Source organism: Amphibalanus amphitrite, unplaced genomic scaffold, assembly GCF_019059575.1.
Source record: "Amphibalanus amphitrite isolate SeventyFive unplaced genomic scaffold, NRLGWU_Aamphi_draft 001839F_arrow, whole genome shotgun sequence".
In the NCBI taxonomy this organism is placed as follows: Eukaryota; Metazoa; Arthropoda; class Thecostraca; order Balanomorpha; family Balanidae; genus Amphibalanus; species Amphibalanus amphitrite.
Window position 1 is genome coordinate 41,749 of NW_024883332.1, and position 62,918 is coordinate 104,666.

General features: G+C 49.7%; 1 protein-coding gene and 1 long non-coding RNA gene across 2 annotated transcripts; one reads left to right on the plus strand and one right to left on the minus strand.

The window, feature by feature from the left end:
* Positions 1-2,719: 2,719 nt before the first annotated feature.
* Positions 2,720-17,401, minus strand: LOC122375439. The gene is made up of 5 exons (XM_043354824.1): positions 17,229-17,401; positions 8,637-8,760; positions 6,901-6,986; positions 6,402-6,556; positions 2,720-5,897 (listed from the first exon to the last, which is right to left on the minus strand). The coding sequence occupies exons 1-5, from the start codon at positions 17,349-17,351 to the stop codon at positions 5,801-5,803; spliced, it is 585 nt and encodes a 194-aa protein (XP_043210759.1). The 5' UTR covers positions 17,352-17,401; the 3' UTR covers positions 2,720-5,800.
* A 491-nt stretch (positions 17,402-17,892) lies between these two features.
* LOC122375436 lies at positions 17,893-55,529 on the plus strand. The gene is made up of 4 exons (XR_006255392.1): positions 17,893-17,966; positions 18,528-18,669; positions 33,527-33,576; positions 55,354-55,529. It is a non-coding gene; the product is annotated as an uncharacterized LOC122375436 (long non-coding RNA).
* The last annotated feature ends 7,389 nt before the right edge of the window (positions 55,530-62,918 follow it).

The following is a 62,918-nucleotide window of genomic DNA, read 5'->3' on the forward strand; positions in this document are numbered from 1 at the left end:
AAGACTTAACAACTTGTATGAGTTTACCTTGAACATCCTTACTACGCGACGTCGAACTTCTGGCTGGACGGTCACCGGTGTGCGGCAAGAGTAGCTCCTAATCGTAATGAAGCAGGCTCCCATTCTGGGTGATCGTAAGCTCAGCCTGGTGGTCTGTCTCTGGGGACGGGAAAGACTAGTGTGGGTTACCAGAGGCCAACGTGGGTCCTGAAGCTGGCAATGGCCATCAGAGCTCGGCACCTGACGCTCATAAGCCATTAGAAACCGATGTGGTTCGCAAAAAATATAGGTATGCGTTCGTAATAAATTGCTACGATATGGCCAATGTTCAGGTCATTCGAGGGCATCAATTGTCCATTTCGCTCGATTATTCTCAGAAAATATTTGATTTCAACGTTTTAACTCTACCTTGCACGAACAGAGGAGCAGAAGCGCATACAAATAGGTATAAGTGATGGCTCCCTTATAGCCATAACGGGAGCAAGATTCTTGGATAAACGGGTCCAAAACTAAGGTTTCATTCTTTGCATGCTTATTGCTGTCTGGTGGGGCAATGTGAGGGGGTTATAAACTAATGCAGAGGCATATGGGTCGGATGGTCTACTATTTTTATTTAGTTAGTGTTAAAAAAGTTCATCGGGTTTCAGGGCTGTGATGAAAAATGAGTGGCCTAAATCCGGTGAAAAAAGGATTTGGGGTACCCTAGGTTTGGCTCCTTGAGTCTCTGCTTTCCCCCCCCCCCCAGTGAAGAACTCATAGACGAGGCCCTGAGGCTTCTACAGACCAAACCAATAGCGCTACGAGTGCCTTACCCACTACACACTACCATTGAAGTCTGGTGAATGTGTGTTCAGTCGATAATCTTTTATTCGGATTTCTTTAAAACACTCATTTCATTGAAAACATCCATAATGTATTGTGCAAGTTTTTGTGTGCAGCACTATATAGAGTTAAAAATTCGCAATAACTTGTGGTACACTCATAGTTCATTTACCGCGGATTTGCTTTGTCTGCATCAAATTGTCCACAGAGAAAATCGTGCTGAACTTCTGACATTGAGTTTGGGGTAAGACGGGCAACTATGAATCCAATGGGTCTGTAATGGTGAAAATATTGTTGTTGCTGTAGGAATAAAAGAAGCCTTTCTAATATGAATATGTTCGATTCCGATACTCACAGACATGTTAGCAATATTCCTTCGGTACAGTTTATTCTCGAATAATGAATGTGAAAAAACGGTTCTACATGGCTTCTGAACTAGGGCCTATATACGAGCATACGCCTTCTGAACGAATCTCGTATACTGCCATTTCCGAAGCACTTGAGACCAACGAGCGACTGTATCAATGCGGCTAATCTCGGGCAATTGTTGCGAGCTGTGCTGGTCGGTGAAAGAAGCTGGCCGTCTTGCCCTACCCATGTGACCGTCTTACCCCATGGGGTGGGGTAAGACGGGCTTTTGCAAGGTTTTGCAAAAATAGCTGCAATTTATTTGTTGAATCAGGTCTAAGTCTCATCTTCTGACAAATGGAAGTGGAATGTCTAAAAAAGGTTATCACTCATTTTCCCGTTTCTATGATGTTTCTAACCGGCCGAAAAATGGCTCCAAAGTTAAGGTGCCCGTCTTACCTCACTTTCCCGAAGGTAATGGGAGGTCGCAAAAATTTACCTAACCTGAGGTCACCGATATCAAACTTCTGAGACATGCATATTGTACCTACATAGTACATGCTATTGCTCTTATCAATCGCTGAAAGTTTCAAAGCAATCGGTCACTCGCTGTAGCTATGACAGACATTGAAACTTGTTATGAGGTAAGCTCACTTGAAGTGACCTAGTGACCTGACCTTGAATGACCTTGGTCTGAAATTTTCACCATATGTGTAGAATCGATGTATGATAAAGTGTGCCGCCAAAAAAACGGCGGCGCAGAAGACATTCGCGAAAAACCACATGGAGGGGGGCAGTTTCAACGCCCTAGCAGGGCGCGGGGGGAGGGGGTGACAAGCACGCTACCGCATAAGGCACACCTTAACCCATTATTAGAATAGTCGAAGTTAAATTAGACTAGTCGAAGTTTGATCTCAAAATTAGAGAAATTTCATCTTTACTTTGCTGTCCTGACCTAAGAAGTGAATGAAGTCATAGCTACATTATTTTTGACGTTCTTTCGAACGCAGCCTACGGCGTGTCGCTACGTGGCCCAGGGGCCGAGTTAGAAGAGGAGAGGAGGTGTTCACCCCCCTTCTCCCCCCCCCAGCAGGGCGCGGAAATCCAAAGGCCCCAGCGGGGCGCCGGGCCACCGACCGCCTGCCAGATCTGTCGGCTCCCTTTCCACGCCTCTGTCAGCCCCGCTCCAGTTGGCTGCCCTCGCGCTACTAATGCTCCGCAAACCGCTCCCGGTACCGCACAGCAGCCAGCGATATGACAACCGCCAATGACACCCTCCCCTCCCCTCCCCTCCCCACCGTAAGGATTGCCACACATTCCTTCGTGTCAGTTTCGCTCCAGTTTGCTGCGGGTTGTCCTTGGACATGAGATGTGCAGCAATGTGTTGAAACAGTGCAAAACATGCATTTGGGTTATACTGCCCAGCACACCGTCAAATTAACAATGATGACACCAGTGCAAGGATTGCACATTTACTCTTCACGCAAAATGCTTTAGATAACCCTCTGTACGTTCCAACACCTCTGAAAACTGGGCAGCATCAAACAACTTTTTGGTATTAGCGATGTTTATTCTATAAAAATAAGCAGCATGCACAGGTTACCAATAGTTATCTACCACAAAACTACCGCAGAATATCTACCACGGATTCCAGTCTTTGAAGCCAGACAGTCGGAGATGTAAAGTCGAACCGTAACAGGCGGACATTTACCACAGATACGTGATCAAGTAAATGCGCGCTGCAGACGATTGAAGGCAATACAAAATCCGTTTGAAATGCGCACTTGCTTTCTCAAATATCCGCGGCAAATTAATTCAATACGGTTTCGATGTGACGCGGCGATCCCTATGTACCGGGCGGTGTCGCTTAGAATTATTTATAGTCACCGTGGCTTAGAATATCGGGTTAACAGTCATTTGCACAAGAGGTGCCCCAAACACTGTAACAGATGGTGATTATATAACAGTGTCGATATAATGGAAGGCCTTTTACATTCAGAAAGACGGCTGTTTTCAGTTGTACGTCACGGTATAAGAGCACGACGGATCAGTAGCAGCAAAGGCACGGGACATCTTACCGACGAAGGCGCACGAAAACACCGGACAAGTGCCCAAAGACGACCAGCAAAGCGCCTACGTAGCAGCATGTGCAAGCTTACAGATTCCTAAAAAAGAAAACAGCGGAAGCAACCTTTCAAGAGGACAGCACGCTGTAAGGCCTAAGCTGGTCCACATTCTAGGACATGTTAACAGTTTAGAGTAGTCACGCCGAAAACGCAACGACAATGCGCGGTACAGCGAGCAACATTGACACCGCCTGGATAGATATTGACACAACAATCGATACAGGATAGCTCGCACGAAAGGCACAATGTCGCGTAGAAGACAATGCCATATCCCACGAATAGATCCGATAGGCCAATCTGACACGGACAGTATATGGATAAATTGCAGATGGAAGACGCTGAATGTGACAGATAACTGAACAATTTGTTCTAACAATTTGCGCTAACAAACTGCCCGTAAAGACGGATAAAACCGATAAAAGTTACTCCGGTATAACGTTGCGTGCCAAAAAATGTCAGAATTTAGACAAAGATTGTTAAAAAGCTGCTCTGGGTGTTAACTGAACAGTTCGACTTGTAAGCGTCCGTACAAATTCTGTGAACGAGGCCAGTACCGCCGCGGCTGGAGTACTGCTGAAGTGCTGGGTAAATAACTGACTACTCAGCTAGGGGCGTCCAGAAAGCTGCTGCTCTTTATAGAGGTGGGTAAGTAGCTGTGCCGACCGCCGTAGAGGTGGGTAAGTATCCTGTGACCGACGCGGCATCGGTGTATTAGCTTTCACTACTGACAGCAACACGACTAGCTAGTTACCTAACACACAAAAACGCACTACAACAAACACACACCAGCTCAGAAGCTAACAATCAGGGTCGGAGTAACACTACGCCGGACATTTTTTCGACAGAAATTTGTGATGCTAACAGGAAATCGCTTCATAAGTGCAACGCTTCTCCCGTCTTTGTAGAAGAATAACGACAATTAGAGAGCCGCCGCCAAGACAGGCTTTACTTGGAGTTCAACTGATTACTCTTGTCGCGGCTATCAAAACGATTAACCATCCTAGTTGGTACCAGTCTGAGAACAATTTCTTGTAAATAAGGGCCAACTGAGAGGTGTTACACAATATTAGCCGCGCGCGTTACACACAAAGAACTGCATTAGACGAGCAAAGTAGGCAGAGGTAAGCCCGAAGGCGTTCCCAACTTAAAACTACCCAGATCAACATCCAAGTCACAAGAAAAGATACACACAAAATGTACATGATGGTAAATGTGAACATAAATATATGGTTGAGATAGCAGAGATTCGTTTTTATACTTAAAGTGTGCTTGGGGATTAAACAATAGCACAAAATAATGTAAATACTTTTAAACCATATAAGTATAAAGTAGGCATAGCAAAGGGAGATTCCGTTTTATACTAGTGTGACAGTTAGGTGCACAAGCTTGTTTGTAAACCTAAGTGAGATTAACAGTTACGTAATCAAAATACCAGCGCCATCAAAACAAAACCCGTTATAACGTTAGGGGAGCTCACACCATCTTTAGAAGATCGAAATGTTTTCACGAAAACAGCCCGCATTCATGACTAGAGACTCGAGTTTCGTGATTTTAATTCAGCCCTAGAAACCGACAAACAAGAGTTGAAGGCACCAAATCCACAAGTTACGGGATGTTAACCCCACCCATAAAGCCTCAAATGATTAGCCTTGGTGTTAGATAACACGAACAGCGGCACCTACATGCCTTGGCAGTGCGGCAGAGAACAAAAAGCCCCACCCAATGCGCTCTTTTTCCTATAACACCACTTTGAATATCCAAAAACCACGGAAGACCGGCCGCTAGGGTAGCGAATAGTAATGCCATGAACAGACCTAGCCAATAGGCATTATTTTTCCCAACTAGCCAAGCCGAGTATTTTTCCGAGCTGCCCAAAAAAGTTCGGAAGCGACCAGTCACAGACGCGGTAACTGGTACGGTGGCTCGAAGCATGCAGCCCCGCAAAGGAGTCAATTTGTAAGTCCAGCTTTTTTCTCTTTAGGAAGACCAATACTGTGGGCACACCTAACAAAGGTGTTGACGGATTAGCTCGCATGGGCCTTGTAGAAGACACAAATTGTGCGCACAGTTAACAAATATGCAGTTAAGTCTAAAGTCAAAAGAAAGGCACTATTGAATGGATAATATTTCAGCATTTGTGAAATTCCGTTTCACGAACGATTCTAAGGCAACTTCTGAATCATTGATGTCAATAACTGCACCCAACTTCAAAATAACAGTAGCAAAACGTTCCTTGCTCCAAAGCTCTTAGTTCTCAAACCGACAAAACTGCCAGACGCTTGTCAACTTTAACCCAGCGAAATATCTACTTTCTTATCAGTCTTTCTTTCCTTCTTTAGACCTTTCCTTTCGCATCTCAAATCCTCTCCTCTTGCCGCCGAAGTCGTTCGTTGCCATACCAACAGCGACTCGTCTCCACGACACTTTCTCGGTTGCCATGCAGACGACGCCACCGGTTGCCATGCCAACGTCACTGTCCGTCCCGTTGCCATGCCGACGCCGCGTTAGTGCTTGCTCATCTCTGTGGGCGGATAATATCCGTCCTGCGTGTCCTTGAGGTACTGGTAGTAGCTGACCACCACCAGCAGCATGTAGATGTAGCTGTAACGGGAGCCCAAGGTCACGGTCCCGGGTTCAAATCTTACGACGGGACACGCGGGGAGCAATACACAAAAATCAAGAATGACTGGAGTACATATATACGTAAGATAGTCATACACCTTACGTAGCTAACAACAAACAGCTAACAATGCATTTAGCAGCTTGTTGAACGAATCATGTCCACGTAAGACATTGCAGCCCTGCATAAGAAAACCCAGCGCACCACTAAATGCACAAGTACAGCATCAATTCTTAACTATCCTATTGATGACATATAAATCGCATCAAATCCCCCCCCCCCCACACACACACACTAATTTCACAGCCCACTTCTATCTATCCTCTGGTTCACTGACTCGGCCCCCACTTACCAGACCTATTATTTACCCGTCAATCCCTCAGCCCATCTATTCCAACATCTCCTGCACTCTCCCGTTCTGGTCCCTCCCAACCTCTCTAGCCCCCCCCCCACTCCCGTCCCTCCCGATTGCACGACGGACGTACATGCCGCAGGCGATGAAGCCCAGTATGCCGGTGACGGCGCTGTAGACGGGCTGGTAGTTGCCGAGGGAGACCAGCGTCATGATGATGCCCACCAGCATGGCGAAAATCTCCAGCGTCGTCATCAGCATCCAGGGCATCAGGAACACGCGGCGCTCCTGGTCATCACGGGAAGGACTCGTGAGAAAATGAGGTAGAGATAATGGTGATGTTATATACGAATACGGATAAAAGACAACCGACACCTGTCATACACAATTATTGTAAATGCACGCAAAAAATGTTAGTTTATCACACATACTTCAATCAATTGACTACATATACTTATAAGTATGTATTATATAATATATTTGTATTTATGCTTTCATCACAAATTTATTCATATCTTACAAGCCGATCCTACTTCACTAATGTCTAACGTTGGATAGCAAATCAATCCATTCCACAGGAGTGTCAAACTCTGATGAATGGTCCCACACGAGATGACGATGACGTCACTCACCTCGCGGCAGCCGTACATCATTATGCAGGTGAAGACGATGTAGACAAACGCCAGCACCGCTGACAGGATCAGCATCACGAACCAGCCTGTAATAACGACAGAAAGGATCAGCATCACGAACCAGCCTGAAATAGCGACAGACAGGATCAGCATCACGAACCAGCCTGCAACAGCGACAGACAGGATCAGCATCACGAACCAGCCTGAAAGACAGAAACCACGGCAGGTCAGGTCAGGCCTGATGGTAACCAGTAACCACCACAAACCAGTTAATAAAAGCAGTTCACGTCATGTCAAGCGACCAGTGCATAAGTGTAGGAACCATGGGTGCAGTGGGTGCAGTTGCACCCACAATAATTCTCCAGTGGGTGCAGACAATGTATTCTGCACCCACAATAATCTGGAACAAAAACCCCTTTTCTCATCAACACTACTTCCCATGCAGCACAACAAATTCAGGATATTTTGCCCACTTTCCACCTTTAGAAGCGTTTGCTACTGTGATGGTCTTCAAAACTTACATTTGCGCTCAAGTAAAAAAGGAAGCAACGGAACACATGTGATTGAACACATACCGATGACCCACTGTCAAAAGTTTTAGCCCGATACCTATCTTCGAAAATGGCTAAGTTAGCCGCATTTAGGTACTTTTTGCGGTAGTCAATATTGACATTATCAACGCTTCTAAATACACTAATCATCGGTAGGTACCTTTTCGACATGGTACACCCTCAAAGCTCACAAGGAGCCTCCGCTCGGGTGCCGCTCCCTACCCCCTCCCCCCCCCGGCTTCACCGGCCATGGCTGGATTTCTGCACCCATGCACCCACAATGTTCCAGCCGTTCCTACGCCCATGGACCAGTGTCACCGTCAGGTTAGATTAGGTCCGGTCAGGCCAGAACAGGTCAACGGCCGACGTTTTATACAGAGTACATAAAAATAATAATAACTAGGAAACACGCATGGCTAAATCCGTTATCATAATATTATTTCGGAATATGGAATCATCATGATTAACAATACTACCAAGTAGTGACATCTATCGACAGTACCAAACATCTCTAGTACGGTCGTTGTTCATGCAGCCACCCCACCCTCTCCCTGACGCAGCTGTCATCCAACATCAACCTGACGCCTCGGGACAGTACGTTACTGCGGAGTGCATACGATTACGTCCAGCTATACAGAGCTGCAACTACGCCGGATATGACGCCAGCGCGCCAGATACGTCTCGGGTCTGTTGTGACATGAGCTGAAGGCTGGCTACACAACAGGTGTCGTTTCCGTGGCTGAGTCACGGGGCGGTGAATCACAAAGCAAAGGGCGGTGGCCGACAGTGGCATCTGTTGGCCACTTCGCGAACTAAAGAAGCTACTGTAGCTACTGATTCGGAGAGCTCGAAGCTGTTGAATATTATGCTGTTCTCAAATCCTAGCGGTTTAGTTAATTACAAAAGTTATGATACCTACTTTTAGGGCAACGATATTTTGAGCTAAAAATGTGTCATGTTCTAATCAAACGAGGTACAACAAGTAAAATCAGCAAAGCTTGACACAATTAAAAAAAAAAACATTGAAAAGCATTCCACAAAAATAACGGTGTCGTTCTCTGATAACGCCGAGCGAACAACCTTTATCGTCACCCCACTACCACAATCAGCCAAAAGTCTCCGGTATGACACCTCTCACCGCCCTCTGATTGCGGGACGGACGTGGCGTGCGGCACGTTCACTCACTCATGAAGCCGGTGAGGTCGAAGGAGATGTAGCCCTGCTCCTTGAGGCCGTCCATCCTGTCCTCGATCCATTCGTTGAAGATGATGGCCAGGACGAGGCAGATGAAGTAGATCAGTGCGCCGATCTGACGCACAGACAGTCACTGGTGGTTATCTTCTAGTCGGGGGAGGGGGATAATGTTTCGGTAACAACGCTAAAAGGAAAACGGCGAGAAGAGTTAACAATAGCACGTTTTCGATTTAACGTGCGTTATAGCGACGCAACTCCCTAAGCTAGCCCCACCTGTGTGTACGGCAGCTGGGCTTGAACAATTCCGTGGTAAAAACTACCTCTGGAAATTATCCATACCTTTACGTCGCTTCCGAGCTTCATAACCGCTCATTATCCGATATAGGGGCCTAACGACAGCGGCGAGTCTGGGTGTAATGGCTTTAAATTTCGGAGCTCAATAAGGCACAGCCAGGTTACCTAGGTGATGCGATACGGCCACTATCATTGTGAACGACTGCAACCATAGTTGCAGCAGCTGTTACAGAGTTGGCAGGCAGCTGCCACAGGGTTGGCAGGCAGCTGTCACAGGGTCGGAAGCTGTCACAGGGGCGCCTGTTCCGCGAGGCGCGAGCAGTCACGGCCGCTCGCGGACACAGTCTAAGCGTATACTGGGACGTCATGGCAAGTCTGAAGTGCATCACGCACAAAGTGCCCTAGCACCGACAATGCCCCTGCGCTGTAAAGTCTAACTCTACAATCTAACACATTACCAAGCTTTCCAGCCCGGCACCCAGTGCTGAATTAAGGTGGCTTTCTGAGCCCTATGGCACCCCACTGAAAGACAGTTCTCAATGCCAGTCGCCTGGCTCAGGTAACAATCCACTGCAGGCACAACTTCAGCAGTTAGGATCCCGAACATCAACCAGCCCAAGTGCAGTGTCCGCGTCGTCGTTCGTTCGGTTCGTTCTCGCCCGGCCTCTCACGCACATGCCACGAGTCCCGTCACCGGCGTCACCAGATGTCTGTACGTCAGATACAGACATCTGGACATCAGAGATACTACCTCTGTACGTAGGTAGATGTGCTACCTACGTCAAACTGTTGGACAATATCCCAGCACGACAATGACCACCTCTACAACAGTACAACCGAAAGTGGCGCACTCACAGCAAACACTACATGGTGCCTTTGTAGTCCCAATCATCCAAGGGCTATCTCAAATGTCAACCCAGGGGTAAGTGGGCACCAGATTTGAATACAGAATGCAGTGAGTGGCAGTGCAGTTATCTAAGGTCAGGCCTGATTGTCTTGTGCCAAAATTTCTGAAATAATCTGCCAGCACAAAAATTTTGCCACTCATCCGTTTGGCAACATTTCACACTATGTTACACTGAATGCTGCACCAAAAATGTGGTGCAATTTGCCCATTACACTGGACATGTCAAAGGTAACAAGGATTTTTACAGTGCTGACTCTTTAATACAATGACATCAGATTCAAAACAGTTCTCCTTTCCAGTAACAAAGAAATTTATGACCTTTAAATTGGCAATGCATAATACAATTATAAGCAAAACTTTACAAAGTTGGAAAACATTTTTATTTAAGTATGCCTCAGAAGCGGGGCTGTAGAGTCGATGGACTTCAAAATTTCAAGTGTCTCAAACTCGGACTCCAACTTAAAAATCAGCTCAGACTCTAACTCTGACTCAGACCCCGGGCGGTTCTATTAAAATCTATATCATGATATTGAAGTTCATAATGGAGATGTTTTCATCTTGCCTGAAACAATTCCTTGTGCATTCCAAGGCTTTACATTGCAAATATGCATTAAGGATAACATGCAGAATTAACCCGGCAGTTGCTGGGGTATTTCGCCACCCACCGTTTGCTGGGGGGGGGGGGGGGGGCGTTAAACGCCCCCAGCTCGATAACTCGAGAACCAATAGGCGCAGCGAAACGCACGAGGCGGCAAACGAAAGAACGCGACGAGACGCGTCAGATGAGTACTTTAACGTTGAATTTTGAGGTCACAGGTCGGGTCAAGGTCAGGTCAAACACCTGAAATCGGGCTTTCAGTAGCATGGACTGCAGGACTTCACAATGGGCGCCTCTCGTCAGAAACTCTGTCAAAACGGTGCACAATCCATCATATAAGGCCTACAAGAGTGTCAGATCCATGTAGGGGTCAGTCAAGCATAGGTCAGGGTCAAGGTCAGGTCAACCGGGTAGGCACATATCCCCGAAAATCAAAACTGATATTCGCAGCCTATGACACATGGTTCATGGGTAATTTGGGCCGTAGAACACGACGGTGACATTCATTTTATCATATGTGTACGACTACGTGTTTGGCTCAAAAAGTTCAATTTAAGAAATTCATGTATCATGGTCGTGAAGTAGTCACGAGAAATTGTCAAGATTCAGTTCAAGATTTTTGAAAATGCGGAACGATAATCTAATCGAAGATAGCCATTTGATTGTTCATGGTATTGTCATTCTAATAGCGTTTACGGCATGTCTGTATGTCTATTCTGTGATTTTATATGATTTTTTTGAACATATGCCGTTTTTGGTCGAAAACTCAGAAATCATGACGTCACTAAAACCTCGATATCTCAAAATTTTTTTTCGACGGATTTTTTTTTGAAATTTTGTCACAATAAACTTCAATCAATTCCCTACAGGTACCTAAAAATTGGCGCGCCATTTTTATGCTATGGCCCGGCGAAAAAAGTGGGGGCGTTTAACGCCCCCCCCCCCCAGCAACTCGCGGATTAAAAAGCAAGTTCTGGTGAATTCAACTTCTTCCACATCTTTCACTGAAAACGTTCATCCCAAATAACAAAATGACCTTTTTTTGACAAAATCCAAAAGTTGCATGGTATAGTCAATAACACTGGCGGATCCAGGCTTGCGTTTTGGGGGGGGGGGGCAACTCATGCAGGAGCCAAACCTAGGGTACCCCCAAATCCTGTTTTCTCATCGGATTTAGGCCACTTATTTTTCGTCACAGTCCTGACACTATGAATTTTTTTTTAACTAAAAAGAAAAATATATAAATGGTAGCCCACAAGACCCATGCCTTTATATTACTTTGTAAACACTTACCATTGCTTTTGTCGACCAGTTAACCCGCTTCGAGTCAGTGCTTGGGTCCCTTTGCGGGCCGGGAGGTGGTAAAACACCCCCTGTCTAACTCGGCTCCTGGGCCACGCACTGATTGAACTATGTTTCATTATCGCTTGGGGGAGGGGGCAAACGGGCCACTTTAGGCCTCTGGGAAGGGGACATGGCCCTAAATGCCCCCTCCCTGGATCCGCCAGTGTAAGAGACCATTGGAGCTGCAGTTGGGTACCTCAGACGTCAGGGTACGCCCTCAGATGTATAGGACTCGCGTGGAGACCTCTTATGCTATAGTGGACTGAAAGGACCCAAAGGAGCCCGTCTAGGGCTCCCGGAGATAGACGTGGGCCCTCAGGAGCCCGCCAGAGCCCCCAATGAGGGGTAAGTGAGGGATGCCAAGTGCCTGCAATTGCATATTGCATAAGCCATAACGCCTTTACAAATCAATATATTATGTATCAGTGGCAGATCCAAGGGGGGGGGGCACATGGGTCATGACCCCCCTTGGTGCCCGGGGGCACCACAGGCCTGTCAGGGGCACCACCGGCCTAGCAGGGATACCACCAGCCCGCCAGGGGCACCACAGGCCTAGCAAGGGCACCACGGGCCTGTGAGGGGCCCCACAGGCTCGTCAGGGGCACCCCAGGTCTGTCAGAGACACCAGAGACCTGCCAAGGGCACCACCGGCCTCGCAGGGGCACCATGGGCCTGTCAGGGGCACCAGAGGCCTAGCAGGGGCACCACAGGCCTTACAGGGGCACCACCGGCCTTGCAGGGGCACCTTGAGCCTGTCAGGGGCACCACAGTCCTGTCAGGGCCCAGGGGCACCAGCGGCCTAGCAGGGGCACCACAGTCATGTCAGGGCCCAGGGGCACCAGCGGCCTAGCAGGGGCACCACAGGCCTGCCAGGGGCACCACCGGTCTAGCAGGGGCACCACCGGCCTCGCAGGGGCACCACCGGCCTCGCAGGCATCACGGCGTCACGCAGGGACACCTTGGGCCTGTCGGGGGCATCACGGGTCTGTTGGGGGCACTTTAGGCTTGTCAGGGGAGTCCTGTCAGGTCCCAGGGGCATCAGCAGCCTAGCAGGGGCACCCTAGGCCCGCCAGAGGCACCACAGGCCTGCCAGGGTCCAGGGGCACCACAGGCCTAGCAAGGGCACCACGGACCTGTCAGGGGCACCTCAGACTCCCGTGCCCCCCCCTGGATCCGCCAGTGATGCCACACCACGCGAAACACCGCCAACTACCAGCTGCCGCGCCATAAACACGTGCCAACAACAGTCTTTTTTTAAGGTCTTTTTTTTTGCTCGGTCGGCCTAGTGCCATTCCCGAGCAGAATTTTTTAAGGTCGACTCCGCTCGCGCAACTTTTGACCGACCCTCACTGCTACCATATTTGATATTGCTTCCATATTATTCTGTGGAAAGCTTTACTTCACCAAGTGGCTAAAAACCTCCATCAAGGTATATTTTCTTAGCAATTTTTCTGACGTTTTTTTTTTTTTGGGGAGGGGGGGCAAACAGGCCACTTTAAGCCTTGGGGGGGGCATGGCCCTAAATGCCCCCCCCTGGATCCGCCAGTGGTCAATAAAACAGGTGCAGTGCATAATATTGAGCCATTGCAACGTTACCTCCGACTCCGGAGTCAGGGGGTATCGGTAACCCTGGCGTCACCGGTAGTATTTTCGTTCAATGCTAAGGTTTCCTGTATTAGGCTGCCGTGCCAAGCCGAAGCATGCTGTGACGTCACTGGGTAAGAGAAGATAACGTACCACGCTATCAGTATCGACTGAGACTCAGATAGACTCAGACCGACTCAAGCAGACTCAAACTGACTCGACCGACTCAAACCGATTCAAATCGACTCAGAACGACTCAGAACGACTCAAACTGACTCAGACCGACTCAAATCGATTCCGATTGACTCGGACAGACTCAGAACAACTCAGGCAGACTCAAACCGACTCAGGCAGACTCAAACTGACTCAACCGACTCAAACCGATTCAGATCGACTCAGACCGACTCTAACTAACTCAGACCGACAACCGACTCAAATCGCTTCCGATCGACTCAAATCGATTCCGATCGACTCAGAACGACTCAGAGAGACTCAGGCAGACTCAGGCCGATTCAGATAGACTTAGACCGACTCAGGTAGACTCAGAACGACTCAAACTGACTCAGAACGACTCAACCGACTCAAATCGTTCCGATCGACTCAGACAGACTCAGAACGACTCAGACAGACTCAGGCACGTACCCAGGATTTCGCCCAGGAGGGGGCCACCTGCTTTCGAAGGGCCCCCCCCCCCACAGTGTACAGGGCCCCCAGGTTCCCCGGGGGCCCCCGGGAGTCATGAAGAACCTTTCGATGGTGGGGGGGGGGGGGGGCATAGTGGGTCCGGTCTCTCCTGCAGACGTAGGTGAGAAAACGCCACGTGTGTGGGAAAACGCAATTCAGTTCTTTACAACCTAATGTAGCATTTGGTTGTGATTTCTCGCGTTCAACTTCATCAAAGTCAATTAAAACGGTCTCTGTAACGGTCTAAGCCTTGAGAAAATGTGGAAAATTGGAAAGTAAAAATATTTTTGCTTGAGGAGTGTGCATGAAACGCACGGCATTTTATGAGCGAGCGCCTCAATTAGGTACTGAACATCCTCCAATTCCGGATATGTAGGTATATAATATAATAGTGGGGAATAAATGTCTCGTTATCGGAATTCCACTATCTGGCAACTAGCCCTATGTAAACGCGGCTATTATATGTTTCACTAGGAAACGAGCCAATTGTACTTTTAGCCAGAAAATAAATGCTTGGGTAATTCTGGGACACTCTGTATTAATTGGAGGAATAGGACTTAGGAGGAAATGCGATTGCAAATCGACCCACATCCCTGTGTTAGCCAATGACGCCTTTGGGGCCAAGGTTGGGGGGTATTCAGTTTAGCCTTTTTGTTTTTCTGTGATATCTCCGGCACCGTGAAAGATATTGGCTCCTTCAGATGAGTGCCTACTCCAGTCACTACTTATATCCAGTAGCCAGTAGCCACTCAGATGATTTGGGATCAATCAGGTGATAAGCGTACTTTCAGACGACCAGGGGCCCCCAGTCGACCAGGGGTTCCCAGGCGACCAGGTCCTCCAGATGACTAGGGGCCCCACTGCCCCAGGCGACCAGGGCCCTCCAGGCGACCAAGGGCCAATGCGATCAGGTCCCCAAAGCGATCAGGGGCGACCAGGGGGCCCCCATGCGACCAGGGGGCCCCATGCGACCAGGCCCCCGGCTACCAGGGGCCCCCAGGCGACCAGGGGCCCTCTAGGTGACCAGCGTCCCTCAGGCGATCAGGGGCCCCCAGGCGACCAGGGGATCCCAGGCTACCAGGAGCCCAAGGCGACTAGGGGCGACCGGGGGCCCCAGGCAACCAGGGTCCCCATGCGACCAGGCCCCCCGGCTACCAGGGGCCCCCTGGGCGACTAGGTACCCCCAGGCGATCAGGGGCCTCAATATCATGCAACCAGAGGCCCCCCATGCGACTAGGGCCCCCTAGGCGACTAAGGACCACAGACTATCAGGGGCCCATACGACCAGGCCCCCGGCTATCAGGGCCCCCTAGGCAACTAGGGGCCCCCAGTCGATCAGGGGCCTCATGCGACCAGAGGCCCCCATGCGACCAGAGGCCCCCATGCGACCAGGGCCCCCTAGGCGACTAGGGGCCACATGCTATCAGGGGCCCCCATGAGACCAGGCCCCCGGCTACCAGAGGCCCCCTAGGCGACCAGAGGCCCAGGAAACTGGGGGCCCTTGGATGACTGCAGGGGCCCCTCGGGTACCCCGGGCACATAAATGAAACTTTCATATCAATTTTTCTTCCGAGTAAAAGACGTTTTATCCAGTGTTTAAAAAATATCCTGGGGCCTGAGGGGCCCCCTGAGCGCCTTCGGCGCTCAGGGGGGGGGGCCTTGGCCCCCGTGGCCCCCCCCTTGGGTACGTCACTGGACAGACTCAGGCAGACTCAAATCAACTCAGGCATACTCAAACCGACTCAGGCAGACTCAAACCGACTCAGGCAGACTCAGACCGATTCAGGTCGACTCAGACCGACTCAGATGGACTTCGAACGTCTCGAACTGACTCCGACCGACTCAGATCGATTCCGATCGATTCAGACAGACTCAGAACGACTCAGACCAGGCAGACTCAAACCGACTCAGGCACACTCAAACTGACTCGACCGACTCAAACCGATTCAGGTCTGATGTTTCAGGTCAAACCGATGGGTCTGTCTGAGTCGGTCTAAATCGGTTTGAGTCGGTTGAGTCGGCTTGAGTCTACCTGAGTCTGCCTGCCTGAGTCTGAGACTCAGCTAGACTCAGAATGACTCAAACTGACAGACCGAGTCAACAGACTGTCTGAGTCGATCGGAATCGATTTGAGTCTGTTGACTCGGTCTGTCAGTTTGAGTCGTTCTGAGTCTAGCTGAGTCGGTCTGAGTCGATCTGAATTGGTTTGAGTCGGTCAAGTCAGTTTGAGTCTGCTTGAGTCTGCCTGAGGCTGTCTGAGTCGTTCCGAGTCTGTTTGAGTCGATCGAAATCGATTTGAGTCGGTTGATTCGGTCTGAGTCAGTTTGAGTCTGCTTGAGTCGGTTTGAGTCATTCTGAGTCTGTCTGAGGCGATCGGAATCAAGTTGAGTCGGTTGATTCGGTCTGAGTCAGTTTGAGTCATTCTGAGTTTATCTGAGTCGGTTTGGCTGGGTCGCTATGAATCAGTTTGAGTCGGTCGAGTCAGTTTGAGTCTACCTGAGTCGGTTTGAGTCGTTCTGAGTCTGTCTGAGTCGATCGAAATCGATTTGAGTCGGTTGATTCAGTCTGAGTCAGTTTGAGTCATTCTGAGTCTATCTGAGTCGGTTTGAGTCGATCTGAATCAGTTTGAGTCGGTCGAGTCAGTTTGAGTCTACCTGAGTCGGTTTGAGTCGTTCTCTGAGTCTGTCTGAGTCGATGGGAATCGATTTGAGGCGTTTGAGTCGGTCTGAGTCAGTTTGAGCTGTTCTGAGTCGTTCTGAATCAGTCTGAGTCGATTTGAATCGGTTTGAGTCAGTCGAGTCAGTTTGAGTCTGCTTGAGTCGGTCTGAGTCTATCATGAGTCTCAGTCGATACTGATGGCGTGGTATGTTATCTTCTCTTACCCAGTGACGTCACAGCATGCTTCGGCTTGGCACGGCAGCCTAATACAGGAAACCTTAGCATTGAACGAAAACACTACCGGTGACGCCAGGGTTACCGATACCAGTCAGGGTTGGTAAGATTTTGACAACCCCAACTTCGACTACGAGCAGAAATATCGACTCCGACTGACTCCAACTCCGCAATCCGCAGCACTGCTCAGAAGTCAGAACCCATGACAAGTGTCCAGGTCCAGGACAATGAACACCTGCAACAACTAGAGGCATAATTGATCAATCTCTGATTAGCTTACCATTGTAAGAACTCCCACAATGATAGACCCATTCTGGAGATCACATCCACAACAGCTTCGCTTCAAAATCGGCATTTTCGAAATAAATATGCCCCTACTTCCTAAAAAGTCAGACACCACCATACACCTCTCAAGACACACACCTTTTGTGTGTGCAAAATGAAAAAAAAAGACTACGCCCATATTGCGCCATATTCGTAAGCAATGCGTGACTGCTTCCAAATTGAAGGAAAGTAAAGTTATTTATGCCAGTTATTTTTACTGTTAAAATGCAGCTAAATTGAGTTAGGAGGATAATGACGAAGGCTGTGGGCTGTAGTAGGAAATGTCTTTGTTGTCATTGGAAGCGAGACACAAGATTTTATTTGAAAATGAATATTTCTGTCCAGTTTCTGCATCGTGTTTGAGCGGTTGGTGATCAAACCAGTGAGTTCTTTCTTTTCTTCTATAATTGATGTTTCTCTCTGTTTTAACATAGCTGCGGTTATTTTCCGATACAATTTGATCATTTAGACTTCATAAACACTTCAAAGCATCTTTATAAATTATTGTGATTATCTGGTGATGTAAAGAGTGAACGGAATTATTTTTCTTCGAATTATTGCAGTAGCTTTACCGCTCAGGTCAAAGTCAATACAAAAACCTTGATATATTTGCACTTTGTCACTGCCTTCGTCGCATTGCGGGTGTCAGGGGTAATTTATTAGATGGATTTATTGGTATTGTGACCGTTGAAAGGTATGCTTGCCTTATTTGGTATCTCAAACGCTGATAAAAACGCTGATTGATATTGCCGGCTGCCCTTGGTCTTAGTCATTGATGCTGTAGGAAATTGAAATGAAGTGAAGTGCTTGAGTCGGTCATGTTTGACGGTTTTGATATTTCAGAGTTTCACTGCATGATCATCATTGCATATTAACTGATGTGCATGTTGAATACTCACATCACCGGTAAAACATTCATTCAAATATTTGGCCGTGGTACATAGTTAGTTGTGGTTAGATTGTTGCATGACAAGGCCGGGTAAATCAACTAAAAAGTTAAACACATTATTGGTCAGATAAATTGCATCAAGTAACAAATCATTACTTCCTTTTCATTTCAAACATTACCAAATCTTTGTTCAGAAGTGCAATTCACTCAGCAGCAGTGTTGTGGGTGTATAATTGACCATCTTCCCCAATGGGTATTTTCATCGATTGTCGCTGCAAGCTGATTTGAGTGATGAGTCATAGTCTCGGTCCAAAGTTCTTGGTCATTGCCTTTATGTGGCCACTGACATCCTGTGTTTGTTTTCAGGTGGTGCTCTATCAGTCGCCTTAGTGGTGAACCAGTGGTTTTGACACAGGAGTTCATCACATCACCTACCACCAGGAGGCATCCCTCCTTCAGATCCAAGTCTGCTGTGAGCACCAGCTTCTATCTAGACAGCACCCATGAGGTGAGCCTGCTGCACTGCTGGCTGGATGAGACTGGGACTGAGGGACTGCCTCACATTGGTATTTGGTGCTGTGTAGCCAGCCCAGTTTTCTGTCTGGATGCCCCTATCACAGAGTCAGTCATTTTCACAGGTCATCAAGGACATATTTTCTTTCATTGAAGAATAATGTTTCAAGTCTGACCATTAATGTGCCCATGAGCCCAGCTCCCCTAACTGTATAAGTCCTAGATACTGGGTAAGCAGACTTTATGAAGGGCACGCAAATTATTGTTAGGTGATGAGGTAATGGCCTTTTTAGGTCATCAAATCCTCTTCTTAATCTCACAATTATATCCCTTCAATCATCACCTAGCATTAGTGGCAGCATATGAAAGTAACCTTGCTTGTATATTTTTGCATTTAATCAAATAAAAATTCTGAGTTAAATAGGAAAAATTGTTACTGCAGATTTATGCTTGCTGGGCTGTGGAGTCGATGGATTTTAGGGTGACTACAACTCTGACTCCAGCTTTAAAAATAGACTCTGACTCCAACTCCAATTCTGACTCTGGAAGGTTCTGTGAAAATCCATATCATAATATTGAAGTTCATAATGGAGATGTTTTTATCCTGCCTGAAATGATCCCTTGTGCATTCCAAGGCTTTGCGTTGCAAATATGCATTAAAAATAACATGCAGAATGAAAAAGCAGGTTCTGGGGAATTCACCGTCCTTGCTTCTTTCGCTGAAAACGTTCGGCCAAAATCACAAAATGGCCTTTCTTTCGACAAAATCTAATTTCGAGCGCAGTATCGTCAATCAAACAGGTGCGGTGCATGACGTTGGGCCATGCAGCGTTCACTCTGAGTCGGTAAGATTTTGGTGACTCCGACTCCGACTCCGAGCAGAAATGTATGTAGACTCCGACCGACTCCAACTCCGACTCCGACCAGTAGCGGATCCAGGATTTCGTCAAGGGGGGGGGGGGGGCTGGGCATGCGGTATTGTGGTGCTCGCTGGCATTTGGTGCCCTCCCCTAAACAATTCCACGGATTTCGGCCACTTACTTTTTGATTGCGTGATCTTAAATATTTGTCAAATAGTTCTGTTCTCTTCGACTGAAAACCCCTGAGTGAATATGAGGTGCACAACAACCTTGAACGAGACCTGATACCTCGGGATGCTGCCCCCTCAGACCCGGGGAGTGCTCCTTCAGACCTCGGATTTCGGAATGGTGCCCCTGGAAACTTGGAATGGTGCCCCCGGAGACCTCGGAATGGTGCCTCCGGAGACAGACTTCAGGATGGTGCCCCCAGACCTCGCGATGGTGCCACCGGAGACCTCGGGATGGTGCCCCCGCGTACCTCGGGATGGAAATAGCCCCACCCGAGGCGAGGGACAGAAATGGGCCTCCGGGAGACTCCGAAAACGGTACCCTATACCGCTAGACCTTCTGGACGGTGCCCCATTAGGAGACATCTGGGTTGAAGCACCCGTCGGTGACCTCCGTGATGAATTAAAAAAACCTCCGTGATGGTGCCCCCGGGAGGCCCAAGGGGGGGGGGGCATGGCCCCCATGGTCCCCCCTGGATCTGTGGAGTCGGAGACCACTGACTCCGACTCCACAGCCCTGGATGCTTGTCATAACACTAACAAAGTCAGATAACTCCGCTGTACTGCATTAACCATCTGGCGTCGAACCACCCGAATTTCATCACCTTTCTGCATTCAATCAACTCTATAAATTGACTTCAACCCTGCTCGAACACTGGCGGACGGAAGTAGCAACATCCGGTGACCGGAAGTACTGACATCCGGTCTGGATTCCCGTGGGTATTTCTACTCAGAAAGAGTAGGGGAGTGAGGGGCAGAGGGAGGTGAGCGTGCTGCCCCACGGGGCGGGGCTGGCGGTAACTGAGTTTGTGCCGAATGCCGCCGCGAGTGCCTCAGGCCGGGGGCGGGGGGGGGGGGGGGGCGGAGACGGTAGATGAAAGGCCGTAGATCAGACGGACCGCCACCGGACCCCGGTGGCGTCCGAACTCTGGAGAGGCAGATCAGTCCAAGTACAGGCGTTTCGACAGTGGCGGAAATCACATATTCGGCGGGATGAAATTGCGACAGAAAAACCGGTCATTGGGTGGGCGAGGGTCATGGACTGTTGATGATTTGGTTCATGCTTTTTTGTAAGAATTCTTGTTGGAAGTTATTCAGTTACTGTTTATCATAGAAGAAGATTATCACAGAAGAAGATTAGCTGAGTTGAAGTCTTTCGTCTCAACACGGCTGTAGAACAGTTAGTCTTCAAACACCGAGCCCAAAGACCGTCTTCAGAAATACCTGCGGTAGCGAAAACAAGTGATGTTATCTCGGACCATTTCAGCTATGTATGACAGAGATTAAGCCACATCGCGACGTTCAAATATGCGCGAGTATGCGGTTAAGACGTGAAATGGAGATTGCCTTGCCGTAGGTCTCCGGCGGGATGACATTAGCGCCGTCACCGCGTCTGAAATGAATGTAAATGGCTCGGCGGGCCGCAGCTTTACTCGATAAAGGTCAGCGGTGGAGGAGCCCTCCTTTACCCGTCTCTGCGCAGGGAGAGCACTGGATCCTTAAAAATGTCTTCGTTCTTCTTTTGTAATCCTTTTATAACTAATTAAGTCCTGCAGTGCTAAATATTATCGTCTTGTTGAACCTTGGCCTTTACTCGCGAGCAGCTTGGTATAGTTATGTATGTAGGTACTTTTGTTTCTAATCGAATTGGTCTGCGATGAATTCCGTTTTCATCGATTTGTTTTATCATGGTGGGAGGTATGCGGCTCCTATTGCGTCCACCATAGTTCAGTTAGTTTGAGTCCCTGACCCTGATGCTCTATTTGTTCTCGTAATTGCTTTGCTCCGTAGTTTTTCATTGCATGTTGTATTCCTCCTTTGCCACCCCATGCTCGTTGCTGTGAGCGTGAGAGTTGACCAATAAGATTAGATAATGCCTATATTAAAAAGTATCGAATAATGCAACGCCTCTTGTGAATATATTCGTATATCCAGCCTGTGCATCGAAATGTAGAGAGGTTTATACTCCGCCATAAAGTGACCTTGTGCGTTTTGGTTTGGTAGTTAAGCCAGCTGAATGAGAGTATATTGACGTACGTAGGTATGACAAACAGACAATGGGACACCTCCAATACAGTGCCCCAGACGCGGGACAAAGCCCTGCCCGTGCTCGACCGGGCATGCCGTGGCCACCCCTTGGTGGGCTGTGCCGCCGTGAGGGAGGGGGGACGGGAGGGGGGGGGGGGGGGGGGTGCTATGCCGGTTTGGAATGTGGGCTACCCGTGAGGAATGTCGTTGTGCTGCAACAGTCGCCCCCCGGGGGGGGGGGGGGGGAGGGTATGTCATTAAACCGGGCGGATGTGGGTGTCTGCTAATCAGCAACATACGGCAAGCTGGTGAATGGCTAGACAGAGGAAATAGTGAATGAATGACGTCCGATTATTTCCGTTGGGTCTCCTGAGTGCCAGGAGGATGTCCGTTTTCCGACACAGCTTTAGCTAATCCTCTATCAGGAAGTGTTTATGCAGGACGCGCGAACCGGAATCCATTGTAAATGAACATGGTGTTGCGATCACCCGGAACTTCGTGTGACGTCAGAGTGACGTCATTGATTGCTGATAAGGCGTGCTTACAACAGAGACGACAGTACCCTCAAACGGCGCTCAAAATACGGTGGCCTGGAGTGGCGACGAGTGCTGATAGTCAGTGTCTATAGTATATATCCATGTCTTTGTTTGCCAAGGCATGGAACATTCCTTAGCTGGCCGTCCGTTTTGTCTGGTATTCCGGTGGAGGCGAGCTATCTACCCGGTGTCCTACGGCTTCCGCCGGGCAGTTATCGTTGCCAGCGCGGTCTCCAGTAGGGTCTGTCGTCTGGCCTTTTCTTGCTCTGCTTGTTATCCGTTTGACTAGCCACCTAGCGTTTCAAAGTAATACTTATGCATTGTTTATATTTAAAGAAAATGCACTAAATTCGCATTGATAATGATTATTAACCACACTTTGAAGTGGGAGTGGGGGGGGGGGTCATCAACGAACTTACGAACAAAGCTCAACGAACTTAACGAAACACTTCAGAGTCGATGGATTGATGTGTATGCGTTTAAAAAGCTGTTTCAGATCATCTCGACCCCTTTTCAAAGATTATCACGAAAACACATGGTAAACGAATGTGTTTTAATGATATTTTTGAGAAGGGATCGACATGATCTGAAACTGTCAGCTTTTATAAAGGAACTGACATCGATCGATCGACTCCGAAGTGCGACTTATTATAATTTTGTTTTATCCATTTCCTATAACCAAGATCGGTATGCATCGACAAATAAATCAAGACTGGGTTAACCTAAATCACGTTTGCTGCTGCTGCCCTGGTTTTGGCTTTTCAAATATAATTTTCCTTTACCTATTTTTGTTATTGTGGAGTTCCTTGGTGTGCGAATATCTAAGTATGCAAAACTTCTAGCCAGTTCTCCCTTCTTTCCCACCTCGTATTCTGCGCTAGAATGGATTCAGCGCTTTCTAACGCATCGAGTGCTCCTCAGGGAATCCCCGGCACGAATAATGTAAACAGGACTTACTGGGCCGGGCTCCACCCTATCTCCTGCCGGAGTATTTGTTTCACACGCAAGGAATTGATAATGGAACTAGCTACGCTGGTGATAAAGAGAGTCAGCAAACCAGCGGGTAACTCAAAACAAACGCTGTAACGATATAAGAGAAGAACAAAGCCAAGCCTGAGCAAATATCGCGGAACCTGTAGGGATCAAACCCGAGTGGTTTCAATGCATCCCATTGATACCAGATTCCGTATCTCTCTTCGATGGAGTGTGTTTCACTGCCACGGTCCTTCCTATCATCCCTTCCTGTATGATAAGTTCACAACTCCTCGTCTCTGAACAGTTAAGTGAAGTGGTCGCCTGTCTTGGACAGTCCCCTTCTTCACAGTGTCGTTCGGCGAGAGTCTGCCCGGGGATCTTTCTTTGTTATCTGTCTAACGCCGGCCGGTGTGGAGTTATTTCAGGCTGCCGGGAAACCCCATCATGCAGAGGCGTCCTGGGATATATATTCTGCACGGATGTCCCCTCTGCCAGTGTCACTGTATAATTTCCGATATCATCTCGTGTTGGACTACCAGGATTTTCCCGGGAAATCCTGGCACTGCCGACCCTGTCTCTGCTTCACTCGACTCACTTTCTCCTTTTATCTTTAGCTGTGTGTTCGTCCTACTTCTTTTTCTCTTTGTCTGTGTGATCGTCCTTCTACTTTTCGTTCTTCTCCTCTTTCATCTTTTCATCTGTCTGTCCGTCTGTCTCTGTCTCTCTGTCTCTCTGTCTCTCTGTCTCTCTGTCTCTCTGTCTCTCTGTCTCTCTGTCTCTCTGTCTGTCTGTCTGTCTGTCTGTCTGTCTGTCTCTCTCTCTCTCTCTCTCTCTCTCTCTCTCTCTCTCTCTCTCTCTCTCTCTCTCTCTCTCCCTCTCTCTCATCATCCTCTCTCCTCTCCCCTCTCTCTGTCTCTCCTCTCTCTCCCTCTCTCTCTCTCTCTCTCTCTCTCTCTCTCTCTCTCTCTCTCTCTCTCTCACTCACTCACTCATCATGTGTTGTTTTAGGTGGTTCGATGACAGATGTGTTGTTGTTTTAGGTGATCTCTCCAACTACGAAAACGCTCTGGGTTGCCACTCTGGGCTGGTAGTGGGGCTAGAACCATGAGTCTGGTTTGCTATGTGGCTAACGCTGAGCTAAATACATGCCCCCGAGACCCTATTGCAGCGCTATTGTTTATCAGTGGTGTACACACAAGTGATGCAGATAGGAAAGGCATTGACGTAGTCATCGGCATTGAACAGTTTGTTTGTCGTTATTGCTTTATTTGCTCAATCAGACGCTTTGATATACATTACACAGTGAAGCTAAAGCAAGTCAAATACACACCACTATTGTCTCAAGCGCCGCGCGGCCAGCGTATCGGACGTTGTGGACCAGTGCCGTGTTGTCACGTTACACTACGCGCCGTATCGTGCCGTCACGATCGTGACTCACGCGTCGGGCTCCTCCATCGGTCGCCGGGAGACTCCAAGGCGCCAGTGGACGACTCTGACCAACACGGCGTCGTACAACCGTCCCGTGACTCACCCCTGACTCTGCTCCACCCTCCGATCTCCCTCCCTTGACTGGAGTGGTGAATTGTGGTTGTACGGTACCTCTCCCTAGTACAGGTCAGGGTAGGGGGGGGGGGCGTAGCGTCGACCCAAGTGTGGATCATAGCGTCGACCCAAAGTACACCGCACGCGCCCCGCCGCGCCGGTTGCTATCACGGGCTGGGTCCGGCAGCAGAGACAGTGACGTCATCATTCGATAGTGACGTCACCATCCGATAGTGACGTCACTCGATAAGGCGATGGTCGATGGCGGAGCCCCGGAGCGGCGATTGGGACGATGGGACGACTGGAGACGTGTGGAATGGAACAAAAACTTTGTGAGAGACTTTCCCGCAGCGTCTGAAAGTTTGCGATTGGTGCGTGGGATAAACTGCGGATGGAAATGCACGTCGTTATTGGACGGGGGACCCAGGGAATTCACTTGCGTGCAGCTAATATTGGAAGACTTGTTAGGCGGACTTTTGATAGCTTGAGCTCAATCATTGACAATTAGCAAAATCGAGAGTGTTATTTCGTCCTGTATACCGAAAGGAAAAACATGGTGACAGGTTGCCGATAATTCAATTTGGATGACTGAAATGAGATTTATTAACCGGCGGCACGAACCAACAGAACGGATCCCGAACCCATCCTCTTGTTTGCCACCTATCGTCTTCACTAGCCGTCGGCGGCTGCCATAAGCCACAGGAATGAAATCTGCAGTGGAGATCCTTAGAAAATAACCCTATGCCAACCAATTTCTCAAGCGTTCATTGTGATAAGTGACCGCAACCATAATCACATTGTGATTTGTGATGTATCTCTTTTGTGTCTTGTGGTTTGAAGTTTGAGCCTACTAGACATGACATTGATAGTTGATACGCTTTCACTTTCCGAACACTAAAATATTACCTTAAAGGCAACTGACACAGCAATAACGGCACCAACACTGACACTGACTCTGACACTGTGACACTGACACCGTGTCTCTACCTGCGACTCCGGGTAAGTTGACCCGTGCCGGTCCCGGCAGTGGCTGGTAATTGGTCCGAGTTGCTCACCCAAACGCCACCTGGGAGAGACATTGAACGTGCCGCCGGGGGGCGACGGGCGGCGCCGAGATGACTGATGATGATAGACGAGAACCTGGCGCCGCGGAATGAGCTCCCAAACCGCCCCTGAGACGCCCCCGGTGCTGCATTTCATGGAAACCGACTGTGTGGCCTGGAACGGTACTTGCCGCAAGTGGGGTGTCTTCAAAAGTTCACCTTTCCACTGTGAAGGTCTCGTATGGTTCGTTATTGCACATTCATATCGTTGCGTTAGGTGGTGTTTTGCGGTCGTTTCCATGCTTTCAGTGTCGATGTTTGGCAGTGGGTGTCTACTGTCCATTGATCCGGGGGCAGACTGTCGGTGCCTGTTACTGTTTTCGGCCATCCTACCAGCATTCAGATCCTGTCCGGCCATCGGACGGACCGCCATGGGTCATGCGGGCTAGATGGATGATGGTCAATGGTCATTGAACCTGTCTCGAGCCGAGTGGCGGCTCTGCGACGACTGACATGGCCCATGGAACACTTGTTAGTTCCTTGGCGGTCCGGCAGACCATTAGTTAAGGTCAGTCTTATACGTTAAGCTATATTTTGTGAAAACATTGCCTAGTCTTTTTTTGCTATCTTGGAATGGCCCGTAGCGCATTCCCTTCGCAGATATGCTTATATAACATGTACGGATAACACTGCGCCAGATCTCCCCAGTACCATCAGACCAGCTGTTTTCTACCGCGGGGTATCCACCAGCGCACATAAGACACCACGTGTCTCTCCGCTCATTGACATGCCGGCCCGTCCCCCTATGGCTGATTGCTGTGTGCGATAGACGAGACGAGAATAGACGGCCAGCGTTGCTGGGTAACAACAGCGAGGCTGTGACGTTTCTCTGACGTCTCCGCTCCACTCTTGTCGGTGCTCTGTGCCGTATTGTATCGTGAGTCTTCGCTAATGGACCGTCCACGGCCGGAAATGTTATATAAACGCTGTCCGACTGCTGTGGTGGATCAGAGTGAGGCTGTCGTGTTGGTATTGTGGCTCGGGATGAGACATTTCTTTTGGTCCTTTGGCTCAGACTGATACTTTTCGTTGGTCTTTTGGCTTAGACTGAGACGATTTCGGTGCTGTTGTGCTTCAAACGGATTTTTTTTCTCGTTGCTATTTTTGCCTAGAAAGAGGCCTTCTTCTTGGTCTGTCTTTCACGTTTGTGCTTTCCGTCCTCATCGATTGTCCATTTGTTCTACCTTTCTCCGTTTCAGTTCACATCTCCGCGTCTTCTCCGTCCTCTTCTCTCCTTTCTCATTATCTTTTCTCTTCATTTGCCCTCCCTCACCACGCTCTCTATTCCCTGCTTTCCTTTTGTCATTTCCTCTCCTTCCATCCTCCTCACTCTCCCTCTGTCCATCCTCCTTCCCACTGTCCTCCCTCTCTCTCCTTCCTTTCCATCTCTCACCTCCGCTCCTCCCGGTCTCACCGTCCGCCGGTCGAGGAGCAGCCGGGAGCCCGCGTCGTCCGCCGGCCCTCTCCAGTGCCGTTACCGATGATTGATTGACACATTGTCTGGCGCTGGCGGGCCGAACGACAGAGCACGGACATAAAACCCACCGACCGGTCGTCGCGGAGGTCCCCGGTTGGAGGTGCACAATTCGCCACGGTGGCCCATGGGAGAGCTGTAAATTGTTCGACAGTTCACTTTAATGGGCTGCAAAATACGTGAGTGGATGGGTATGAGGGATGAACCATGATCCGGGCGGCCGGGCCCATCTTTGAAGTGATGCCGGACGACTTTTGGATTTCGGGGATATACCATACACCAGTCAATGGACTTTGTCAATGGCTGGGGATGATAAACATGCGAAACATTATTCTTTTCAAAATTGCAAATTAGATTCGATTTAATTATGTGAGACCTGTATGATACGCTTTGTAAATGTCTGACATAGTTTCAGAATATTTCGCACATCCCAAGAGTATGCTGGGTACATCCCTGGCACAACTACATAATGACCTGACTAAATCTCCTCTATAGGTCAGAAATCCCCGGAGAACTCTCAGACTACATCAGGAGTTCCTCGATAGATCACAGAGAGGTAAATTGACTCTGGGACAGATCCCCTGACGCGAACCGACGGCTAGGTCCGGCAGGAGTCGCCAGGGAATCCGGTCTCCCGCTGTGACCTTCTGAAGGCGACATTCTCAGTCGTCTCACTGGGTGACAGGCTCACTCAGTCTTTCCGGTAGCTTGGGATGTCTGCACTGTGATGTTGGATATTTTTAAAACGCGACGGAGCGCGCATTTCTACAACACAGGAAATGTTGCGGAAAATGTATCGCAGGTGGCACTGAGTGGGGCTTTCATCTGTGCATCAGATCCTGTTTGCTTTTTTGTCGAAGCAACCGTATCCGCTTTTATCCATTATGTTTTCTTGCGAGCTTTTTTATCCCCCGGCCTTGTATGTCATGCTTTGGAAAGGCGCGATCGGTGCTACCTTTTCATCCAAGCGACGATCGTGCTTACTCGGTCAAAGTTATCACCATGACACCGTTGAGCATCGTCACTCATTTGCGCCGGTCCTCTGACGCGGCGTAACGCTGGGTGACTGATGGCCCTCACGAACTTCCCGCGAGGGTATCCCGTGGCCATCCTGGGCCCGATTCCCTCCAATGCGGTGTAGTACCCTGGGGGATGCGCTACCCATGGGTAGCCATGTTCGCTCACGACCGCGCAGCCACGAGCGATGACGCTGTCGTTCCTCCCCTTCCCTCCGGTAATGGCGCGGTCCTGCTCTCCGTGTCGCCGCTTCGTCATCCTCCACATCTCTTCGCCCTTCCTTTCTATCGCCACTGCCTCTTACTTTCTTCCATCCTCGAGGCGCTTGCGCTTGGTTGCTATCAAACATCGTGGCTTATAAAGAGGAGGTGATTTGCACATCGAAGAACTCAAACATGCATTCCTTCCATACTTACTTCTTCTTGCTCCGTCCTTACCTTGACGTCATTTCTTTTTTACCTGCTCCTCCACCTCTTTCGTTCTTGTTCTTCGTCCGCCGCCTCCGCCGCCTCCGATGGCGCCCCCGCGGAGTCGTTCTTCGTTTCCCTATGCAACCACCCATATCAGTATCAGTAGTCGCCCATACTCCTTCGCTATCGCCGGCGGCGCACTGGGGGCCTCCTCTTCCGGCGCCGTCCGTACCACCTCAGTAGCCGCCCATACCGCGGCCACAACTGCCTCCCCCGCGCGGCGGCGTGGACTCGCCGGCTGCCATCGATCCTGCGCAGAGGTCGGTCGGTGGTGCGACTCGGCGCCGCCGGGCGGGGCGGCGGGCCGCGGCCGGGACTGACCGGTCGCCAGTGAGGTGCGGTCGATAGGAGCTGCCGGTGGTGCTGTCTGTTCGTCTGTCCACCTGTCTGTCTGTCTGTCTGGAGGGGAGGAGGGTGAGCAGGGTGTGAGAAGCGGATGGAGGCCCGGCGAGAGCAGTGATCAGGTGAGAGTGGGTCGCGTTCTCACCTGTCCTGGTGGGGAGGGGTTGTCATCTATCGATCATTTCCTGCCCGTCTTCATTCTGATATATTTATTCTTCTAGTCGCTTTGTTTGATATTCGATAGCATCTCATGTGCGGTGCGCTCATCCACCGCACACCACGTGCAGCATATCCGGCTATAATTTAGTTAGTTATTCACCTGTACACCCCCGTTCGGCAGACACATTTCACCCTCTGCCCCTCTCTGACTTCTGATTGGCGCACTTCTCGCCCGAGTCAGACGAGTTCTTTCTTCATGCTTGGCTGCGGTGTGTCTGCTGTATCATGTTGGCTAGACTTGACGTTTTTATGACGCTTCGGCTTCGTGAAGTCGTTGACTGATGCTTATTGCGTCCCTATATCCCGTCCGAGAATGCCGTGAGTTGCAGCCATTTCCGTTTTAGTGGGCGCTAGGCACGGTCTGAAAATGCACTCAGCCAGTCCGCGGTATAATTCATGCTATTGTTAGGGCTCATATCTCATGACAGTTCCTTTCAAATTGTGCATAATTTAGCCATGGCCGGTATGCCTTTCTGCATTCATGAGTTGCTATATCCTGCCCACTCACCCAAAGCGCCGAATCGTCCACCAGCCCAGCCGGCCCGGTATCCCCGTGTCTCGCCGGGCCTGTCATATCGACCCTCCCTGCCCGGGCTGACTGGCGGAGCCCTGAATACGAACCTTCCTACGGGGGAGCCGGCCACGCCCTTTGACCAGCTGACTGCCGGGCCGGAGAGTCGTTACGGCGCCCCGCGTCCTACGGCCCCCTCTCAGTTACTCTGAAGGGAAGCTGGAAGGTGCTGCGCGGTCGGTGATACAGCGACTACTGGTATGCTTTATTAGTTCTCCGTAGCTGCCGTCCCATTGCGACTTGTCATAATGCCGTTCTGAATACATTATGAAACAGCTTGTATGGATTCCGTGATATGGATTACATCCCTTCTTCTGTCTCATCTTCCTCGCCGGAAGATGAAGATGATAGAAGATATCGAACGGAAGTTACCTTCCTTGTGACGGACTGGGAACTGAGTAGTGTCGTGCGGTACAGCCTACCAGTTCAGGCAGGCATGGTGCTGACATCTATCGGCGAGATTTTCGTACAGTTTCGGCCGAGCCGCACTGGGCCGCTAGAGCGTGTCATGTTAGGCTACTGTGAGACGCCAGGTTGAGTCAATGTGGGGCCCATGTTGACGTAACGCTGTTGAGCAACGTGGGGCGCCATGTTGAGCTAACATTGCACAGCATGCTAATCCAATGTGGGGTGCAATGATGAACAAGCGTATGGCGGTATGTTTAGCAAGCGTGGTTCGTCATGCTTAGCCAACGTGGGGTCCGTGGGCGCCATTTTGATTTTGAGCTCACGTAATGCTGATGCTGGTCAAACGTGGATAGGTGGCTATATCGAACTAGCGTAGCTCTCTCCAAGCGGTATTCTGAGCCACCGAACGGATGGATCTATATTCCTGGACTGCGTGTGGTAACGAAGCCACACCACAGTCGTTACATACGTGTGGCTTTATCGGGCGGGACGTGTGTAGATATGTCCCGGCCAATGCGGCAGCAGGTGTTGACGCTGGGTTCGTTATTCGATACCTCTGTAGTGGTGGGTATGTTTGCCTTACCAATCAAACGCCGGCATATAGCATTAGTGTGTCTACCAGTTTGGAGGATATTTAGTGCAGTTTTCTGACTGAACTGTGCCTGCGAAGGCCAGTCGACAATATTCGACATTACTTTCCGCGCTTGGTTCGAATAGACTCGGTCTTTACAGATACTAGGGAAGTGCTGGAACACATGATGCGATCGCATGACGTCGATGACCTCAATATACGACTCGGATGAACTTTACCTTCAGCATGACGCTCTCACTGACGAACTTGTCAAGTTTGACAGGTAGTGCCTATGTGGTTCGTGGTATTTCTTCATGACTTGGGCCGTATTTAAGTTTACTGTTCTTGAAGTAAGCTAACTGGTGACCTGACTGGTAACATTATTCTTGAGAGATTGTTCAGTTTGTTCATGAAGCATTATTGAGTTTGGTGATAATTACCCGAGTTCTTCGTTTGCCTCAAGTAACTAATGGGGTGAGTGGCAATTGACATTGATTAGTGATACTGATAAGCGTCGTTTCGGCAATGGTATCCTATTCTTCTTCGCCAACTATCGCACCTTTTCATATTGTGTTCTTCTTTTCATGCGTCATAGGCCTCAAAACGTGCTGCGGTGCTCGTACCGCAACGTACAGTAACACTTCGTTGCGTACCGCACGGCAACAGTCATACCTTGGTGTGTCGTACCTTGGTTACCTTTGTGTATCATACCTTGGTCCATCATGTTCCGTAACGTACCTACGTTATAGAGTACCGTGCCGTACCGTAACTTTCCGTGTCGCGCCGTACCATGGCGTGTCGTTCCGTGCTCGCCGGCGCCGCGCCCGCCGGCCGGCACCTGTTGAAAGCGAAAGGTATCGATGTGCGTCCCGGCTCCATTGTGACGCGCTGAGGGTGCCAGCGCTGAGGGAATCGTCCGGAGGGAACTGGAGGGACGGAACGGGACGGGACGGGACGGGACGGGACGGGACGGGACGGGACGGGACGGGACGAGACGGGAACTGGACGGACTGGAACGGAAAGTGACGAGATGGGACAGGCGTGGAATGAACAAGGGAAGGAAACGGAATGAGACCGAACGGAAAAGTTTCTGAGGGAGCGCTATTACATACAGGCAGTATGTACGGCTGGCCAGGTGATTTCGTCTGAGGGTATGATTTAGAATTGCGTAGCTTGCTGGTGTGCATCAAATAACCCTTTTGCATTGCTCGAAGCCGCTGCCGCTGTGGAAAACGTGGCCACGCTTCACGTTTGTCAGGAGCTGCACTTTTACTGTCGAGTGGCACTGAGGTAAATTGGTCGCCTGCCGGTGGCCGGCGTCGCTACTGCGCGTTCCCCGTGATCCAGCTCAAGAGCCGCCTTCAAAGACGCCGAAAGGCCTGGCGAGCTTTTATGACGGTCTCCTTACACGATGAGTGTTATTTCTTTAACCGCGGAGGCGGGCTTTTAGACTTGGTTGAATGGAATCCTGAGATGAAATTAATGAAGGTGGTGCGCCCAGGCTTAATCTCGTCTTTAATGTCTCTTCTTTTATCTTTTTGAGTGATACAGGCGTAATTTTAGTCTTGCGACGCTAAGATGATAAATGTTACGTGGTGATTGCACATTGCATCAGTACATTGCGTGTCAGAATTACGACTCGGGGAACCGCGACGTGTTGATCATTTGTGTTTCTTCCTGCAAACGATATTCCCTGCTTGCCGACTGCCCAGTGGCAGCGTCTATCCTTTCGCAAACTGACTGGATTTTCTTGTGTTCCTGCCACCACATTGATCAGTGCTTCCCGTCCGTTTCCCCATCAGACTGACCACCGACTCGAGTTTCTTGCTTTCGGAGCGCCCAGCGAATCGAGTGTGTTGCCCTCATACCGGCCACTAGCTCACGTGGAACCAATATTTCCACTCCAGTAAACCGTAACAAACTGAGCTCTGATTCCCATGCTTGTTTGACCTCAGGCTGTCAGGGGTCGAGTGTTGGGTCTACCTGGTATGCCACTGTCCTTGTTCGTTTCTCTCCAGGCGAACGGTGACCTGGTGTGTGTGTTTTGGAATGACCGGACCTGTTCCCAGACTGGCCTCTGGCCTCTGTATTATGCCCTCTGACCTCAGTATCCGCAGGTGACTCTCGCTCAGAGATGCCATTGACTGTCGTATATCTGTTGTTCCGTAGGCGACTCGCTATGTGTTTTTGTCCCCAGACTGACCTCTGACCTCTTACATGTGGCCTGTGACCTCTGCCTGCTGACATGTGTGTCTTCAGGCTCTCTCAGATGACTCTCCCTCAGACTATCGTATATCTGTTGTTCCGTAGGCGACTCGCTATGTGTGTTTGTCCCCTGACTGACATCTGATCCCTGCTGTTTTCAAACGGACCGGTGTCTCCCTATGTGTGTTTGTCCCAGACTGACCTCTGACCCCCGACCTTTGTGCCTGTGCAGGCGGACCGGTGACTCCCTATGTGCGTTTGTCCCCAAACAGACCTCTGACCCCCGCCCTTTGTGTCTGTGCAGGCGGACCGGTGACCCTCGCGTTCAGTCACCACGGGTAGCTGCAGTTTCCGGTGAGTGCTCCGTCTAACAATATTACATTCACTGTTTCTAGTTCAAGGCCCATTAGTTATAACTGTGCTCATTTCGCCGAACTTTGCTCTAATTTCTCTCGTAGTTAGGCCGCTTCCGCGAACCATGTCTGCGTCTTCAGATATTTTAAACGAATGGAAAGTAGTCTGGGACACATAACCGTATTTTATTATCAGTTATATGCGCTTTTCGAAGGGCTTGTGCACTCTGAAAGTTTCACCCATCATGACAGGGGATAAAGCTCCGCATAAGGGTCTATAGCACAAGTCCTTGATATAAATTCCGATTTTCTCCACGTCTGGCTGGGTCTCAGGAGGCGGGCTGTCTCCTCTCAAAGCGCGACTGAATTGTTCCGGAGATGGAAACGGGCGCCGTGTGGCGTCCAGCCGACAGGTTCGCTGCGGCTGGCATGTTGTTACGGATGGGGCCGAAAAACAGCGCTCCTGAGGGATAAGAGGATACGCCGAGTCGGCTTTGTGGGAGCTGTGGATGAACCGAGGCGCCGGCTTATGCTGCGATGGCCGAACCGTTATGGATGAAACAGCCTTCACTTGATAATCGTAAATTGCATTTCAAAGCATATTCAATTTGTTGCTAAGAGAGCTGTGTTGGTGGCTTGTTTTCATCCATCCTTATTTCCATGGCGTCTTATGTTCTTATATGGTGCGAGTATCCAATGAGAACCAAGCTTTCTCCGCTACGACTAGAGTGCTTGATTTTAGGGCGCAGTAGTGTTGAGCACAAACACGGCTATTTTCACATTTGTATTGATAACCGCAGCTCAATCAGCCCCGGCGGTGTGTCGTGCGGGTCAGTATACCCTCCCAGGCGGCGATGGTGCTGCCATCTCTCGGCGTTTTTCTCGTCCCCGTCTGCACCCCGCGACCCACTGCTCCCCCGCTCCTTTGCCGTTCTGGCAGGATCAATACACGTGTTGGAATGCGGGCCGGGCCGCCCGTGATGCCGCCAATAAGGCGAAATTTGCATCTCCGTCCTCTGGAGCGGCCGACGCGCCGGACCGGAATGGAGGAAAATTAGCATCACGAGGGGGACGAGATATCCTCTGAGACGATCATTGCGCTGTTAGCTTCTTATCATATTGCGTATCACCGTATTTGTGCAGCGTATTTGATGGTTTACTGGTTCATACCAGTCACAAGTGGACGAAATATGGACGATAGTCTCTATTCTTGGCCGCATGGGTGATATCTTCATTTTCAGTATTGCTGCGCAGTGCGCATACAATATTTACGTCCCTCTTATTGACTTAACAAGAGCCGGCGACAGCTATGAGTAAGTCAATGACGCGGCAAATGCATTCAGTGTTCCATTTGTGGATGTCAAGTAACTTAGTAAAGTACGCATCTGGGGTAGGCTGCTGCATATCCCGCATAGTTTTCTTATTGAACTGATGCGTGTTTTACGCATGCCGGCTAGGAATCTGGTGCGAGGCGTAGTAAAGGAAGCACTTACTTTTCTTGTTTCTTTGGCTATGAGATCATCTGGGAAAACTGGGTTTCTCTGATGCTGGACGAGACAGAGGCATCCCTAGATGGGGGTTTTTGGCTGGTCCTGTTATCTATCTAGTCTCTCTTTGAGTGTCGGATCTGTGCTATTGTTAGCTGATCTGTTTGGAGTTTGTGTCAGACGTATGGATTCCTAGGCTCGCTTACTTTTGAAGCATGCAGCGGTGGCAGCGGCGAAGATGTGTGGAGAATCAATCAAATGAATCTCACCTGAAGTGAAACGAATGCATGTCAATAACGACAAAAATGCATAAAGACCGCAAGAATCAATCAAATGAATCTATGCTCAAGTGAAACGAATGCATGTCAATAACAACAACAATGCATATAGACCGCTATGTGAGCTGCGGTGCCATTTCAGCAATCAACAATCGCGTCCATGCCGCGCGAGGTCCTACCACGGCTAACTCGGTCACGAATCTCCCGCCGCTAGATGTCAGCAGTGGTACCTCCCTGCAGTGGTAGCCTGACCCGCCTGACCCGCCGGGCCGTCTCACGCCTGCCTGCCGCACTACGGCCGCTGCCGTCGCCGTCGGTTCGACTCCCGGTCGTAATTGGCTGGTGCCAGCGGCGGCGCAGTGGTTATGGTGTACCGTTTCAGCCGTAATTGGACGAACCGATGAGGGTGATTGGCACGCCCCGAACCAATCATCTTCGGGGCGGCGACTAAAGAGGCCAATCACGGGCGCTTGGGTCATTATTCGGGGACTAGTTGAGTTAGTGATCGTGGCATGCCATCGGCGAAGGAATGATCGTAGGTAAGGGATCGAGTTTCGTCACTGTGTATATGTGATGCAATACTACTTAGAGGTTTATCCTACCGTTTTTCTCAGCAAAATTGAATTATATTATTTATATTATGTCACGCTTCTATTGCTCTTTTCTCTTTGCTCTCTCTCTCTCTCTCTCTCTCTCTCTCTCTCTCTCTCTCTCTCTCTCTCTCTCTCTCTCTCTCTCGCTCTCTCCACTCTCTCCCCGTCCTCCCTCCTCTCTCTCTCGCGCTCCATCGGTTTCCGTGCGCCGCTTCATCAAGCGGCGACGCGATGTCTTGCTGTGATTATCGGGGCGGCCCGGTTGCCATGGCGACGCCTGTTGTCGCGGGGCGCTTCCTGCGTGTCGCTGCTGTCGGAAGCGGCGCAGTCAGTGCCACTTGGACGGATGTTTGCCGGGGAGATGACGCTGAGTGGCGAGCCATCTGGCGCAGCCTCTGGGCTCTCACCGGCTGTCAGAACCGTCACACCCCCTCCCTCCCCCTCCCTCCCCGTTCCCCCGGCTCCCACCGGCTGTCAGACTGTCACTCCCCTCCATCCCTCTTCCTCTCTCCGGCTCTCACCGGCTGTCAGACTGTCACTTACCCTCCCTCTCCCTTCGGCCCCACACTACCCCATCCTGCCGGGCTGTAGGCAGGATATAACGGTGCCGGAGAATTGATGTCTCTTATGTCTGGAAGTGTTATCGTGAGGCGTTCGCCATACATCAAATGAGTAGATTAGTGCATGCGCACTTGAGGTGTTGTTCTGTTTTGATGGCTAGTAACACTTGATCTGATAGCCATATAAGTTGAACGTTAATTAATATGAATGATGCAGTGATGTTGATGGATTAGAGAGCCTTGATGAAGGGATGGAGTGAAACACTCCATAGGTGGCCACTATTTATAGATATGTAGTGGTCTATGTTGAGTATCCATGACAGGTTGGATGATGATGTAAATAATAAACCAAATTATTACAAATGCTTACTACGTACACTCCTGCCGGCCCGTCCATTGATGCTGGCACATTGCGGGATCAAGCCAACCAAAGTAACTGGTTCGGATGAGAAGGACAGGGATGGAAAGAATGCACGCCGACCATTCTTTCCGTTGGACGCAGTTGGATGCCGGGCCAGGTGTAAGCGGTGTGTCAGTCACCTGTGGGCTGTGACAACTCGGTATCAAATACGTCACCTTCGTGTGTCAGATGTGTTGTCAGAGCTGTGTGTTATATTGTATGTCAGCTGTGTCGGTGTCTTTCGAGAATCTCTTGACGATCCTAGTCGGCCGCTCGTCTGATTGTTCACCGGAGAAGTAACTCGCTCTTGGAACTGACCCGGAAGCCAGCGACTGTTGACGATGCTCAATAACAGCGTACAGTCGGCGACAGTCACCAAGACAGTCAGACTAAAGTCGGCGACAGTGGCCGAGACAGTCAGACTAGGGTCCGCGACAGTCGCCAGCGACAGTCAGCCTACAGTCGACGACAGGCGCCAAGACAGACTAGGGTCGGTGGCAGTCAGTGACAGACTACAACGGCCTTTAACTAACGTTACTTGTGTGAGATACATGAGATACAAGGACTGTATGAGAGAGGAATATTGGAAGTAGATGATCCACGAGAGAGACTCCGCAGTTAGAACCTTGATGCTCCGTCGTAGAAGTGATCTTTTCATCGCTGCTGGTATTGCTCTCCGAAGACAGAGTGTGTGCGTCCCTGGGGCAGAGCGGCGGATAAATCTGCGGCCGCCGGTGACTGATCGGGCGGGTGGGCGCCGGATTCATTGATTGGGTGTGTGTCGGACAGCATGAACGAGCTAGATTGATTGGAATGGATCGACTGACGTGGCGGTGAGCCGCTGGACGCCCCGGGCCGGCTGTAGGCTGTCGGCCGTAGGCTGTCGGGAGTAGGCTGGGTCTACTGTGGGCTCGCGGGTCTAGGCTGGGCCGGCTGTAGGCTGTCGGCCGTAGGCTGTCGGGAGTAGGCTGGGTCTACTGTGGGCTCGCGGGTCTAGGCTGGGCCGGATCTAGGCTGCTCAGAGTATGCTGGGTCAACTGCAGGCTGTCGGGAGGAGGTAGGATCGACTGCAGGCTTTCGCTGTAGGCTGTGTAGGCTATATCCCGGGTGTAGGCTGGGTCGGCTCTAGGTTGAGTAGGCTGGCTCGCTGTATGCTCCCTGAAATAGGCCCGGTCGACTAACGGCTACCGGTGTAGGTGGCTGCTTGGACTGCGTAGAAGCTAGTGATATTAGAATGTACATGTATATACACATGCACATTGCACATATGTAGGGGAGAGTGGGGTAAGATGCCCAGGGTGGGAAAGACGCCCCACCCCCTCTAGCGGGGAAACAAAAAAATCGAACCTGGAAATTAATGTTCTTAGCGTAAAGCGGAAGCCTGCCTTGTTAACTGCACAAAAATTTGCGAAGCTCAGTTGGGCAACGGCTGGCTGGTGATTGCATGTTTTTTATTTGCTGCTTTCAAAAAATATTTTGGCGTCAAAACATTGTAAATATCAAAGAAGGTAGATAATTTTTGCGCCCCTTGCTATAGTCGTGATACATTAACATGCGTGTACTGTGTCCCAAACAGTTTGTTTCAGGGTGTAGTTTTATGGCTAACAAATTGTGCTGATTTAATGTTACTTCGGTACCTTTGGGTAAGATGCCCCCTGTCCTGATGGGGAAAGACGCCCCCCTAAATCCGTAGGCTGTCCTTCAAGCAGCCCGTCAAATCATTTATTACATACTTGTGATGAGAGACAAAAGCCGATCTGGGACTATTGAGAGTCCGGTACGGTCGGGTGCTCCCCATGCCGGTCTCTCGGCCCACACAGCAACTTTTTGGGCGGCATCTGACTCTGAGAGCCCTCACGACGGCCTCTGTTGGCCCCATTATTGGTTCCAGGGCCCCCTCACGACATCCTTTGAGGGCTCCCACGTTGGCTCCACGGGCCGCGCTGGCATCTGAGGTCCCCACGATGGGCTCGAGGGCCCTCAAGCATCATGAAGACCTATAAGGGCCCCACAGTGGTCTCCGAACGCCACCACGGAGGCTTGTTTGGCCACGCTGGACTATGATGGCCCTAACGATGACCTCTGAAGCCCCTTACGACTACTTTTGAGGGCCCTTACGATGACGTTTGGTGTCTACTGCAGGCTTGAAGGGACTACTGATTCGTTCAGGCGATTCACGTGCCTATTTTTGTCACTTATAGTGCAGGGGGCATCTTACCCAACGCCGGGGGGCGTCTTTTCCACCCTGTGGGGTAAGATGCCCCCTTTCACTTCTTCAGGAAAATGCTTAATAGCAAAAAAGTTATCATGTTTCAGGCACGAAAGTGTGATATATTTCGAGAAAAATGATGTCGGCCAGCCCCCACCAAATCTTCATCTGGCATCGGCATTTTGCTACTGATGACGCCATTCCTAGCAACCGAGCGTCCCTAGCAACCGAAAGTGAAGACGTTGCACCTTCAACAAACGATCGTCAGCCAACTTCGTCAGCAACAAAGAAAAGAAATTTATGAATGTTATGTTGTGAAAACAACTTATGATAATAATTAAATCATGATCGTTAATGATAAAATCCATACTTAGTAAAGCTTACGATACATCAAATTCGTAATGTGTGCAAAAATCACCCCAGGTCACTATGGTCAGGTCACCAGGCAAAGTGAAGTGACCATGTATCTAAGAACTTGGTGATTCAGTCATTCCTACATTATTATACGTTCCAGTAGCTTGAAACTCAGGGTACGTACCTATTGCATGGGAGAATCAGTACCTACCAACAATTTGTTTCTCTCAGAATTTGGATATGTGTGACTTAAGGTCAAGTCAATTTTGTGACCTCTCCATTATGCGTAAATCGAAGGGAACAATTTGAAATGCTTTTCTTTTGGCAAAACACCCTCAAACATCAAGAAACACAGGTGAACATGACACACTAAACTGAAAAATGCTTCTATGACCCGTTTATGCCCGTGAGGTCATTTCAGGTCATGAAACGTCTCCAACATTTTTTGACAATACATTACTTTAGATAGAAATATGCTAGAGAGCTGAAACGACCATTTATGTGTTCAGCTCAGCAATACAAATCGAATGGCATCCAACATGACCTTTTCTGTGACCTTGACCCGAGGTCAAATTCTTAACCCACGCGCTTATAGGGGGAGGGGGGGGGTCGACCGGACCCCCTCCCCTCCATTTTTCGCGAATACCTAACTCGCGTAAAAAGCCGCCGATCGCCACAAAACTTTCAGTACCCTCGAGGTAATTACCTAATTTTAAATCTACCCTAAAAATCTGACGCTGACCAAATTGACCATTGACTTGTAACCTATTCCTCGAGACCATGCTTGGCCGGAATCGCGATTCTGCATATGTCAGCTCACATTATCCGCGCGATTGCAGTGTTTTTGTGGTTTCAAACATTTAAACATGTGAAATGATATTGGTCCCATGCATTATTGTGGGTGTCAAGGTCGCCTGGCTGAAGGTCAGGTCAGGTTATTGACCTTTGATGACCTCGGTTCACTTTTTGGAGTTTTACATGTTTCTAAGCTAGTTTTTGGAGCTGATTTCGAATTTAGCAGTCCTTTCCACAACTTCGAAGTAGTTTTGGTGCCTTCGTAACATGTTACGAAGCTGTCAGTGGCGGTTGACACCTACAATGAATACCCAGCTGGGTGACCTTCACCTGACCTGACCTGGCCTGGCCTAAATGCATGAAGACATCATCTGTGATCAAAACTTACATGATATTCGTGATCAGCACCGCGAAAAACCTCACAGCAGCCACACTTTACGACATTCTAACAGGTCCCGATTTTCCCGACTTTTGGGTCATTGACCTGACCTGGCAGGTCAACCGATGAGCTAGGACCTTAAAATTGGGTATCATCGGCTTGCTCTCGTCAAGGGCAGCACGCTCTTTTTTATGCGAGGCTCTAGCTCAATCAGTGGCCAAACGGCGAGGGTTTAATTGACCTTTTCCGGTCAATTTTATCTGACCTTGACCACGTTGCCTCAAATTCGGAATTTTAAGGCATACTTCTGATGCGCCTCGGTGAAACTTTTCCAACGCCACCTTGCACGTGTCGCTACGATGCCTAGCTTCGGAATTATAAATATATCGTTCCACACGTACGCGATAGTACGAAGTGTAATATCAAAAGGTTTCCACGTGCGAAGCATGTGGACAGTGCACCTCAGCACACCTATTCGTACAACGCCTTCAAGCGTTTGTCCATGTTGTGTCATTGTGCCGAGTTTTAGGTGCTTAGGTCAAAGTTTTCGGACATCGGAGAATGCCTCATCAAAACATGTTTTTCGCTCCGAGCATGTGCAATATGTATCTCTCGGTGCCGATTATTCCATAGGTATGTCAGTGGTTTGGTACCGGGACATGTGACCTACAAATTTGGGGCACCTGGACCTCCCTTGGATTGGCTTAAAGCTTCGATAAAAGGTTTTTGTTCTCAATGTGTTTGTCGGCAAGTCACACGCGCCACGTGACAGAGAGTGACCCGGGACCTATACCATCACCTGCCTCCAGAAATGGCACGTCAAACGGCACCACCATCACCTCGATCCGATCCATTTAGAAATAATTACAAATTTATTTGCTTTACAACGTTTCACAGCACAGATTTTTGGCGCCGCTTTGTCGGCGCCACTACCTTCCATGGGAGGTCCCTTCGAATTGCCAGTCCAGTTTATTTATACGTCTATGAATTTCTACCAAATTATCTGATTTAGTAGTATCGTAAAACACTTATTTTTCTTTTTATATCATCTGTTCCCAATTGAAAACAAGTCCATGGTGCCTTACTTTACATTTCCAACAATTATTTTCACAAAATCAGATACTTGGCAATGGATTGCCCTCCCTTCAAATTTAGTTTCAACTAGGACTGGCTAGTGGGATACTAGGAAAAATATTCCAAGCACCAGTGACGTCACAATTTGTCCAACCTTATGTTCTAGTAATCTTGATGTCGGCTTCCGTTGAAAGTTGAAACTCCAAGTTTTGGCTTTCCGATCGTCATTTTCGAATAATATATGACATAGTCAAACCCTGGGCATCTTTCCCCACTCTCCCCTATAACAGTCTTTTTATAGACGCTGCCGCTCCCTCCAAGGGAATGCTCGACTCTCAATCTGATTCAGATAAGCCGAGCTGGCTGGCGCGTGGGGCGTTTGGCGACGTAACTCTGATCCGACTCCGCAGTCTCTTTGTACGACCAAAAATACTGTCTCGGGGACTCGGGTCGGTGACCGATAAGGCTGGGTCATTTGACCTCGTGAAGCGACCCCTCTCCGCCCCCACCCCCGCCCCCGCATCCTCCCCCGCCCCCGGTCTCGGTCGTGCGCAGCGGCCGGTGAGCTCTTTGGACCCTGTGACCCGCGCCGTCCCCCGTCTTAGATCTGTGGCTCGTACGATCTCATCACTTCTCACGTCTTTGAGAGCGTCTCGGAAGCGTCAGAAGTGGGGCTGATTGGATGTAGAGAGACTCGGGACCTCACTGGAGACTGGATAGTTTCTATTCGTCAGTCGGGGTAGCGCCGCCGTGTTTATCAGCATGTGAGAGTCTGACCCCGTTGGACACGCTTGGGGGCCGAGCTGGGACCGAGACGGGGCGTGACGGGGCGGGGCGGGGGGGGGGGGGAGTTCTGATGAAACCACGCCAATACCCACCGGCCGGATATTCACATGCGGGGATTCCGTTAGTCGCCATTGGTTGTCATAGCGACGCCTCGTTTGGCATTTATCGCTGGGATTTGGTCAGGATTGCCAGATGTCGAGGTAATTCTCTGTGGTCTAGCATCAGCATATCGTGGGACGTTTCCAAGAGCTATGTGCTGACTGGCAGTGTAGATGGTTGTGGCGCACGGACTCTTATCAGAGTGGGCGGTAAAGTCGCTCATAGGCTGACCTTAGTCAGCCAGACCATGCCCAGATCCGGATCACCGCTGAGCATAGCTGAGCAGCGGACATGTCCCAGCAACTCGTAGGGATAGCGACTGTTGAGTCCTGATGTCTCTTTGGTCGGTATTTACCATTTATCATCTGCTTTTTAGCGTCCGGCCTTAGGCTGTTTTGTTGGTTGCCTACTGTCAGTCTAGGGTTTTCTGTTTTCCAATGTTCACCGTCAGACGGTGATTCCGTCTGTCTTCCGTCCAGAACATCCCTCCAGAACTGGCCATTCGTGTTCAGAGATGGGCGCCGCTACGGTCTGATCCAGCCGGGCCATTTTACTATTTCGCTGTCACATGCTTCTCGGTCATTTCGCTATTTCGCTGTCACATTCTACCGGGTTATTTCACTATTTCTCGCGGTAGTATTCGTCTCAGTTTGCTGTTTACTCCTGTCACAGGCCACAGCTGACTCGGGCATCGCACGAAGTTTGGCCACTACGGGCTACGGCTTTAGATTCGTTTATTTCGCCGTCATTTTTACGAAGTGTTGTTTTGTTTTTTATTCGCAGTCGTCTTATCCCACCTTGATATGAATTACATGTCCGTCAATATTTATCTTCTTACTTTGGACATTTATTTAGATCAGTCGACATATTAGGCAATAGGCAGGCACTACACTAACAAGAGGTCTCAAATGTTGGTATCACCATAGCCTGTGGGTGCTCATGTTACGGCGCGATATTTTCCACCAGACCATAGAGCGAAGATCTTCAGGCGCTCACTGCTCAGCAGTTCTTGATCCGTCATTCTCAACACGTAGGTAGTACGCTTTCAAGGTTAGTGCAGCGGAAGACACTGGATGGATTTCCTTTTGAAGTGCTTGATGGGGAGATACGTGTCTCGAATTCATGCTTCCAAGCTGCCCTCTGCTGCCGAAGGGCCGAGTGGTCGGTCGGACCGACCAGTGACGTCCCCCACGGTCCTTATCTCCTGCCCCATCACCGAGATGCACAATTAATCCCCGGCGCCGCCGCTGACGTCATTTGTGACGTCGCAGCCGCGTCAGATTAGTCTCGTTTGCCGTCTGTGTGCGTTTTTGTGAACGGCTACTGAAGACCGATGGTAGGCTTTGGGTGTCGCTTGGCCAGTGAAGTTCACTGGGGTGTGCACACCGAACCATTGACGTCATCAAAACTCGCGGCCTCCGAAAATAATTGTCGAGTGATCTTGGTAGCTACTAACCTGAAAGGTATCACGTTTAGTGAAGGGTATTTGTAACCTTTGGACAAAAGGGGATCGTGTTTGGTGCCTTTTCTGCTTCACTTAATCAGTGGTACTTTATTCCAAAGAAATAAAAACTTTTATTTTACTCTCTCCTGTTGTCTGCGAAATATGTAGCCGGATGGTTCCGATGTTATTTTGATTGCGCTCCTGTTTATTATATAACTTTCAAAGCCGAGAAGTCAACCTGAACATCGTTTTTACTTTAACTATTTACGTTTTCGCATCAATATCAGTCAGCTGCCAGACCCCTCTATGTGTCACATTCTGCCTGGCCGACTGGTTCTCTGTCCTACTGACGTCACTGGTCTCATTCCCGACCGGAAATGACGTGTGCTATGGACGGTGACGTTTCTGGCGGGCGGTATGCCGACCATCTTCCATCCTACCGCCTTCTACATTTGATGATCGAGCGTCTGATGGTCAGACGTCTGGGATTGTTGAGCTATTGATGGTCAGGGATCCGTGGAATCTACCATTGATATCGTCGACTTTAGTCTGTATATAGGCTGGTCAGTGACTGCGACAGCTAAAGAGCAGCAGAGACGAGACTTCTGAGATCCGTGTGCTTTACCCTTGCACGGGTAAGGGACGTGTAGTGTAACGGTGGCCCTGATGCTCATGTTCCGCGAACATGGGGCGTAAATTGACACCGAGGCCCGTGTGGTACACTTTTGGTGTCGCTTGTTGGGCTGGTTAGGGACCGTATGGTGTGACAGGCTCTATGTTTGTGGGGTTTGACTTTGATGGCTGATGTGGGATCTGTCAGCACTGGTTCACTTGTTTTGAAGAGTCTACCAACTCATTCAGTGTGGCACTACAGCTTTCCTATCATGCTAAAGTCGGCACGTCTTCGACTCGGGATCAGCCATTCGAGCGAGTGGCATGTCGGCTATGACATTCCATTTATACCTGACACGGCATACCAGACACGCCACAGACGCATACCCATGCATGCCTGACATGCACACCTGCGATACATCACATGGTGCTTCTCGGAAATCAAACTTTGTTTACTTTTGCTGTCTCTGTCTTGTTATCTTTGGCCATCACGTAGTTACTAAGCGTTAGACCGTGACTCTTATTTTTCAGAGTCTTACCGCGGCAATAAATTGTGGCATTGGCCGTCGGTGATGCTTCACCCATTCTGTATGTTTGGCGATACAAGAGGCCGGCGTGGCGAGTGTCTGTGCTTCTTGGCAACAGAGTATGCTCAGCTGCTTGTATCGAACAGCTTTAGCTCGGTGAAGCCAGAATGGCAGATGTGGCGTGCTTGTGTTTCGTGTAGAGGTAAAAGCCCGATGTATATTTTAATGTTTGCACGGGTATCGATCGCTTCACTAGCTCAATAATCGAGCACTTTATCCGTTATACCCAATCAATGTCTAGCTCGAGGGCAGAGTGACTGTCCACTGCCCAGTCGTTGAGCTAGCCTTCCTGTTGAGAAGCTAGCGTCGCCCGTTTGTTGCTAGCCTGATGGCGGGAAAGCATTCCGCTTCGTAAGCTTTTCCTTCCGAAAGACATTTGCTTCTTGAAAGGATGACGTGCGGTGGTGAACAACACGACGGCCGTGTTGTAGGTCAGATGAAAGTCGCTGCGTGGGACAGGCTGTGGCCGACTGTATTGATTTTATAATGTTTTATTCAAGCCTGAAGTTTACTCAGAATTTCAATGTCGGTTGGTGAAGGTCAGGCAGGGCTTCCAATTCAAGGGCTCTCACCAAGAATTAACCGCTCTTTTGTGCTGGCTCTGACCTCCAATTATTCGAGGCACTCAAGCGGTCAAAACATTCAAGGAAAATTGGAACGGATGACAAAGGGTTTTACCCGTTGGCTGAGCTTCACACCTGACTTTTTGTTGTCGGTATTTTCATTGTAATGTGCCCTAGGTAGTTGCTATGGTGTGACTGAATGTCCATAGGTGTTAAGACCCTCCAATATTACTCCATTTGTGACGTTGTTTCTGATCGGGTCGATGTTGAGGGGATATAGTGACAAGGAGGCCATTGGGCAACAGAAGAAAGAGGTCAATCACTTGAAGGGTCTCTCGGATACCACTGAAGCCCCATTGGCTGTGTCAAGTGCACGGGTCGGGAAGTTTGCGAATACGTGGGCAGGGCCTGAGGAGGAGCGAGCTTAAAGTTGGCCAAGAGAATGCATTGAGAATGTTGGCATGTTGCATCACAATACATCCGGTACCAAGTTTCATCGCCGGATGTTGCTGCAGGCAGTGGCGCTATCCAAACTTCGAGCATTGTGTGTGCTATATTGTCCAAGTTACCTGGAGTGGATGGGCTGTACGTGCTTATAAGTCCTGCTATGTTTCAAGTGAGTAGCAAAACTTGACATGCTCCTTAACAATATCTACTCAGAATCTATTCACAATGTTTGAGTACTGGTTAAGTCAGCACTGCTTACAATGTTCGCTCCCGGTACCTCCAGCAAGGAGCTGTAACTCGCCGTGCTAATCTGGCTCCTCCACTTTCGGTGCGGTCCTGGCGGAGGGCTAAAGGTCAGACCCCGGCCCACTTCAACTGGCCTCGTTGGAGGCTTATGGGGAGCACTCCCCGGCAGGAGAGGATGGTTTGTAGCTGTAGCGTCTGATGGCCGGGTTTAATGCCGCTGTTAGACTGGAGAGGGCAGATAAGGAAGCGGTCTCAGACTGAACGCGGAGGGGTGGGTGGGAGTTGCTGGGCTTGCCGATTTACTGATCATGGTCGATGATTTTGTGCTCACAGAAGTGCTTACAAGGGATAAGTCGATCTCTACGCGGTGAGGAGTTACTGGCAATGAATCTCCTTATTTAGTCACTCTCAGTCACTGAGTTTTAATTCAAACGTAATAAGGATTTCTTTATATTGCTTTTAGAGAGTACACACTAACACAATAGAGGGAGATCAGGAAAGGCGATCGCGGTGGACTTTGGCGAGTGCTGCGACCTGTCATAGGACGTAGGCAGCGGCATTGCGAGATTCCTCGGATTACACCTGATGCGCTGAACGAATATTATGTCACCGTAGGACTTAGTACTGCTGCCAGTGTGCCGGCCGCCACTGCCAACGTGCCCACTCGCCTGCCGCGTGTGTCTACCTGTTCTTTCGACGTGTGTCCCATTGATATTGACACGCTGTACGCTACACTCGTGACGATGAAACCGTCAAACTCGACAGGAGTTGACGGTATCAGTGTGTCGATGTTGCAAAGGTTTTTCCCTGGTGTAGGACACGTGCTGCTTGATGTTGTAAACGCGAGCCTTTCCACCGGGGCGGTGCCGCGTGCGTGGAAACATGCGTTGGTCACGCCTATCCCCAAAGGTGAAGGTGCTGTCAAACCATCTGAGACGCGACCGATATCAATCTTGCCTGCTGTTATGAAAATAGTTGAAGGTATTGTGCAGGTCCAACTTATTGCTTACCTGGAAGAAAATTGTTTGCTTTCTGACCCGCAACACGGATATCGCAGGTTCCATTCAACGGAAACGGCACTTCATGCAGTGACTGACCTGGCACTTCGCGCTATGGACAGTGGGCAGATATGTATTTTGGTGTTACTTGATTTGTCAAAATGCTTTGATGTTATTTCTCATGACAAACTTTTGGAAAAGCTGCACCTTTACGGTATCACCACCACATGGTTCCGAGACTATTTGGCCGATCACTCGCAGCAGGTGCAGGTACGGTGTGCTAATGGAAATGTGATGCTCTCTAACACCAAAAACAATGTTATCGGTGTGTACCAAGGAGGCGCGTTGAGCTGTATTTTGTATATGCTTTTCGCCAATGACCTAAGCTTACATGTGCCAGACAATGTCAGCGTCGTACAATACGCAGACGACACGCAGCTGCTTATCACAGGCAAGAAGCGTGACTTACACCAGCTCATCGTCCGTATGGAAGAGACGCTAGTTACTGTATTTCAATGGTTTTGTCACAACGGCATGAAAGTGAACGCGAGCAAGACCCAGATGCTGGTGCTTGGGACTCCGTCGATGTTGCGTGATCTGCCTCCTGTTACACTTGAGTTCTGTGGAAATGCTATTCCCGATTCTAGGGTAGTTAAGAACCTCGGCGTGATAGTTGATCGGCATCTCAACTTTGAAGCCCACATTGACGCCATGTCCCGTAAATGCGCTGGGATCCTGATTGCCCTGAACCATGCACGCCACGTTATACCCAGTTCTGTCGTGAAGGGCATTGTACAGGCACTCGTGTTATCCTTTGTGCGGTACTGCATGTCTGTATATGGATCATGTACTGAGACCCAACTCCACCGTGTGCAGAAAATCATCAACTTCTGTGCACGTGTTGTGACAGGAAAGCGGCGATGTGACCACATTTCTGAGGCAATATCGCAGCTTCGCTGGCTCACGGCTAAGCAGCTTGTGGCCTACCATACAATGTGCGCTGTCGATCGGACAATAAGGTCAGGCCAGCCGGACGCCATACTCCAGACTTTTGGACCGCGAGCGCGTCAGCGGCACAATCATGACACCAGACGGGCTGATCTTTATACCCTACCAACAATCAGAGTTGAGGCAGGCAGGCGGCGACTCTGTTATCGCGGAATGTCACTCATTAATAACTCGCGCATTGAGCCCGGCATTCCATCTTTTCGGGCTGAAGCGAAGCGATTTGCTATGTCGTTGTGAGCTTCAGTGTTTTGGTGTCGCGCTCGCGCGCGCCCGCGTGCATGCGTATGTGTAAGAATGAGAGTGGCCGTAGTGTCTTGTGTTCCAGCTTCCCTTTCTGCTCTACATAAGACGTGAATGAGTGAAAAGCCACGTTTATTGTGGACCTTATTCGAATACATCTGAATCTGAATCTGAATCTGAATACCAGACTGGTATTGTTACACAATACCAGACTGAAATATAAATTCAAATACAATTCTCTCTTTGTCTTTTGAACACAGTTCTACATATACCAAATCACCCTCCTAAAGATTGATGCGTTGAAACTACCGGGACCCTTCCTTGGGCGCCGAGCCTGCCGACTGCAGTCTGTGTGTGACGTCACCGGCTATCGACCCGGCCATTGGCTGCAGACGCCGCGGCGCCGTGACGTCAGCCGACTCGGTCCGGAACATACTGGATCGAGAACCCACCGAGGGCACCGCTAGAAATGCACGATTTTCCAAACGATCATGATTGCTTTTCTTTGTCGCCTTTGACAAAAACCTGCGATTAACATGTCAATGTGTTGGGATCGTGTGGCACTGAAGTATTCTTGGTACTAAGGTTCAAAGAGTACAAAGTTCAACGAGTCTGCACTCGTTTAAGTTGAATGGACATGTGTCTCAATTCAGGACAGTTACAATAAATGTTTAACGAGTATGGTCCTACTGGTAGCGGGCACCTTGGGCTCAGATGTCGTACCTGTCGTTCTCAGAAGCCTCACCTGTGGTTCCAGACCTTCCCTTATACTCGTATTTACTCCGATTGCTAGCTAATTAACTTCACGTGTGTGATATAGGTACAGGTGTTTTATTACGCTTTTATTAAAGTTTTATGTCTCGATCAACGTTAGTGTTTGTATTTCCCCACTGGTTTGCAGCAATCACTATCAAGACAGCCTGCGCCGATGCAGGGCGTCTCGTCTTGCACTATCACCTGCAATATTTTATATTATTTTTCTAGACGTATCGGCCGATGCGCCCTTGGGACAGCTTCGCTCGAGTTAGCTCGAAGTTCAATTGCATTGCATAATTCAAGTCCTTAATTCGTTTATTTTGTTTCAAGTAGCGGCATTGGTAGCATGGAATGGTCGTCCATGTCGTCTGTCTGAATGTTGGCGGTGATCGGACTGATTGTTCTCCAGGAAGCAGATGCCGAACCTGCATTCGATAGCAGCTTTGACAGCGGCGTCTGGTCACTCTTCCGTCTTCATCAGGGCTCGGTCGCACGCTGAAAGGACTTGGTCGTCCATCCAGCTTAGCGGCAGCCTCTACGAAATTCCTCTGTAGTCAGGGTTTGAATAGACGGGGCTTCACACTGGGCTTTGTTGCTGAGCCCCACTTAAAGCACGTGACTGCACTAAGGGTCATTATCCCATGCCCTGGTTCAAGGTCACCCGTTGTTGGGGCACGCCCGGCCTGTCAGAAGCGCGGAGGACAAAGCACCGTCGGTGCAGCTCGCGGCTCGGCGGCGCGTGTTCTCGCCAAAAGTTTGTGTGCGGCGCGGATGAAAACAGAACGCTTCAGCTGACGGCCAACTCGGGACGGAAAGTCGAGTGTGCTCGTCGTTGAGTGAACTTTGCGCAACGGCGTTGACAGGCCTTGTCAGGACTGGATACGTTTGTTGGCGATGCGTTATAACTTAAATGCATTTCCTTTTTGTAGATGACGAATTCGATGCTTTGTATTTGTAACGTCTTGTTATTTCACTTATGATCGAAGTGATATTCCGCTCTTTACGCGGCCTATTTGTGGTTATTTTGGGATCGATACCCATCCGGAGAGATATCCACAATCCACATATTCATTTCATATCGCCAGTCAGTAGAATCTCTAACGAAAAGCGCCTTGCGCACCATCTTTTCCGATCGCTGCCGAAAACAACTTTTGTTCCGCTTGTGACCGTTGACTTGTGTGATCTTTTAGGGTAAAGGTCTTGCCTAAGGATGTGAACTGTGAGTTTTGACACCAGCAGATTTACAGCATCCTAAACATTTCATTGGCCTTCGCTGGAAGGCGCCATCTCAATGCGGAATGAAACGGGATGGACCTGACGCATTCCACCCAACTGCGTGCCTTGGGTTGTCGAGTGGTATGTGCGGGCGACTGGCGAGTGCTAAAACCTCATTAGCGAATTAAAAACTCAATCACTTAACGACTCCATACACTGAAACCAATCAGACAATTCAATCGTCTCGCACCACACTGCTAATAGAGGCGATAACAGCTATTTCCGATGTAACACCGGACCATTATCCGCTCACCCAGATTGGTACGAGTCCCGGTACAATTCATCTTCCTCCCAGGCGATGTCGACGGCCGTAATTCAGCCCCCCCCCCCCTATCCCCTCCCCCGGGCGATCTGATGAATGGCTGCCGCTGCCGGAGGCGATCCAGTGACGTCAGAGGGCCGTGACGTCAGTGGACCGTTTCCGGTCGGCGATATTGGCCGAGGACTTGGTCAGGGTCGAGGTTGGCGGTGGGCTGAGAGACACAGGGCAAATATCCACGACATGACTCGATAGTCTGTAAATAATGGAGACCATTATGACATCCCATGCTGTGACAGTAGCCAGAAGAACCAATACTGGGCAGGTCCATCGCTCAGGAATTGGGGGAGGTGGCTCGTTAGGGCTGCTTAGGAAGAGTGGATCAGAGCGAGAGAGAGCAAGAGAGAGAGAGAGAGAGAGAGAGAGAGAGAGAGAGAGAGAGAGAGAGAGAGAGAGAGAGAGAGAGAGAGAGAGAGAGAGAGAGCGAGAGCGAGAGCGAGAGCGAGAGGGAGAGCGAGAGCGAGAGCGAGAGCGAGAGCGAGAGCGAGAGCGAGAGCGAGAGCGAGAGCGAGAGCGAGAGCGAGAGCGAGAGCGAGAGCGAGAGCGAGAGCGAGAGCGAGAGCGAGAGCGAGAGCGAGAGCGAGAGCGAGAGCGAGAGCGAGAGCGAGAGCGAGAGCGAGAGCGAGAGCGAGAGCGAGAGCGAGAGCGAGAGCGAGAGCGAGAGCGAGAGCGAGAGCGAGAGCGAGAGCGAGAGCGAGAGCGAGAGCGAGAGCGAGAGCGAGAGCGAGAGCGAGAGCGAGAGCGAGAGCGAGAGCGAGAGCGAGAGCGAGAGCGAGAGCGAGAGCGAGAGCGAGAGCGAGAGCGAGAGCGAGAGCGAGAGCGAGAGCGAGAGCGAGAGAGACCGTGCTTGCAGAGTTAGTGTGAGGAGTGGGGTTAGCAACTCAAGTGCTGAAAACTTCGAAGTAAGTCATACCTACTGAGCGGGGATCAGCAGACAATGCCCCGGTCGGCCCCTGGACTGCTAACCACCCTACTGTATTACCCGGGTCACCCCGCTTTATACAGGCCCGAGCCGCGCTGTGGGAAAGGTCGGACCGGCCAACGGCGCTGAACTCCAACACAGATCGCTGATTGCCGCGGCTCGCGCCGTTCAGCTACATTTGGGCCGTGTGGGCCGATTCGGCGCGGCTAAGGCGGTCACGTGCCATGACTATTTCCGACTGGGCTATTCTGGCTCGGGCTGGTACGGTTTGTTAATTCGCTCTCCCCCATTTTTTCTCTGCCAATCTCTCTCTCTCTCTCTCTCTCTCTCTCTCTCTCTCTCTCTCTCTCTCTCTCTCTCTCTCTCTCTCTCTCTCTCTCTCTCTATCTCTATATCTTCGCTCTCGCCTCTTTTACTTCCCTTTTATCCATCTATCTCTTCTTGTCATCCTCATCCTTAGGTATTCCTCGCTCCTCTATCATTCCCCTAATTTCCTGTCAATTCAGTGCTCTCGTTTATTCTTATTTCATTGTTTTATTCCTTATGCGTCTGCTGCCCTATTTCGGCGCGGCTGGTTGGTGTCGGTACAGCCATTTATCCTGGCTTATCTACCGAAACTAATCATCTCATCACTCCTGAAAAAAGTCTGTATGTCTTTGTGTTTCCGCCTATGCCTTTCAGTCCTCGTGTGTTTGCATACAACTTTTGTTTCTCATATCTGTCTTTGTACATTATTACTGTCTGTTTGTGTTTGTCACTCGGTCTGGTTGTTTTCTGCCTTTTGTTTTTCTGTCAATATGTGTATCGGTTCATTTGCTTTTTCATTGACGTATGCGTACGACTCTGCCTCTTTCCCCTATCTCTTCCTCTCCTCTTTCTCTCTTTCTCTCTCTCTCTCTCTCTCTCTCTCTCTCTCTCTCTCTCTCGTTCTGTCGTTTTTTCTTTCTCACTTCCTCCACCTCTCCTCTTTCCTCTCTCTTCCTCCTCTCTGCTCTCCCTCTCACCCTCTTTTATCGTTGCACCCAGCCACCTTTCATCCACCGGCCACCACCCACCCCCTGACCGGCCGCTGAGCCCCTCCATTGTCCCGCGTGCCGGCCACGCTCCATACGGCTCAGGGCGGCCCGTTTTTCAGCGGAATCCATTGTGGGCCGACTTTGCCGCCGTTGACGGTCGACTCCTGGCGTGTTATGAAGGGTTATGAAGACTCTGGGCCAGCCTGGCACGGTTGACCTTTGAGAGGTTATGATCAGGGTTACGGTACGTGGACTACTGATGGACTGTGAAATGGTCCAGGCATTGCGGCTGAGAATTTGGGCATATCATTGATGGCGGGGCTGCCCGATTTATCCGTCCGACCATTTGCGGGGTCCGAGATTGGCGGCTGACCTTCCATTCTGAGCCGATCAGTGGGGATAGGTTACTATAATTATATCTGGCTCTCAGCTCTGTCCGCCATTGGTTATAGCGGCGGGCGCCTGACGGTGGCGTTTCCCGAAATGGCACCGCTCGGCCGACCTCTGTGACCGCTCTGTGCTGATTCCTTCCGCCGGCGCGCCGGCGGAAGGAATCAGCACAGAGCGGTCGTTGCCCGCCGCGGCGGCGGGCAACGAAAATAGCCGTCACCGGTTAGCGGCGGTCGTCTGCCCTGGACGGCTGCTCTCCTGGTGTTACCGTGGCCGTCTGCCCGGGACGGCAGCTCTCATGGTGTCCTGGTGTGGGCCCGCCGTCTGCCCAAGACGGCTGCTCTCCAGGTGTCCTGAATCCTGATGTCGGGACCGTCTGCCCAGGACGGCTGTTCTCCTGATGCCGCCGGTCGTCTGTCCAGGACGGCTGATGTCGGGCCCGTCTGCCTGGGACGGCTACTCCCCTGGTGTCCTGATGTCGGGCTCGTCTGCCCGAGACGGCTCCTCTCCTGGTGTCGGGGTCGTCTGCCCAGGACGGCTGCTCTCCTGGTGTCCTGATGTCGCCGGCGGTCTGCCCGGAACGGTTACTCTCCTTGTTGATTATTTGAATTGGACAAATTAATTCGTATATGATGTAAGATAAAAACACCAAAACCACCCAACGTTTCGTGTTATTCACTTTTTCAAGGGTGATATATCTGTCATATATCACCCTTCAAGGGTGATATATGACAGATATATCATATATCACCCTTCAAGGGTGACATATCGCCCTTGAAAAAGTGAATAACACGAAACGTTGGGTGGTTTTGGTGTTTTTATCTTACATCATATACGAATTACTCTCCTTGTGTCGAGGACGGCCCTGGACGGCTGCTCTCCTGGTGTCCTGGTGTCGGGGCCGTGTGCCCGGGGCGGCTACTCTCCTGATGCCGCCGGTCGTCTGTCCGGGACGGCTGATGTCGGGCCCGTCTGCCCGGGGCGGTTCCTCTGCTGGTGTCGGGGTCGTCTGTCCGGGACGGCTGTTCTCCTGGTGTCCTGGTGTCGGGGTCGTCTGCCCGGGGCGGTTCCTCTCCTGGTGTCGGGGTCGTCTGCCCATGACGGCTGCTCTCCTGGTGTTACCGCGGCTCGGAGTCTCGGCGGAATATTAGTTTATTACGCTGGCCCGTGACGTGTGTGGTTTTTATAGCGTTGACGTCATGTTTCGTGCTAATGAGGTACGCTCTTTTTTATAACAGCGATAACTGGAAACAACATCTCGCTTCCCTGACAATAATAAGGATGGTTATTTTCGTAAGCTCTTACATGATTATCACGTACTAGCTAATGACATGTTATCAAAGCTATAGCACTTTGGCTTATCTTCCATCCGCTGGTTGCGTTACAAGGTTGGTAAGTAGTGAGGCTGTTCTTCATAATTGCCCCGTAATTGGGTTGTTATATGTCGTGCACTTGCGTGAAATGCGACGTTAGATTGGTCCGAATCGGACACTATACAGCTGACTTGAATATGGTAATAATCGCGTGTTATTTTCGTATGTCATAATCCAGAACCAATTTCCGGCGAATGTACGCCAATTTTGTTTGACGGATCCCTTGGGTCAAAATGTAATACGCCGCAATTGACATAAGGAAAAGATCATTTTCAATTTGAGAAGAATGTTGAGAGGAGAAAGTAAATGAATTAATACAACAGTTTTACCGTTATTTCACGAACACCTCACGTGACAGCCACTGTCCACGGATGTCACATGTCCCACTGATCAAGGTTTCGATGTTTTGCAGCACCAATGACGTCACTTTACCCTACTGACCAATGACTTGCCTTGTTCTGCAGTTCGGGTGACGTCACGATTTCCCCACTATCTAATGACGTGCCTTTTTGACAGCTCGGGTGACGTCACCACACCCCACTGACCAATGACGTTCTGTGTTCTGCAGTTCGGGTGACGTCACGATGCCTCTGCTGAGTCCCCGCAATAACGGCCGGATGGCTCAGAGTGCGGCCGGCTCGCGGAACTCGCAGCTCTACACCGTCGAGGTGGGAGACACGCGCTTCCAGATCCTCAAACGCTACCAGAACCTCAAACCCATCGGCTCCGGCGCCCAGGGCATCGTCTGGTGAGTAGGGCATTCTACTACCTATCTGATAGGCGACGCGCGTCTCCAGGTCCTCAAACCGATCGGCTCCGGCGCCCAGGGCATCGTCTGGTGAGTAGGGCACTCTACTACCTAGTCAGGGCATTGTCTGGTGAGTAGGGGATTCTACTGTCTCCATTATACTACGCCTGTGAAGTTACCACCCTACTACTCTCCTGCTGTGTGGTTTGCAGGGTAAACTTCTTCTGCTTTATAGCTGAACACTCCGCCCCCCTCCCCCAAAGCAACGTTTCGATGAATCAAAAAGCTTACCTGTCGGCCAAAGACCGGTAAATTAGTGGTGAATGTAAGGGATTAACTATGTGAGTGGAGGCAGATGTGCCCCGAGGCAGTAAACCCCTATGATGTGGAATATAAACGCCGCAGATGTTCCCGAGGCAGTAAAAACCTTATGATGTGGAATATAGGAGCCAATTAATGTTGGACAAATATAAGCTGAATTTTCATCTTCTTCACACCATATCTTTTCCCGTATAGTATGATAATAATATCGGAATCTTGAATCACCAATAACAATTTTACTTAGACGCTGATCATTGAGCTCAAATTGTTCATCAACTAGCACCAGCATCAGTGATTCTCAGTTACCGCGGACTTTTCATCACCTAGGTATATAAATGCCCTGACATGACCGCAAAGCGGCCGTCTCATCCTCTCATTATATTTCCTAATTAGATCTGACGGCTGAGACCGCTGTATCAGACCCATTCGTCCTACCACCGCCAGCTGATGATTACATTTAGCGTCGAGTCTGCGGCGGCGATACTGGGACTGTGTGCTCCCCGCGGGGCGTGGGTCTGTGTAACTGTGCACCCCTTCAGCACCTCGCCTCGATGGGGCTCCTCTGGGAAATTAACACGAGTACCGGCGGCGAGATCGGTCGCGTGAGAGAACGCTGTGGTAGGGTTACGGTGACAGGCGGGGAGGGAGGGAAGGAGAGACAGGCGGACAGACAGTCAACAGACAGGTACAGGGTGTCTCAAAAGTTCGTTGACAGATACCAGCCATGCTTTTTTGTCAATAATTCTGAATCAACAATAAATAAACAGTCGAAATTTTGCATGGGCATTGGTAACAACCTTCCTCAAGCAGTCTCATTGTTTTCAAACGCATTCGACCCTTCATGAGCCCACAAAAAGGGTTCATCTCTGACCATGGGTCAAGCATGAAAATGGAGGTCGCAAAATCGGGTCGGCTGAGAAACTCGCTGTTTCAGGAGTAATGGGAATGGTTTAGTCGGAAATGACACATGGCAAAGTGTCGGCGAGGATGAGTTCAACATGATGATCATCTAATAAAAACGGTGGCTAAAATTTTTGAAGGACAAAACCATGCGAGACTAACAGCGTTTTGAACGACCCTCGTACGGCAGCAGACTCGTGCTCCGGAAAGCAGCTGAAAATGAAGGCATAACTATTGAAAACTGACAAGAAGCTCACAGACAGAGGTTACCCAGTTTCAAAAATTGCAGGTCATCGTAAAATAAAGACAAAGTATCATTTGAAATTGTTTATAATATCTAGAACGCCAATTTTTTGGGGAAAATAACACAAAAATCATCAATACCAAGGACAACTGACCCTCCAAAAGTATCAATTAATGTAAAGTTTTATCTTACGAAGTTTCAAGAGGCAGATCTGGAGCGAATAGCTTTCTTTTAGACACAAAATCCCGACAAAACCACACGATGGACAGGTTTTGGCCGTTTACAAAGCAGAACCTCTCCTGAGGAAAACACTCCGCAACCCAGCGAAGGTCTTGGCATGGGGAATGACGAGCGTTTGGGATTTGCAAAATTTGCACAATGTGTCTAAGAAACAGATGGCCGACACATTCTTCTACGATATGCTGCGAAAAATTTCCCCTGGCACTTCCCGTTTGTTCAGGAATGGGGTTGTTTTGAAAAGGAAAATGTTGCTTGGGAGGTCGGCGCCAGTCATTCATGAAGGAGTTAGCGCCAGAGAAGACCTACAAAATACTCACGGATGGTGTCCACAAGGGGGACGCAAGGGGGACGCAGGGACGAAGCAACCACAAGGGGGACGCTCAGACAGGCGGACACGGACAGACACTCAATCACACGAAGCCCGCCACGCTTCTATGTGGATAGTTGGGGCGAGCAAGAGGCGCGTGAAGAGGTTGGCGACCTTTGGTGTAAGTTGAACAAGATACTATGGACAGACAGGGTACCAGGAATAATGTGCGGCGTGCGGCGGTTTCCAGAACATTAAGTCTCATTTCATTTGGAAGGCGGTTACATTGGAAAGTTTCATGACAGACCATCATGAACAGAAAACATTTGGTACTGTCGTTTGCGAATTTAATCGCCCAGAACTTAGCTGTCAACGATTCAGACCCAACTTCCTAAAATTGCCGTAAAACCGTGGACAGACCGTTGTGGAAAATGCTTAGGGGCATCTGTGGAAATATGTTGGAATAAAATGTAGTTCTCGGTTCTGCCGGACACCCATTGATCTTCAGTTACGAGGTGGTGTCCCGAGTGCCTGTGACGGCTCGGGCCGGTGCTCATCATTTATTGACACGCCTGCAGCTATATTTAGCTGTCGGGGGCGAGGCTTTCCCCAATGCAGAGAGAGGGATCCCGTCCTAGCGCGAGGCTGATTTGTCGTGGTAAATGTACTATTGGTCTCAAGGTAAGGGCTCTGGCGACCTGTAGTTCGGGTACGGCGAATACTTTTGCCCTCGCCGCAACTCGAGTGGGGGTAAGGTTGGGTAGGGGTGAGGGGTACACTCGGCCCGAGCTATGGCGAGGGTAAGGGTATTCACCGCATCATAACTACAGGTCGCCTTGGCCCTTATTTTGAGAACAATAGTACTCGCTGTAGCTTATGAAAGTAAGCAATCCATGTTGAATTCCTTTACAGACCTGCCTTCATTCGGTAATAGAATCAAGAACCGGATCTCCTCACACTTTTTCTTAAGGCTGCGTTGATGCTAATGAATGCTTGTATGTCAAATATGGGTGAGTCCACCCAGCTTTAACTCATTCAAGACAACTTGTTCGAGGCGGTTACGCATGAAACGCGTATGCTCATTGACAAATATTCAAAGGCCGCCCTCTATGCGTTTATACCACATAACACTGCAAATATCTCGCGCCTTTCGGTTTAGAACGTCCCAAGGCAGGGAGCCGGATTCCGCTTCCTAAAGTTCTGATGAACTTTCTAAAACTGCAAATTTGAATATTTCTTCTCTGCCTCTGTTGACTGCTTTTGAATGAACAACTTTCGTTGAAATACTATTTTTTATTCATTCACCATCATACAGTCTATTTAAAAGTGTGCCGAACTAATCTTCAATGGATCTGGGGTACATTTGAACCCAGCTCTGCCCCTGTATAATCCGGCTTTTACTCGAGCGGACTAAAATAGCACGGCTCCGGCTGGTAGATGCAGACATTATTATACATATTTGCTTGTTTATCGTGGCAGAGTCGGCCACATTGCTCAAGGAATGGGTTTGATCGTTGGATGCCTGTGTCACTGGCTGAAGGAATGGCTATGTATGTAGTTACGTCCGGTCACACTACTCAAAGAATGATGGTGACCTTTGGAAATGATGTGCCTTGTACTCGTAAGTACGTGGTAACCACTGAGTCGCGTGCACAAACTGTGCCCTTGGAGATGTCCTGCTTTATTTGTCAGCTAGCACAGTATCGACTCACTGATATGCGTTTTAGAGTCGCAGCTATGTGTGCGATACGAGACTAACTCGCCTTGTGTTACACATACTGGCTGGTAAGGAAAACAAGTGGACTCAATAAGACATTCCAATAATGTTACACTGCTTTATACTCTAGCTCTATTTTGTTCTTACTTGCATAAGGTGGTTGTGATTCCATGCTAATATTTATCTTCGTCTTGTTCTGTGCACTATTCCTCTTCACCCTATCTGTGTTGGTATCAATTGTCTATTTGTGTTGTCCTTGCCACCGTTCATCGTTAACTGTCTATCCATCCAGCATCTGTGTTCTCTAAATCACTCACTGTTCTGTCCTTGTCCATTTAATGTGCCCCGACCCATCACTCTCTCTCTCTCTCTCTCTCTCTCTCTCTCTCTCTCTCTCTCTCTCTCTCTCTCTCTCTCTCTCTCTCTCTCTCTCTCTCTCTCTCTCTCTCTCTCTCTCTCTCTCTCTCTCTCTCTGTCTCTCTCTCTCTCTCTCTCTCTCTCTCTCTCTCTCTCTCTCTCTCTCTCTCTCTCTCTCTCTCTCTCTCTCTCTCTCCCCATCTCCTCTCTGTCTCCCCGTCCAAGGAGGCTCACTCTGCCGTGTGCGTCCATTGATTGACCCGTCATCCGCAGTCTTTGTGGGCCATTCTGTGACTCCCCCTCCCCTCACCCCGTCCTAACGGCACGGGCGTGGTCCACCAGAGGGGAGGGGTTGGGAGGAGGGGTAACCGTCTCTGTTGGTCTACATGCCGTTGGGATAACGCAGGGGTCGCTGTTCTGAGTAGTGGTGTTCTCCGCTTGTCTCTGAAGATGAGTTCTGGAACGTTCTGCGTAGGCTGCAACGGCCCTCGATTGCTTGGAGTAGTCGGCGCACCCTCAAGCCCCAACTAAAAAACAACAAACTCGATTGCTTGGAAAAAACAGACACGTGTCACCACTGCAGTGTTGCCTCTCCAGTACACTGGTAGGCCGTACACCGGTAAATACATACATACAATACATACAATACATACAGTGTTGCCTCTCCTCCAGTCCACTGGTAGACCGGGGAGGGGGAGTTGACAGGGACACCTTAGGTCACGTGACCTAAGGTCAACTTTTGACCTTTCGATTTTCGAGGTCAACATACACATGTTTCGATGCGATCGACGAGAGGATCACGATGGTGCTATTAGTTTGTTCCTAGCTGGGATACCTTGAAAATTATTCGAGAAAAATTTCAGTTATATGTAGTGCCGCAATTTTGACTTCCTTTTTGCTCCTGTGACGTCATCTTTGACCTGACCTGAAAATAACCTTAGTAAAAATTATAGACCTTATCCGTGTGTACCCTGCACCGTTTACCGCTTGTCGCTATCTTGCTTTATTCTCGAGATCTCGCTGTCGCTCTCGCTGGTAATAATGGACAGGTCATAAAATGACCTGACCTGAGGTCAACGCAGGGCGATAGCCACTTTTTTATTATCGCATATGAATGACAGTTGACAAGGCTTTAACCCGCGCACCGACGGGGGGGGGCGGATATCCGCCCCCCCCCCCTGAGGTTTTTCGCGAATAGCGGGAAAACCGCGGCGCGTAGCGCCGCGAAATTTGGTATGACTATAACCTCATCAATTTTACACATGGTGTGCAAGTTTGAACCTCCTACCTTTTAAGGTCAGGTCACCAGGTCACTTTGAATGACCCAACCTCAAGTCACTTTTTTGCAACTTTGTCACCGTGCCAGAGCTACAGTAGATGTCGGAGGCCTTTGAAACTCGCAGGATATTATTAGGTCATTAGTAGCTACAATTTGTATATCTCGGAATTTTGATATCGGTGACCTAAGGTCAGGTCAATTTCGCGACCTCCCCATTATAAGTCAATGGGGGAAAAATCAACTCCCTGTTTTTACCACTAAAACGGGTCAGAATGGCCCCATATACCATACATGACTTCATATACGATCAACCTTCACTACCTTGAGGTCTGTTTTGCTGTTGGGCAGCTGTGAGGTCATGTGACGTCATCAAAGGTCACCAAAGGTTTTTGGCTAATAACTCCGTACAGGAACAAGATACAGACGCGTGGATGGTCTCATTGTGTTCAGCTCGTCAAGACGCATCGAATGATATACATGATGACCTCGAGGTCACGTGACCTGAGGTCAACCTTTGACCTTGACCTTTCGAGGTCAACATATATATCATTCGATGCGGATTGACGAGAGGATCACGATGATGCCCTTAGTTTGTTCCTATCTTGACTAATTCGAAAGTTATTCGAGAAAAACTCTCTCCATATCTAGCGCCGCCATTTTGACTTTTTCGACCCCTGTGACGTCATCTTTGACCTGACCTGAAAATGGCCTTAGTAAAAATTGTAGATCTTGGCCGTGCGTATCCGATGCCGTTTACCGCTTGTCGCTATCTTGCTTCGTTCTCGAGATCTCAGGGGGGGGGGCGGTCATCCGCCCCCCCCCCGTCGGTACGAAGTTGGCGCAGACCCCCGTCGGTGCGCGGGTTAATCGTCATCGGACAAAATTGCAACTTTAAGTGGGGAAAATATCAAGGCCACTCTTCGAAAAATAGGTCAAAAGGTCACGTGATCAAAATTTTCAAAAATTGAAAATCCGAGATAGCCAAAATGTTTGTTGGTTGATTGTGAGTTGAACCATATAAAGTTTTTATCGTAGAAAACCAATAGTTTCTGAGTTATAGGCCGCCAAACATAGGGCTGCAGCGCGACCTCCAGGAATTGCCCGAGGCTATATCTCGGAAACCGTTGTTCTAAGAAACAAAATCCTTGCCACAGCTGGCTTCCCCGCCCATCACAACCCCCTACACCAGTTTTCAACGAAGAATAAAATAACGAAGTCGTGGAACGCCCCACGTGGGCTAGAGAAAGGCTCCTGTGAGGCTGAAACCTTACTGCAAGGTGGCTAGAGTCAGGCCAACCGTTTGTTGCTAAGAGTGTGTATCCGATCGATCACATTGGTTATCGACGTATTACGTCAATGCGGCTATTGTTATCACTGGTCCATATCTATTTTAAGCTGTACGAGTTTTTAGTGCAGTTCTCACTCATTTGTCATCGATTGTCACTAAATGCAGTACCCGTTACCATGCTGGTCATTGGTCAATAGCAGCTCGCTAAATTGGGCCGATTAATGACGCACAGTTTACCCATTGTGACTATTACAACTTGCCTCTGGCGATTTCTTGTGTTTCTTTGGCTCACCCGTTATCAGCTGCTGCTGCCTTGTACCCAAGGTCTTAGAAATCCGTATTGGGACCAACGTCCTTCACAAATTAAACAATAAAACGATTGTATAGTGATTGGGTAGTAACACTAAAGTTCCTTGCTTTACCACGGTGATCCTTCGGGGTTAGCTGTGATCACCACAGTCACCTTGGGGGTGCACACGCTGTGTCAGCGGCACAGGTGTGACTAATCACACCCTCCCTCCTGAGTGTCCGAGAAACGGGTGATGATGTGGGCTAGGTTCACCTCAGACGTGGTGAGTAGCGATGAACCGTGGGGTGGAGCTATGACAAACTGAACCGCTAGGGTGTGTGATTGTTATCTAATGAGTAAAATGAGAGAGGGAGGAGTGAGAGGGTTGTGTGATCTTCTTGATGGTCAGTCGCGGGCTTGGATGGTGAATGATCGGAAATAAG

Excerpts from the sequence above, each read along its gene's own strand:
- LOC122375439 (XM_043354824.1), bottom strand. The coding sequence starts at position 17,351 with ATGGTGGTGTCTGACTTTTTAGGAAGTAGGGGCATATTTATTTCGAAA. Across the intron at positions 6,987-8,636 it reads CGACCTCACCGGCTTCATGA|GCTGGTTCGTGATGCTGATC; the intron begins GTGAGTGAACGT and ends TCGTTATTACAG. Across the intron at positions 6,557-6,900 it reads TGATGTACGGCTGCCGCGAG|GAGCGCCGCGTGTTCCTGAT; the intron begins GTGAGTGACGTC and ends CGTGATGACCAG.